The sequence below is a fragment of the Sus scrofa genome, chromosome 1 (assembly GCF_000003025.6).
Source record: "Sus scrofa isolate TJ Tabasco breed Duroc chromosome 1, Sscrofa11.1, whole genome shotgun sequence".
Taxonomy (NCBI): domain Eukaryota; kingdom Metazoa; phylum Chordata; class Mammalia; order Artiodactyla; family Suidae; genus Sus; species Sus scrofa.
The window spans coordinates 158,093,488-158,164,928 of record NC_010443.5 but is presented as its reverse complement, the minus strand read 5'-3'; the positions used below and the strand labels follow the sequence as shown (position 1 = coordinate 158,164,928).

The window sequence follows — 71,441 nt, the reverse complement described above, 5'->3', positions numbered from 1 at the left end:
CCTGGGCCCTGGCATCCTGATGGCTTAATGACAGTGGTGCCCGGGGCTGCAGTGTGGATGCCAAGGTGCCTTGTGATGGGCGTATATAAAAATATAGCATCTGGAGTTCCCACTGTGGCTCAGCAGGTTAAAGATCCACTGTTGTCTCTGTGAAGATGTGGGTTCGATCCCTGGCCTCACCAGTGGGTTAAGGATCCGGAGTTGCTACAAGTTGCAACAAGTTGACTTGGATCTGGAGTTGCTATGGCTGTGGCCTAGGCCAACAGCTCTGGCTCAAATTCAACCCCCTCAGCCTAAGAACTTCCATGTGCCACAGGTGCTGCCCTTAAAAGCAAAAAAAAAAAAAAAAAAAAAAAGCAAAAAAAAAAATGTATATATGGCATCCATGTACTTACATATGCACAGACACACATATCCCTGGAGCTGGAATTACCGAGCCATCAATTCTGCAAACATTCAGTTTTGGGAGATAATGCCAGACAGTTTTCCAATGTGGTTCTACTGGTACCTCTTACTATTATTACTATTATTATTCCATCATTATTGTTAATGATTACTTTTTCCACTGTGACTCTTATCAATCCCACTGCCATTCTTGGAGTAATCATGTGCCAGGCCCTCTGCTAACCATGACATATGTCATAATTCAGCTTCTACAACCATCTTCTGAGGACCTGCTTGAGGTGAAAGGAACTAAGACATGAGGAAAATTACAATCTAGCAAGTTGTGTGATTTCAACCTCAGCTGAGTCTGGAGCCCAAGCTTACAATTTCTATGCACTGAGTGACATTAAACAATTTTCTCTGGGTGAATTAAACCCTTTACCATCAAGGGCCTATTTTCTTCTGTTTATATTAAAAAAGAAATCATATGTTAAATATAAGACAAGTGAATATAGATAAAGAGAAACCTTAGCTAAATATTTATATAATAAGCAAAGCTTCTAGGAATGTTTACTTTTCAAACATTTCTGGCTAGCGAATACATCTTTTGAAAATACTGTGCTTTTTGCTCCAGGGTCATATTCAGTCAACAGTATGCCATTTGCTGTTCACACCAGATTTCAAAGGCTTACTTTTTTAAGTTTGAGGTCTTAGATCCCAAACCGCTTCTACAACATTCTTGCCCTCAACCCTTCCCACCTTCCTGGGAAGATTTAGGAGATGGGTGTTCCCCTGTTCAATGGCCTCTCTCCCTGTCACCATCCTCCACCCCGACAATAAATAATAGCCGCTCCAGTTAGTGAGGGCTTTCAAGGGAGGGGATGGAAGTGCTTTTACTAACAGTAAATGACTCTTCCTGGCCTGAGTTCTACAACAGAAAAAGTAGGTGGCATTATTCTCCTCGGAGATGGGATAGATCCAGATGTGTCCCTGGAGCCTGTCAGCACCTTCCCGGAGTCTGGCCAGACCCACGTAGCCTGAACTCATGGACTGAGCCCTCCTTGTCTCCACTGCAGGCCCTTATATGCCTCCCACCCATGATAAATAGCAATACATAATTTTGATTGATGGGAAAAAAACATGTACTTGGGCAGATGATCCGTGTGTTTGAGTTGTCAGGGCTGTCTGTTAGTTCTAAAAAAGCCTTCATTGCTGACTTAAAAAAAATCACTTGGCGTTCCCACTGCTGTGGCTCAGGTTGCTGCAGGGATGCAGGAACGATCCCTGGCATAGAGGGTTAAAGGATCTGGGTTGCTGCAGCTGCAGCTTGGATTTGATCCCTGGCCTGGGAACTTCCATATCTGTGGGGGAAGCCATTAGGAAAAAAAAATCACTCAATATTCCTGAAATAAGTCCGGAGGAACAGTCGTTCTCTGGGGATGAGAAGCTGTTATGAAAATAGAAGTCTGTGGTTAGAAAGTGTTGGAAAGCTTGTGTGGAACAAAGTTAAACAAGATCTGTAGTACTTTTAAAGTTTTTGAGAAGTCAGTCAATATGCTTTGTGATTTTTCTGGGGTGTGGGGCCTGGTTTCTTAAATTTACCAAACCCCTGAACTACTGAGTTTAATTGCCTCTTAGGGAGTCACGTGAATAAGGGGAGTTTTCTGCCTGAGGATGAAAGCTTAGACACCGTGGGAGTTGATGTGTGGTGTCCTGCACCCAAATAAGCTTTCCTATTTTGAGAACCTGGAGCCAACAGGTAAGTTTGATTCAACACTGAAGGCAGGTTATGGGCAGCATTTATGGGCTGTCTCTCCTGCCCTCAATTCTTCTTCTTTGCTGAGTTAGGGGGAAGCAGGCATTGAATGAGTAGGCTAATGAGGTCAATGGCTTTCCAGGTAGAGAACTGGTTTTCCCATCCTCGGAAAGGCATCATTGCAAAGTTGCTGGCAGGAGAGTCAGCTTGTCTGAGTTGGTAGATGTGAGACCTTGCTGAGTGTCTTTTTCTTTGCCATAAAATTTATCCCAGTGGGAACATGGGCACCAATAATGGAATTTCAATAGGCATCAAATGAGCACTACATTTGTTTTCTATCATTTTAAGCACATCAGACCCAATAATGAGCTTCATCTCTTCACTAAATAAAATTGTCCTGAGCACCTAATAGGCAAAGCTGCTTGCCCACCTAACTGGGAAACTACCTCACCAGACTGTCATTTCCTATTTCCATCTGGTCCACAAAGTTATCAAGAAAATTTTCATCAATGCCATCATTCATTGATTCATTGGATAAACATATTTTGTATTAGACAATGGCAAAAATGTGTGGGGATGAAAAACAGGGGTAAGATACAGAGACCACAGACGTACAGAAAATGGACAATCAGCCACGATGGGGGGATTATAGTGCCCAAGAGCACAGAGGAAGAGCGCCCAGCTTGGTCTGAGGGATCCTCCAGGATCTGAGCTGAGTCTCTGAGGATGCTCAGGCATTATGGCAAGGACAACAAGAGAGAGAACAGCATATGTAAAGCAGGTTGGCGCCAGCTCAGGCCTGGTTGTTGGGCAGAAAGTATGTGAAGGACTCACGTGAGAATGGAAGTTTCTTATTTCACTTAGCAAAATGCTCTTGGGTCCATCCATGTCACGAAAGGCAGGATTTCTCCCTTCCTTCCTTCTATCCTTCCTTCCTTCTTTGCTTCCTTTCTTTTCTTCCTCTTCCTCTCCTCCTTCTTCCCCTTCCTTCTTCTTCTTACTTAGGGCCATACCTGTGGCATATGGAAATTCCCAGGCAAGGGGTTGAATTTGAGCTGCAACTGCTGGCCTACACAAAAGCCCCAGCAACGCTGGATCCAAGCCGCATCTGTGACCTATGCAGCAACTTGCAACAACGCTGGATCCTTAACCCAATGAATAAGGCCGGGGATCAAACCAAATCCTCATGGATACTAATCAGGTTCTTAACACATGGAGACACAATGAGAACTCCAAGATTTCCTCCTTTCTATGGCTGAATAATATTCCATTGTACGTATACACCACATTGAGAAGGGACTTTTATGTTCAGTCATAATTCTTCCAAATTAGCAAACTCATTTTCACTTCCAAGGTGTTTTATACACAGAGGCCAAGGAAGAAATAACTGCAAATGGGTTGGTTTCGTTAAAAGAAGAATGCCCGAGACAGTGAAATGACATCAGCTTCATATCTGTGTTATACACTGTTTCAAATAGAAAATCATTTATGGTAAGTTCAATAATGGCTCACTTTTTCTTCTGTCTGGGTCATAAGGCTTTTGGAATTTCAGTCTATCAAATGAAAAACATCTGATAGTATAACGAATTCAGTAGTAAATTTAGTTTAAAAGTTTCGAACTTAAAGATAAAATTATTTACTTTTCTAGTGATAGCAAATGGAAACATTGGTGACCTCAATGTTATAATAACAGTAATTTTCTTTTCTAAATTAAAAAAAAAACCTGAAAGAGCGATAGCACTGGAATTGGTTGTGGTCCTCACAAAATTCATAGTTGTGTCCAGATATGCTGTGTTAATCTACCAAAATAGAAGATTCGGTGGTAAAACGTATAAACTTCTACATGTACACACAGAGAAACTACAGAATTTTTGTGAGTTGGATTTTAGAAATACTTGACTATTTGAAGAGCTTAGTTGCAAGCCAACTTCTGTACTACAAAAGTCTGAAGATTCTGTTCTTGTTTTTGGAAAATGAATCCTTTACCTGTTGGTTGCACGTTTTTCTTGGGGGAAGTCCCTAATCAAAGTATATAAGGAACAGAACCCTCCACCTCCCACCTCAACTTTTGGTGTTTTTAGCTAATTGCAATTATTGAAAACAAAACTTGTAGACATGAAGATATTTAAATTAATTACTGCAAAAGAAAGGGAAACTGAACAAATTTAAGAACAAGAGTTGCTCAATTGTGTACAAGATTAATTTCGAAATTCTGTAATTGCACTTGCGGAAAATATCTTTTGATGGAACTTTTAAAATTGTGCATATTTATATTTCTTATCCAATAGAATAAAACTAAGGCTCTCAGTTTTGCCTAATCTAAATTTGATGAAATGTTCAAAAGAATCATAAATTTAGATAACTCATCTGACAAGTTTTAGCCAGTTGAATAACTGTTCTTTGAGTAGAAACACAGAGACTATCTCTGTGACAATTATTTAAGCATTGGAATAGAGAAAGTCTGAATTGAGAATATTTCTCCTGAAGCAGAATTTATTTTGAGCTTGCCAGCTACTTCAGCACCTGGAAAGAGACTATTTTTTTCAATAATTTAAATTTAATTAATCTTCAAGTAAGTGCAACTTTGAAGATGGCTTCTGGCAATTTTTTTTTTTTTTTTTGGTCTTTTTGCCATTTCTTGGGCCGCTCCCGCGGCATATGGATGTTCCCAGACTTGGGGTCGAATCGGAGCTGTAGCCACCGGCCTACACCAGAGCCACAGCAACGCAGGATCCGAGCCGCGTCTGTGACCTACACCACAGCTCACGGCAACGCCCGCCGGATCATTAACCCACTGAGCAAGGGCAGGGATCGAACCCGAAACCTCATGGTTCCTAGTTGGATTTGTTAACCACTGCGCCATGACGGGAACTCCGGCTTCTGGAAATTTTATGAGTGTTAAAAATAAAAAATTGTATTGAAAAACTTCATTCTTCAGAGAAATACTAGTGACAGATTCAGAGACCAGTATATTTAAAACACTGCTTAAACTACATGACAGTCATGATTTTGCTTATGTTTATGTTATTTTTTAATGCTCAAACTCAAATAATTTATTCAAGAGAGTTTTTTCCTTTCTCATATTTTACTTGTGTGCACAGACACACGTTATCTTAAAATAAAATTTAATTTTTGAAAGTAATTTTTGTAAAAGTTCACCGATAACATAAAACCAGTTTGTCCGTCAAGTAAAGGTTTTATATATGTATATGTCTGTCTGTATTTTAATCACTTTTGATGCTTTTTCCACTTTCAAAAGTGTCCTGATTTGGAAGATTAACTGTATGCTCACACTCTCTGTAAAAGACAATATGAACAAACTTTTTTTCTGAAACTGTCAGGGAAGACAGAAAAGATAAGGGAAACCCATGTAATATGATGGAATAGTGAAAATACTGTCAAGAAAAGGACTTTCTGATGCCCAGGTCTTCATCTCCACGTTGGCCTTGGGTGAGGTGTTTTTCATTTTTGCTGAGTGAGGCTCTCTGTTTTGGGTTGTTATCTCAGCCATGGCATCATGGAAAGGGTTTGTTTCCATGCCTGGGTTGATGACAATGCTGAGCTAAAGGAACAGTCAATCCTATGAGGTAGAGTTGAGGATAGGAATTCACTGGACGAAGATTCTGGAACCAGAACTACCTGAGAATTCATACACGCCTTGGGAAGGCACTGGACATCCATAGGGCAGGGAATGGGGATTTGATCCAAAACTCCTGCAGGTCTCAAGGAACAGGGAGACCTCAGGATACTTTGGTCACGTTTAGTCTGGGTTCAAGCACTTTCTATACGCTGAAATCCCCTTGGAGGCAGTTTAGCGTAATGAGGCTACTGCCTTAGGGTTTGTCAAGCCATGGACTAGTAGTCATCGATCTCTCACTGGCGAGCAGGCATACGATGCGGAGAAATAAAACTTAGTCCTTGTGGCCTATATTTGATCGGTAAAATACTGTTTCTAAAATTCCCTCCAACTCCAACACGATGATTACCAACAATCAAAAAAATCATATATGTATAACTGAATCGTTGTTGTACAGCAGAAATGATCACATTGTAAATCAATTATACTTCAATAAAACTAAAAAAAATTTGAAAATGTCTTCCTTCGTCTTTTCCTCTCATCTCCCACTAGATGGCGCTGCTCACCACACTAGAAAAGTGGGGCTCGGGACCTCAAAATTCTAACAGCTTATCCTTAAGACGTATTAACTCAGGCTGTGCCTTAGACCTTCTGCCCCTGTTTCTCTGGGAATGTTCTTGAAGAGCTTGTTTCCCCTTGTTTTCAAGACACAACGCTGCAGCTTTCCCTCTGCCTGTCCCTTAAGTGTTACCATTCCTTAAAATTCCTTGGCTTCAGTTACTGGCTCTATGTCCACGGCTCCCCTGCTGGGTGTCCAGCTGCCTAGTGGACACCTGCACATGACAGAGACACACCAGAGATAAGGACCCATGCTGAATTCACCTTCTCTTCTCCTGCTCCCTTTCTTTTGTATGTGGCCACACTGTCCACCCAGAGGTCCAAACTGGCCTCATCTCATTCTCTTCAATAGTGTCCCTCCTGCACCCCACACAACCTTTCACTCATATCTTTCTAATTCACCCACTTCCCTACTGCTACTGTCCTTGGTGACCCAAGGCTGCAGTTCCCATGGCTGGTGTGACAGTGTTGGAGGGTAGAGTGGGATGCGTTTTTGTCCTCGTTCTTCTTCTCTGTTGTGAAGACCACTCCACCACAGGTTCTGGACTCTGTTCAGTGACTCTGCCGTTTTGTGGCTGTTGTTTGCTAGTGTATACACACAGTCATTTTTCTCAGGGATGCCACAGGATAGCCAATTCCAGACCTACTCTTTTTTCCAAGTCTCAGCTTTTGAAGCAGAGGATGACCCTCCTTGCCTTGGATTCAGGGCTTGGTCCCATTTCTTTCTTTTCTTTTATTATTAAAAAATTTTTGTATTAAAAAAAATTTTTTTTATTGGTCCCATTCCTCTACTCAACTTGTTAGACGTCAATCAAAGCAATATTGGCCAGAGTCAGAAATTGCGCTCACAAGGCTGCCTTCAAAATGGCTTCCCTTCAGAGTGTTGCACTCAGTGGCCGATATCAAGTTACATCAGTCAGCAAGTTCTTATGGGGCCCCCACAGATTGTGTAACACTCAGGCCCTCAGGTGACAAGTGTGTAATTAAGTGGAGGATGTACACAGAAGGGCAATAATTAGAACAGCGTCTTTAAATGGCTTGGAGGGGGGAGGGAGGAGAATGAATTGGGAAAGCCTTAGGAAGCAGTAGTCTCTGAACAGCTCAGAAACTCAGATTATATTTAGTAAATATTTCCTGGTCAGCTACCAAGTGCCAGATATTTCCACATACATTATTTTGTTGTAAGAAATAAGAGTCATACTCAAGCACACACTGTCCAGGGAGAAACGGTAATTCTTTAAAATCTATAACATTCCTCAAAGCACTACAGACCTCCATCTCTCCTCACAAAATTTATCGCCTAAAGGGCATAGCATGCTTACTCAGATGTGCAGGGGGCTTCCAGGGATGGAACCCCCACTCCAATACTTGGGAGAGTTTAGTCTATGTTTGCTGATAATAATAAATCCATGCACACCAATAGGTTAAGAACATTCCCTTGGGTCTTAAATTTTTTCTCACCTTACCAATCCTGGGATCTTTTAAGTTTGATACATCTGAGGCTTTCTTAGATTCTAGTGAACTATGGCTTAGTACTTTGTTCAGACTTCTCAAGAAGGGAGGAAAACCTGTTAAAGATATGAGCCGAGTCTGTAGTTTTCAAAATTGTTCTGGGACGAGCCACCTTGCAATTTTCACTATTAAACTCAAATAACATTGTTTTCAGATGCAAAACACAGGCATAGTTTTGGAGGCAGCATCGATGTCAGAGTAAGGAAGACATGGCTTTGAATCACACTATTTAGAATTCAGGGAACTTGGGCAACTCACTTAACCTCTCTGAGTTTCCATTTCCTATTCGGTGACACAGAGATAATGGCCCCAGTCTCCTATGGAGGGTTAAATGAGGTTAATCAATAAAATGCCAAGTTTATAAAAAAATGAAAGAACACATAAAGCTCAAAAAATAAAAAATAAATAAAATGCCAAGTTTGCACCTGGTGATAGTAAACATTCAAAAAATATTTGTGACTTCTGCTTTTTCTGTTCTCCGAAATTCAATACCATCTTACACCTATTTCTAATAAAAACAACTTGGAAAAAACACCAAAGGTTTAAGACATTATTTAAATTGAAACAATCATGTGTATTAATATTTCATTTTTGTGAACTAGGGAAATGTTATTTTATTGTCATTGAGAAATATCTTGATTCAAATTGTAGCATCCAGGACATTAGAGGGCACAGCTTGAGAAGCTCCAGCCACTGTGATTTAGGAATGGTAATCACATGATTACCATTGATTTAAAGGGTTACTTCTGATATCTTGGGAATAGTATCCTTGTAACTAATACAAACCCATCACATGGTCCTCAAGGCCATCAGGGCCTCAAAACTCACACTTTTGCCACCTTATTCCTTACATCCTACTGGGTAAAACTAAAGACATCATTTCCAGGGTAGACACCCAACATTAATTATTTTAGTTCAAGAGACTCAGGGTCTGCTTATCTCTAGCTTTCACTTACAAGTTTACAAAGCCCTGAGATTCTCTTTTTCACAGGTTTGAAAATACTCCCCATCGATACATTAATGGTTGTCCTTCAAGGCCAAGGATGTCCAGGGAAGGCTGCGCAGATGACAAGGAAAGCATCCACTTAGCACTAGTTTATCAGATCAACTAGTTGACACATGTCCCACTTCCAAGAGAATGATGGAAAGGTTGGATCCTGATGTTGAGGGTGATGTGACAAGAGAATGCTGATTACGGGCATGGGGATTACCTGGCAGAGTCCTGGGTTGGGTGTCCTAGGAGCAATGGAGATTTTGTAGGTGGAGATGAAAGACTTGGAGGAAGTTTGCCTGCTCTACAGTTTTGTCTTTCACCCCTCCCTGTTCTTATCTGCAAATTGGGGTTGTTTTGAGATGAAAGAGATTGTCTCCATGATGGATGCAAATGATTCTTGAAGCCCAGTATGGAGAGTTTGCTAAAGAACTGCTACTGTGTGAAATGCCTGTGTGCTGCAGCAAGTTAAGGATCCAGAGTTGCCATAAGTGGCACAGGTTCAATTCCTGGCCCAGGAGCTTCCACATGCCATGGTTTTGGGGCCAGGGGAGGGAGAGAGAGAGGAAAAAAAAAAAAAAAAGAATTGCTGTTATGAACAATGCTGTGCTTCCTTCAAGGGTATGTCTACAGATCAGATGGAGCAAATTCTGGCTTCTGGGAGATGTTTGAAAATAAGGATGATTGAAAAGTAAGGAGAACAATGGCAACAACAACAATTCAGTGGCAATGGCAAACCCCATCGCCATTCTTGCTTTTTAGAACCTGGGATTTGTTAGCAGTGTGTCCCTAAACCTTTCCCAGCCTGAAAAAGTTGACCTTGGAAGTGACGGAAACTCCTTATAAATAACTCCTTTGTATAGAGTAAGCACTCATAACCTGTTTATTAAATGAATGAAGCAAAAGTTAAGTCCTCCTGGTTGAGGTGTGTAAGAGGGTTGAATCATGAATATGCCATTTAATGAGGTCTTTCAAACTGGGATCACCAGTCATTCCAGTTGCCGTTCCAGTCAATTCTGGAGTGGACAAACATGGCACCTTATTACAGCTCACACCAAGTCTGAAATTACAGAATGTCAGCACTGAGAGTTCCTTTTGTCCAACCCCTTAATTTTACAGACAATGAAACAGAGGCATAGTTTTAATCCTTTTGAAAACGCATTAATCAGATTCCCTCATGGCTATAATGAATGGGTGTTTATCCTCATTGCCAACCCAGAGCTGAGGTTTTCGAGATTAGTTTGCATAATTCCATCTATCCTGGACTATTTGTAACATGGACAGCTTCCCACCTCCTTTTCTAGAGAACCCTCCCAACTCTTGGATTTCCCTGGATTATTCCTTGGATAATCTACAAGGGTAGAATTATAGAAATCTATAGGGAAATATTTGTATTTGGAGGAAGGGGGATATTTTTCCTCCCTAATATTTTTCTAGGTCTAAACTTTTATGGTCCTTTGAAAAAAAAATTGGGGGGGATATGCAATAGGCTTAGATAAAGAGAATAGTGCCTGGATGAGAATGGGTTGAAATCTTCAGTTTCTCTCCTATATATCACCTCCAGAGGTGAGGTGGTAGAGGGATTCATAGAGAATGCTGTGTTGAGAGTTCGGAATTATATTAATGCAGGCTATTACTTCCAGTTTTGTTTGTCATGGATTCAGTTCCATTTTTGTTTTATCGCATGACATTTTGAGTTGATATCCTTCTCATTAAACTCACATGCCTTCTTGAAAAATTCTTCACTAGTACTTTTTTTTTTTTTAATTCTTTTTATGGCCACACCTGAGGCATATGGAAGTTCCAGGGCTAGGGGTCAAATTGGAGCTGCAGCTGCCAGCCTATACCACAGCCACAGTAATGCCAGATCCCAGCTGCATCTGTGACCTAAGCCACAGCTCGCAGCATACGTGGGATCCTTAACCCACTGATGGAGGCCAGGAAGTGAACCTGCATCCTCATGAATACTAGTTGAGTTCGTTTTTTTTCCGTCTTTTGTCTTTTTAGGGCCACACCCACGGCACATGGAGGTTCCCAGGCTAGGGGTCTAATCAGAGCTGTTTTTGCCAGCCTACGCCACAGCCACAGCAACGCCAGATCCGAGCTGCGTCTGTGGCCTACACCACAGCTCTCTGCAATGGAGGATCATTAACCCACTGACCAAGGCCAGGGATCGAAACCTCATGGTTTCTAGTCAGATTCGGTTCTGCTGCGCCACGGCAGGAAATCCAATGTTAGTTGAATTCTTAACATGCTAAGCCACAACAGGAACTATTCCACCAGTACTTTCAAATAATGTCTTCACCCACATTCTCAGTATCTACATGAAGAACAATATCCAATAAAATAGCCCAATTATGCTCCATCATGCTGTAAGTTAAAAAACTGAGTTTGCCTTAGCCACTAAATCCATTGCTTATTTATTGAGCACATTAAAATGTATTTTTTAATGAAAATACTTTCCCAGCTCCTTTTTGATCCTTGGGTGGATCTGACCATATCTTCAGCTCCAACTTACCACAATTTTTTCTATTATATGTGTTTCACCTTCCAATTGATTTTGAAACTGACATTCAAGGAATTTCAGAGTAGTCTTTTGCTGCTTATTTGATAGTATTTTTTATTGCATTTTTTTCCTAGCTAAGACTCATCTTAATTACAAAAATTCTAAATGTGATGACCGAATTTTAAATGTTTTTGAAAGACTGGTGGTTTACGCCTTTTAAGGTACATTCAAGCACCTTAAAACATAGGTTTCCACCTGCCCCCTCCCCCCCAAGAAGAAAGACCAAGATTCTGGTTTATTTGCATCTATATAATAAAAACTTATTTTTTAAAATAAGCCTTTTGAGAGCAGTTTCAGATTTACTACTTTGCTCCCTCTCAATAGCTTCGTTGTCAAGTTCACAGTGGGAAACCCCAGATATTTCAATATATGAGCCACAAATACTGATCAGATTTTTGTTCTTTTGGGTTTCTGTGTTTTAATTTGTTTAAAGCTTATGATTTAGATCAAGTTTTTGCTTTAAAACCACTCACCTGTAATTTTCCCATCATGGCTCAGTGGTTAACAAATCCTACTAGGATCCATGAGGTTGCGGGTTCCATCCCTGGCCTTGCTCAGTGGGTTGAGGATCCGACATTGCCATGAGCTGTGGTGTAGGCTGCAGGTGAGGCTCGGATCCTGCATTGCTGTGGCTCTGGCGTAGGCTGGTGGCTACAGGTCTGATATGAACCCTAGCATGGGAACCTCCATATGCCGAGGGAGCGGCACAAGAAATGGCAAAAAAAAAAAAAAAGAAAATCAATCAATCGATCAATCAATCAAATAAAACCACTCACCTATATTTTTTTTTTTTTTTTTTTTTTTTTTTTTTTTTTTTTAAGGTCACACCTGTGGCACATGGAAGTTCCCAGGCTAGGGGCTGAATCAGAGCTGCAACTGCTACCTATGCCACAGCCGCAGCAACACTGGATCCAGCTGTGTCTGCAACCTACACTACAGCTCATGGCAGTGCCAGATCCCTAACCCACTGAGGAAGGCCAGGGATTGAACCTTCGTCCTTGTGAATGCTGGTAGGATTTGTTGCTACTGAGCCACGAAGGGAAAGCCCCTAAATTCTGATATGAACTGAGGAATTCACTCTGGAAGAAAGACACTCTAATCCTAAGATCTATTTGATTGAACATAATTTTGGTAGGAAGATGAACTGATTTGTAGGAGCTCATGTTTTTTTCGTGTGTGTGTCTTCAAAAGCAACAATAAAATCAATAGTAATTGACAATCTATTTTTAAAGTAGACAACTCATTAAAAAGCAAAGCTCTCCATGAGGCCTGTAAGCACTTAAAGTGAGAGGGCCCAGACATTTTCATACTATGTCTTTCCCTCCTTATTGAATCATTAATGACGCAAAAAGACCAGATCTTTCCACCTTATCTACTATTCACAGAATTGTTTTGTTCTGTGAACTTTAATGAAAAAGCCTGGTATTGGTCAGTGCAGAAGCACTAGACTTTGCTGATTTTGATTGTACACTCAAGTTCTAAGGATTAAACCTACAGGAATAGGAAAGAACTTGGAATTCACAAGTTGTTTTTTTCTCCTTTTTTTCTTCCAGTGGAAAGAATAGATGTTTAAGAGAAACCTAGCCAAGCAAAATCCCCAGTAATTTGTACCCATTCATATTCTAATATGGTGTCTTTGTACGTTAGTCATTAGTGCTTGTCTTTTGAGTTGCTTTTCCAGGAGCGAGATGTTGCAAGAGCACTTTGGACTATTGGCTTCTCCTGGCATAATGACTGGTTTGTTGAATAAGGTGCCTATAATGAAACTTATTTAGAAATTGAAACCACAAAACATGGATTCGTTCAAATTGCATCATGACCACCAAACTAGCACAGACCAGAGTCATGTAATCATGTGGGACAAGCTTAGCTTCTATATGCTTAACCAATGTCTCAAAAAATGACAATCTTTTTCTTAAAAAAATTTGAATGGAAGGTTTAAAGCAAGATATAGACAAGCTAGGACTGATTGGGTTTTTTTGGGTAATGGTTTACTGGTTTTAAGAATGGCTTCCGAAAATAGTAATATAAATATAGAAGGAATACTGATTAGAAAACCACTGTGTTGAAACAATTATAGTAGTAATTGATTCAAGCAAGGATCATTAATGGGTACTGAAATCTGAAAATGTTTGATGAAGACAAGGATATGTATATCTCAAAATATCTCCTTATTTTATAACATAAAAAGGACAATGGCGACTTTATAATGAAGAAACCCAGAGAACACCACACAACCAAATGATCAAAGTTAAAATCACTAGTAATAGACAAATGCACATAATGTGCTTCAACATGATGCCATAAGAAGGACATAATATTGCTTATTCCTGCCCCAATCCACAACTTTCTAATCATGAGGAAATTTTAATAATAACTTAAACTAAGGGATATTTTACCAAATAATAGGTCTGTGTTCTACAAAATATCAATTCCAAGGAGATCAAAGAAAGGCTGAGGAACTGTTTCAGATTAGAAGGCAAAAAAATGTATGACTGCCAAGTGTAACCATGTAACACTGGATTGGATCCTGAACTGGGAACAATTGCTATAAAAGACATTTGCGGGACAATTAGGGAGAATGGAATACAAACTGTATATTAACTTTTGTATCAATATCAATGCTATATTTGCAGAGTTCATTGACTGTACCATAGTTATGTTAGAGAGTGCCATTTCTTTAGGAAGCATGATAAAATATGTAGAGATAAAGGAGCATGATGTACACAGCTTATTTATCAGACTTCTGAATATATGGTGTGTATATATGCGTGTGTGCGTGTGTTTGTGTGTGTGTGTATAGGATAGAGAGGGTGTGGTAGAGATGGAATTATAAAGTGAATGAAACAGGAGTTCCCATCTGATTCCATGAGGTTGCAGGTTCAATCCCTGGCCTTGCTCAGTGGGTTAAGGATCTGGTGTTGTTGCCATGAGCCATGGTATAAGTCGCAGACAGGGCTTGGATGTGGTGTTATTGTGATTGTGGGGTGGGCCAGTGGCTACAGCTCCGATTGAACTCCTAGCCTGGGAACCACATATGCCGTGGGTGTGGCCCTAAAAAAGACAAAAAAAAAAAAAAAAAAAAGCAAATGAAACAAAATATTAGTGATTAGTAAATCTGAATAAGGGTATATAGTTATTATTTGTAACATTCTTACAACTTTCTGCAAACTTGAAATTAGTTGCAAATGAAAGTTGAAAAAAAAAGAAAAAGTTTTCCTAGAAAAGTCATAAAGAAAAAGACAGATTTGACTTAATAAAAGTTAAAAATGACTATACTTTGAAAGAAACAAGAGTCAAATTTAAAAGTCAAATGACAGACATGGAAAAACAATGGAGTTAATATATATATATAATATATAATACATATATTACATTATATATAAATATTATAATATATATATTAACATCAAATGAGCATCTATAAATCATAAGAAAATATAACTCAAATTTTAAAAGTGTAATGAATATAAAATGCATTTAACAGAAAAAATATTAATGCCAATGAATAAGAATAGATTTTTAATTTATAACTAATCAAAGAAATGCAAATTAAGTTGAGAAAGGGTGATTCCATTTTTACCACTTTGGGCAGACTTGTAATTCTTATGAAGGTTCCCTTGTGGTGCAGCAGGTTAAGGACCTGGCACTGTCACTGCATGACTTGGGTCGCTGCTATGGTGTGGGTTTGAGCCCTGGCTTGGAAACTTCTTTATGCCACAGGCACAACCAAAAAAAAATATATAGTAAAAGTAATTTTTATGAACAGAGAATTTTTAAATATGGAGAAATATTTAGTTTGAAGTATTAAATGAAAAAAACAGCAGGATCCCAAACAAAGCTGCAAATGTAGTGTGAGTTCATCTATGTAAAAAGAGAACGTATGTGAAAAAAAGGAAATTGTGAATTCTGATGGGCTTGTGATTAATGTTAATTTAAAAATTTTTATCACTAAATATTTATTATATTCTCAAATGAGATGTATTATTTAAAACTTATTTATTGGGAAGTTCCTGTTGTGGCTCAGTGGTAGGGAAACTGACTAGTATCCATGAGGATGCAGGTTCAATCCCTGGCCTTGCTTAGTGGCTTAAGGACCCAGTGTTGCTATGAGCTGTGGTGTTTTGTTGGTTGCAGACATGGCTCGGATCCTGTGTTGATATGGCTGCGGAGTAGGCCAGAAGCTACATCTCTGATTTGACACCTAGCCTGGGAACTTCCATATGCCCCAGGTTAGGCCCTAAAAAGAAAAACCCAAAAAAAACAAACAAAAAAAATTTATTGTCTACTACCCCAAATTTCTGACCATCTCCTTAATTCAAAACTTTTAATGCTTTTAGTTATATTCTTAATTATATTATTATTCATTCTGTGGGTTAAGTCTGACTTACGGGAACCCAGTTTCATATTTGCAGGTTATAAGCTAATGTAAGTTCCTTTGGAGTCTCTGATTCTCTGGTTTATAGGTAAGAGTTCACTGCTTGAATTTTCCACAGGACTGTTTTCTTCCGTAGTAGGATAAGGCCTTCACTTTTGATATAATACTGACAGTACTTCCTCCTCAAATTATGATTCCCACACAGTCACGGCCCAGGGATGGGTTTTTATAGAGCACCGAGTGTAGTGTTCTGAAATTCCATAAAAAGGAAGAACTTTTCTATGGAAATTCAGTGACATAGCTTTGCTGTAACACTGCAAAATACAATATATGACCTCTAAGTAGCTCAGAAATCCTCCAAGGATGTGTTATTTTCCTTAAAATAAGAACCATATTTTGAAAAAGGGCCAATGTTGCCACATGATGATAGGTACAATCTAGTGGGTGGTGCACATGAATTCATTCCTCTGAAACAGCCTAACTCAGAGAAAGGGGGTGGGGCAGGGGTGGGGCGGCCAATAGAGAGACGGTTTAGGTGGGACTCAGGGATAGGGAAAGAATAGATGAGGAAAACAGAGAAAAGGGAGGGATCCAGGGGGATAAAGGAAGAGGAGAGAGAATTTGTTCACTTGTTAGGCTTTGTCTTGGATGCCAGAAGGAAAAAATAAGCACCGGTGAGGGTGCTGAGTGACTGGTCCTAGGCAGCTGGGGAGGTGCAGCCATAACTGAGTAGGTCCGTAGAGGCACAAGGGAAAATAATAGGCAACACCTGACTTCTCTCTCAGCTTCACTTTGCTTCACACTTAGTTGAGACCGTAGAGTTCCGTCACTGCTCAATCTGTTTGCGGAGAGTGGATTTGGACAAGCTATGAAAACTGTTCCTCCTGGGTTTTGCATATTCCGTTAACAAACTATGAACTCACGTGTTTCACAGAGCTTCAGGGGCTCTGGAAAGTATGTTATATTTAGGGAGAGTAAGGAGCAGAGAAAGTCCTTTATAAAGGCTTCCTCTGTGACGTGTGGTTTCCAGGAAATGGCAGGCTGTGGGAAAGCTGGTAAAGAGAGGCTGGGTTAGGGGGATGCTCTATTCTACAGGAGTAATAGTAGAGACTTTGAGGTCATTAATTTAAAATTCACTGGAGTTCCCGTCGTGGCGCAGTGGTTCACGAATCCGACTAGGAACCATGAGGTTGCGGTTTCCATCCCTGGCCTTGCTCAGAGGGTTAAGAATCCGGCGTTGCCGTGAGCTATGGTGTAGGTTGCAGATGAGGCTCAGATCCCGGGTTGCTGTGGCTCTGGTAGGCCAGTGGCTACAGCTCCGATTAGATCCCTAGCCTGGGAACCTCCTTATGCCGCGGGTGTGGCCCTAGAAAAGGCAAAAAGACAATAAATACATAAATGAATGAATGAATGAATGAATTTATTGAGCTAATGACCTCAGCAGTTGTCTCCCCCCACACCCCCAGCTTATTCTGATTCATGATCACTATTTAAAAGACATAGAATTACTTGTTCAACACCTATCCTTACCAATTTCCACCGGCTGTGGGATTTGCTGTTCCCTCCTCTGCGTGATCTTGAATTGACTTCATCAGAGCACAGGCTTTAGCTGGACAGTCTTCCAAGTATGTGCTAGAAGACGGACCAGCTGCTGCTAGTGGAGGTGCCTTTTGGGGGCTAGTTGCTCTATGTGTTGCCGATCTTTATTCCTGGAATCAGAGAGACAAGGAGGTTACCATCCTGCTACCTTCCAGCATCACAACTGTGACAACTTGTCTGAGTCCTAGTTTCCTCATTTGCCATATCGGGATAGCAATGACTCCCTCCCTGACTTATTGGAAGGACTGAATGAGATAACGGGCATGGAAAGGCCAGCTACATCTTAGGCCCTCCGAGAGTGTTTACTGTACCTGGATGCGGGTATTACAGTCTGGGTTGTAAGCTCCTGCTGCACTAGGCCTCAGGAGTGCATGGACAAGCACACTCATGTTCATTGTACACCCAGTGTGACATGTAGTAGGCACTCAATACATAGTTATTCATGAAATAAATCTCTGTGTTATTATTTTATCACCATACTCAAGGGGCTTTTGCCTGGGGTTAAGGTCAAACTAAGATGCATATTTTTATTACATTTGTTCTATGTAAGGAGAGGTAATGTATCTAAAGATTATAAATTTTCATAGACTTCAAAACTTATAATGTGCTATCATTTAAAGCAAGGATTAGCAAACTTTGCAGTAAAGGACCAGATAGTATGTATTTTTGGTTTTGCAGACCACGTGGTTACTTCACAACTACGCAAATCTGCCATGGTAGCTTGAAAGCAGCCATAGACAGCAGTAAATGAATGGGCATAGCTGTGTATCAATAAAACTTTGTTTATAAAAACAGACAATGGGCCAGATTTGACCTTCAGGCTGTAATTTGGGAGTCCCGATTCATAGGGTGAAAACCTTGATTTATTATTATAGAAGTAATAGATATGTGTATTATAGATTTGGATAAGAAAGTTCAAAAGTTTATGTAGTACTAAATCTATTAAAATAAGAGTAGCAATAATAACCATAACAACATTTGTATAACACAGTAGAGCAAGGAAATACATATTATTATTCCCAGGTTTTATTTTTATAGGTGAGAAAATTGAACGTCAGGAGGTATTTGCTCCAGGCCTCGGGCTAGTAAGATTCAGACCAGGTTCTGGATCCTCTGCAAATGTACTCTCTCTCCGTTATGTGTTCTGTGCCATCTCATGGCTGTGACTGTCTTTGGTCCCAGTGTTTCTGTCCCATTGGGCATTTGGCATTGTTTCCAAGCTTGGAGGCTTCAGTTCTGGATCAGAGAGAACTGAGGTCTTTTATGAAAAGGGTAATTATATCTTAAGGGTGATTGCAAGTTTTAAAATGTCTATTGTGTTTTGTCTTTATTATTATTGCTTTTGGTCATTTTAATGGAATTTTTTTCATTTTTGGATTGTATACATAGTTACCTAGGCTTTTAGTTTTGGAGGATAAAATGATGACTTTGGGGTCAACCATTTACTTTAGATAAAAGATACATTTTCATTAGATCGACAGTCTCTATAATGATATTTCCCCCATAAATGCATTTTTTTTTTTGTCTTTTTGTCTTTTCTAGGGCTGCTTCCCACGGCATATGGAGGTTTCCAGGCTAGGGGTCGAATCAGAGCTGTAGTCTCCAGCCTACACCAGAGCCACAGCAACGTGGGATCCGAGCCGCATCTGCAACCTACACCACATCTCACAGCAACGCTGGATCCTTAACCCACTGAGCAAGGCCAGGGATGGAACCCGCAACCTCATGGTTCCTAGTCGGATTTGTTAACCACTGCACCACGACAGGAACTCCCCATAAATGCATTTTTGTTCCCTCAGCATTGTGATGTAAAATCAGATGAAAAAGCATCTCTTTACAGTATTTCAAAAATACTGCCTTTGCCACACAAGGGAATTTTAAACACACTATTTTGCTGGCACAAGTTGGCAAAGGCTTTGATGAGTGAATCATTCTGGCAGCCCTGAATTTGAAATTCCAGGCAGAAAAAGATGAGGTACTAAACAGTTAAATAATTGGCTCATAACTCATGATGAATCCTAACATGTCTGGGTGGAGTCATGAAACTCAGCTTGACAATTGATGAAGCCCTATTTTTAAAGCCTTCTTGACACAGAAAAGCTTTAGCTTGCCCGGGATAACACTGACCTCCAAAATTCCTTCAAATGGTAGTGTACTTCTCTAATGTGTTAAATCACTGATATTAGAGAGACTGACCTTCTTCAGTCACAGAAGTGAAATTGTGCATGCAAAGTTCTAAAGGGTGTGGGGCACATGGTGAGTGCTCAGTGAATTCACATGCCCTCTCTAGTGATTTATCACAATCCCTTAATATTTAGCTACATTCAGTGGAGAATTGCATCATTCCTGACTGAACAATCACACCACACCAAAATTTTAGGCTTGTAGGGCACAGTCATCTGTAATCAGAGCTTTGTTGAATTACTTGAAAGGATGAACAGATGCAATCCTAGATTAAAGGTATTCAAACAAGCCCTGGATCTGCCCAGGCACCTCAGTGCCTGACACATGTGAATGTCACCAGCCAACAATAACATGATGACCAGAAATCCAAGGAGCCCCAGTTAAAAAAAGCCATCCTGTTCTCAGTGTCAATGGTACCCACAGCCATGCTGGATGGCAATCTCAGGAAGTAGTTATTGGTCAACTGGCATGAAGCATTAATTAACTCACAGGTTAGAATTTTATAACCCCTCATAAATCATAACCAATCACCAAACTCAATGAAGAAATGATGGTTTTTAGAAGTTGGTGGAAATATTTACAGAAAAAGAACCATAAGCCTTTTTCTAATGGAAAAGTGACATGAGGATATTTAACAGCCTAACTAAGTAACCAAGGAAAGCCAAGGGAAGTTAGGTAGATCTGACCTACAAGTCGTACAATATTTTCATCTAAAAGGCATTCTTCTCCTCTCCGACTTTGCTGACGTATAATTGACAAATAAAAATTGTATATATTTAAGGCATACAATTATTTTGATATTGCTCACATTGTGAAACAATCACCACAATTAAGCTACTTAACATAACTATCACCTCACATTAAAAAGTATTCTAAAAGTGCTGAAAATTACCTAAGTAGGTTCACCTTATTTGATTTATGGAATTGCTTACTGAACTTTTTATCTCCCTCTCTCTCACCAATCCTTATTACGAAGGATGAATCAAAGAAAATTAACAGCGCATTTGTTTTCTATGTCTACTATTGAGATTTGAGAGTCTCTCTAGGATGTTGAGCTACTAATTTACATTGGTTGATATCTTACTTTCTAAAAAGGGTTTTCACTTGTTTCCTTTATAGACCACTTGCTTAAGTAGCTTTATCTTCCGTATAAGTTTACATACACAGTATGTATAACAGCTTTTATTCTCCTTAAAGCCAGTATTTTCATTTCAGCGAAGCTGATAAACAAGGAACCGAGCCATAGAGGATTCCTTATTTTGTCCCTAAACCATGTTGATTACAAAGTTCTTACTCTTCCTAACTCTTCCAGTTACAACTTTTGCTCTATTCGCTGAGCCTTATGTTTATAATGTGCATCGTCATAAACAAATCGGATCATAGAATGTTAGAACTAGAACAACATCAGAAGTTATTTGGCTCAGTTTTAAAACCTGTTTTTTCAGTCGTGACATACATTTGTCTCATGAAAGCTTTATCAGGAGGCTGATAATAAAGAAAGGAAGGAAAGAAGGAAGGGAGGAAAGAAAGAAGAAAAGGAAGAAAGTGGGAGTGTCTGGGGCTCTAAAATCCTTTGGGGAAATAAATAAAATGAATAGATGAGCAGGTCACAGAGTGCACAAAGGGAAACGACAGATTTTTTCTGGAGATGTTGGTACAAAATTGATCAGTCCTTTGGTTCTTAGCAAATTAGTTCTTTTCTAGAAAGTACCCCCACCTCTCCAGTCTTTCTATCAGTAGGTCTTGATAATTTCTATCCTCTTGTTGTTATCTGGCTATTCTAGTACATGGATTAAATAGCAATCCCACCTCCAACCCAAGGCTGCTATAGGAAAAAAAAATTGAAAATAGCTTAAAATACATTTTGCAAGTCCTGTGTAATAAATCAAAAGAAGTTTAAACTATAGAAATTCAAGTATAAGAGAATGTCCATAACAATGGGTATATGAAGTAAAATGGTTCTTTGCATCACTAGCTAGTATAAGGATGTGTGTATGAAAGGGTATGTGTCAAATATTACTCCAAGGCCTCTATAAAGAGACCCAATTGGAAATAGCAAAGAAAACATAAACAGTAAGTTAAATATGTAGTTCAGTTGAAGGCACAGAGCATGAGAATTTGTTTAAAAATGTATGACATGCATTCCTTTTCTATTTGTTCCTTAAATCAATCAATGACAATTTTACCCTGGATTCCAAAATAGCACATGGAAAAATGCACTTGTGGGAGGGGCAGAGTTCATATATTTCCATTCCTGACAGGGTGTGGATTGAAACTTACCTGGCCAGCTGTTAGCATCAACTCTGAAGGCAAGAAGGTAAATGCTAGCATTATCTAATACCATTTTCAGCAATGAACATTGCCCTGGGATTTTATTTTACATTATGGATGCTATATTTATTCATTTTTATTAAGGCAAATGTCTTTAAAAAAATAGCAATTTGTTTTATGAAGTTTGAATTTTTGTTAAATGTGGCAGTACCTGCTAGGAGATACTAGCAACACTTGTCACTGCCCTCAGCCCCAAAACACCTGGGTAGATGTTTAATGTATCGGATGGATTTTTTAAAAATGTGGATGTCAATAATTTTTCTGTCTTTACATACTTGACAGAATGTATTTCATCCTTTTATTATCTCTGAAATACAAAATGGTAAAATACTTAGAATACCTGTAAATATGAGTTTAGATTTCTCTTTTTCAATATACATTGGAAATGCTTTTGATTGCATCTTTTACCAGTATTTCTTTGTTTATAGATATTGTTTATCATTTAGTTCATTATAACCAGGTTTTATATTTATTCCATATACCTTTGTGAACCTGGAATTTCATTCTTGGGTTTTAATAGCTTTGTAAAAATTATGGAAATTATAAGACATGAAATACTTTTGGGATGTGCTTTTTTCTTTCTATACTATGTAGTTAAGTATACAGCATAATTTCACTCATAATATCTTGGGTTGTTAGAAAATCTATCTAGTCTAAACTTGTGCATTTTTTTCTTTAAAAGAAACCATATTTTAATATTGAACAATTTATAATAAAGTAGAAAATTAATCAAAAGTTGATTCTACTATATAATACCTCTATTGATTCCAGCTGCCTGCAGAATGTATAGAGTTAATATGAAATACTGAATTATCTAATACTTCAAACAGTAGAATTACTTACAATAAAAAAAGCAAAGGATAGCAAATCCATAAGTACTTATCAATTGCCTGTATATAGCATCATTTGTTTTCTCTATTGATGGGATACGAATATGGATAAAAAACATGGAACCTGCTCTCAAGAGAATTATTCTCTGAAAATAAAGATAGAAATATCAAAAGCAGATAAAGTTATAAGGGAAATAGATATACAAACATGTGTTCTTTATATATATAAACATATATAAATATTATATGTTTCATATAAACATATGATTACAAGATTAGAAAGGACATGGAAAAATAAAAGCAATTGATTTGTTAGTATTATGAGAGAAAATTCAAATTTATTGTACTTGTAGGCCTTCCAACCTGGTGCAGTTGGTTATGAATCTGACTGCGGCAGTTCTGGTGGCTGTGGAGGCGCGGCTTTGATCCCCAGTCCTGCACAATGGATTAAAGGATCTGGCCATAAAGATAATGATAAATAAATAAGTAAATAAATTTGTCATACTTGTATAACACAGGCAAGTACATTCAATATCTTGTAATAACCTATAATGGAAAAGAATCTATAGAAGAACAGATGTATGTATGTATGTATAACTGAATCACTTTGCTATACACCTGAAACTAACACATCATTGTAAATCAACTATATTTCAATAAAAATTAACAAACAAAAGACAGAAACAAACAATGAAACCCCAAATTTATTATGAGGCAGAACCTCATAACTAATATTCTGTCATCTGTACAATAAATTTGAATTTGGAAACAAATTTCTTCTTTTACTTCATTAGAGGGTAAATAACAAATTGCCTACTTGGGAAGTATTACAGGCAAAATTTAATATTTTTACTGATATGAAAGTGACTTTTTTTCTTTTTTTTTCTGAATGAAAATTGCCCATCAGCTCCTCCCTATATAGCTATGGCTGGCAGGAGGTAAGGATGAAATAATGCAAGCCAGTCCTGCTTTGGGATAAGGCATTTGGAGTCTTGCAGTTTCAATCTCTCTATCCATATGTTTTGCTTTTTCAGGGCTGCACTCACAGCGTATGGAGGTTCCAAGGCTAGGGGTCTAATTGGAGCTGCAGTTGCTGGCCACAGCCACAGTCACAGCAATGCCAAATCCGAGCTGCGCCTGTGACCTACACCACAGTTTATGGCAATGCTGGATCCTTAACCCACTGAGTGAGGCTAGAGATCGAACCTGCAACCTTATGGTTCCTAGTTGAATTTGTTTCCACTGTGCTATGATGGGAACTCCTCAATCTATATTTATAATGCATTTGTGTAGATTTCAATGAAATGTGAAAATGATTTTCTAGTAAATATTCGATATAGAGGATCCTGATAGATCTCAGGCGTCTTGGAAGGGCAGACAAACTGGTGCCTGAGTTGCCCATGGGCAGAGGAAGTTCAGGAAAGCCCTGATGGACACGCCACCCTGGGAGATCATTTCTACAGCCCAGGATCCTTTCTACAGCCCAGAGACATAGATAAGACACATACCTGCTGGAAGCATCCTTCTGCCATAAAATTGTGTGGTGGGTCACTCAGGGAATAGCGTTGTGTAGTAGTAGTGTTATCTGCTCTGGATGGCAGCAGGGGCAGGAGGGAGGAGAGTGGCTTTGAGATTGGGCGAAATTGACCTGTTTGCACATCAGCTGCATCATTTAATGATGAGATGTACAATGAAGATAATTTATAACTTATGAGATTTTTTGAGAACTAGAGACAATATTTGTGAAATGCCAGGTACATTGCAGGCTCAAATGAAGTGCTAGCTGTTACTAAAGAGTCATTGTGGGCGAGGGTATTACTAATTCTTTGAGATGAATAGAGGTTTGAGGGACCTTTCTCTCTTGTAAAGTTATTTCAAATCTTAAAATAATCAGGACCGAAGTTAATTATGTACAAGTTTTTCAAGTTGTAGCTTATTAGGAGGCAGCCTACATCAGCAATCAGCCTTCAGGTTTAGACTTAGCCAAACAGTAATTTCTCTGTGTGGTGGATCCTTTCCAGAGTAGACATAAAGTAACTTCTGTTAATGCTTGGGGAACATGTCCTAATTGTAGCTGGAGCCAAATTTCATTGTGAGAATTTACTCTTGAATTTTCAATATACTCCTAGTTTTTGTGTTAAAACACAAATAAAATTCCAATGGCTTAAAATTAACTGCCATGTTTAGTAATACATCTACAGTACATTTTAAAATTATATATATATATATAACTTTAAAAAGTTATATAACTTTAAAATATATGTATATGTATATATATATAGCTCTAAAGCATATAAAAGTACATAAGAAACAAGTGTATTAAATTGTGATGATGGTTGTACAACTCTAAATATAATAAAATTCATTGAGTTAAAAAAAAAAAGAGTTCCCACCGTGGCTCAGTGGTAATGAACCTGACTAGAATCCTTGAGGACATGGGTTCTGGCCCCCATCAGTGGATTAAGGATCTGGTGTTGCCTTAAGCTGTGGTGTGGTTGCAGACATGGTTTGGATCTGGTATTGCTGTGGCTCTGGTGTAGGATGGCATCTACAACTCTGATTAGATCCCTACCCTGGGAACTTCCATATGCCATGAGTGCAGCCCTAGAAAGATAAAAAAAAATTTTTTTAAAAAAGAAAGAAAGGAATAAAAAATAGAGGTGGTGAAATAAACAAAAAATAAAATAATATATAACTTTAAAAAGTTATATATAAAAAGTTATATATAATTTTAAAATATACATATATGTATGTATATATAGTTATAAAACAAAATATTATAAAACATATAAAAGTGCATAAGTGCATTAGTTGTGATGATGGTTATATAACTATAAATATCATAAAATTCATTGAAAAAAAACTAAGAAATCAAGAAATTTAACATTTCCAGCTCCCTAGAAGCCTCTCATGCATGGCCCCATGAGTCCTAAAGCTGCTGCCATCAGCTAAGAAGAGCAAATTCTGCTTTTCCTCTTCCCGATCTCAGGAGGATTGTTGGTAGTTTGAAAGTGACCATGGTGGGGCTATTTATACCATGGAAATTGGCAAATATTTCAGATAATGGATTTTTTTTTTTTTTTTTGCTTTTTGGAGAATCAGTCTAACCCACCACTGTCCCTACCTGTTGCTAACCATGGTTCCTCCCCATCCACCCACATGGTGACCACTCTCCTGACTTCTAAAACTGCAGGTTAGCGTCACCTGTTTTCACTACACATGATTCCTGAGAGATCCCAGATAGTCAGCCTCTTTGGTTATATATCCCATCACATGGCTAAACAACAAGTTATTTATTTATTCCACTGATGGACCTCTATGTTATTTCTAAATTTTGGCTATTATGAAAGCGATGCTATAAATATATTTGTACACAAAATGTTTTAAAATCTGAAGGTTATTTTGCTCTATACCTCTGAAAAATAGCTCTTACAGTTACATTTTAGTATTCTGAGGGTTAGATCTCCACCTTTTCCATTGATTGCTAAATTGGTCCTATTTGTAAGTCTAATGGATTTGGAAACAGTGGTTTAGACATTACAGTATTCAAATTAGTAGAGATGTAAAGGGATTTTTGATAAAGACAAGAAAAGTGAGCTCAAATTTCTTGACTTGATTTGATTTTTTGTAACAACACATCATCACATGACTTTTATTGACCATCGAAGCCTATCTTTAACAAATGAAAACAGTTAAGAAGCATTAAATGTTAAAAAGTGTTATGTTTTTAATTGTCAACTTAAATCTGCAATATTAAGAAGGCTTACCTTTTAATGAAAGCTGTTTTAAAAAAATCTTCCTGTGTAACACTCCTTTGCCTTTTCTACTTCATTTTATGAATTAATATCTTGTTCCTTTGTGTTCCTTAGACTCTCTGCTACAGCTGCTTATATTGTAATATCTGTTGTGCTAATAGAGCATGGATTTCCCAAAGGCAGAGGCTATGTCTTGTTCAGTTTTTCTCATATGCAGTGACTAACCCAGTGGGAAAACTTCATAAATGTTGGTTTATTGATAAAGTAGGTTGTTGTCAGATTTGGCCAGTTTCTAATTTCAAAACTCAAACAACAAACAAACAAACCCCCAAAACCCTCAGAAGATGATTGTCAGATGACATTTAATTAAGCCATTCCTGTTGTCCATATTTTAGAGTTTTATAAAAAGCCAGGAAGGATTTCCCTATTACAGAAGCTTACATTGAGTCCTATAATATTCACTGCAGCTCTTGGGCCATTTTTCTGTTCCTGCCATTCTCACCTCTCCCTTGGAAAGGCAGGCAATGTGAAGTTACCTAGTCTGTCATGGAAGCCAGCCTATGGGATATAATCAGGTGCACACTCAGGAAAGGGAACTGTTTCTGGATGAGAACATAATAGGAGTTGAAGCCAGGTTAAGGAACTTGTGAAAAGTTTACCAACTTTAGTGCAGATTCTGTGTTCTTTATGCATAAATGGGCACAGAGAGAGAGAGTCTGGAGGGGAAGGTGCTTTGCAGCTCACCGAGTGAGTAAGGGTAGTCCCAGAATTAGAAAGGAGTGTTAAAAAGAAGCATCTTCCATCAGAGACCAGGCACGGGCATGGGAGGATCTTAGCCCTGCTTTTCTCTTTGCCAGCATGTGATTGTGTACAAGTCACCTCACTTCTGCTGGCCTCAGGTTTTTTGTTTTTGTTTTTTTTTAAACTTGGGAGGAAGGGAGTTGGCTGCAGTGAGCAATATTGATTCCTTTAAAGCAGGTAAGATACTTATTGTTCAAGTCTGTGCATTGTCCTGCCAAGAAGAAACACCCTTCCACTCTGAAGCCAGGGGCACATCTCCACTGGGGCACAAGGGGTGACTCTGAGCAAATAGCTGGGTACAAAGGTCCAGGGTGGGATCATTCAGTCTTTTAATCCAAAACCTTTTTCTTCTTCAATATAGTTTGTCTCCAGTCTTCTTTTCTTTTTATGGCCAAACCTGTAGCATATGAAGTTCCTGGGCCAGGGATCTAATTGGAGCTGCAGCTGAGGCAACAGCCATGCCACAGCCATGGCGACACTGGATCTGAGCCACTTCTGTGACCTACACTGCAGCTTGTGGCAACACTGGATCCTTAACCCACTGAGTGAGGTCAGGTATCAAACCCACATCTTCATGCAGACTTCATCGTGTCCTTAATCCACGGAGCCTCCACCTAGTCTTTTTTTAAACAGCAGTGAACAAATAGCCAGAATGAACATTGCCTTCTCTTCCTTTGATGCCAAAGACTATGATTAAATATCAACCTTTGTTGTATAGCCAAGGCCTTAAAAAAATATTAGACTACCTGTCACCCAAAATTTTATGACTTAACAAAAGCCTGTGAAATCCCCTCTGTTCAGATATTTTTTAATTTATTTGATTTCTCTACTTCCTTAGTAGACTTGTTTACTACATATTTAAAATGAGCTGTTATTACAGAAACATTGTGTTAGAGATGAAGTTATTTTTCAACACATGCAAGTGTAGCTTTCTGAGGTGTGAGGCATTATTGAATTTCAGACACACCCAGGACATATGTTTCTTGGAAAACACCTATTTGAACTTAGCTCTAATAGCACAGAATGAGGAATATGCTTATGTACAAATTTGGCAGAAAAAAGTGTGAGATTAAAAATAAACCATTTGGAGTTCCCATTGTGGCTCAGCGGTAACAAACCCGACTAGTCCACGAGGACATGGCTTCGATCCCTGGCCTCATTCAGTGGGTGGGGGATCTGGCATTGCTGTGAGCTGTGGTGTAAGTTGCAGACATGGCTCAGATCCCATGTTGCAGGCTGGCAGCTACAGCTCTGATTTGACCCCTCACCTGGGAACTTCCATACACTCTAAAAAGTTGAAAAAAAAAAAAAAAGCCATAAGCTGAAAAAAGGAGGAAAGTATCAACATGAAACAGACATGAGACTGCCCAGCCTATTCTACACTGAAGGGCAACTTAGTAGAAATAGTAGATGCGGTAGAAAGAGCACTTAATTTGAGCAAAGTACAAGTGGGATTTGATTCCTCAGTTTTCTCATCCATAACAAGGGGGTGATAATATCTCCCTTGCAAAGGAGGATTAAAGCTAATATATATAAAACACATGTCTGGTATGCTTTAAAGAAGTTGTCATCTTTTTGAATTAGGTTTCTTTTTTTGGTCTTTTGTCTGTTTAGGGCTGCATTGGCAGCATATGGAGGTTCCCAGGCGAGGGGTCTAATTGGCGCTGTAGCTGCTGGCCTACACCACAGCCACAGCAATGCCAGATAGAAGCTGCATCTGTGACCTACACCACAGCTCATGGCAACACTAGATCCCTAACCCGCTGAGCAAGGCCAGGGATCAAACCTGCAACCTCATGGTTCCTAGTCGGATTCGTTTCTGCTGCGCCACAATGGGAACTCTTTGAATTAGTTTTATAAACTAAAAAGGTCTATATTTAAATGGGAAGATGCTAAAACCACCGTACACCATTTAATTCAATGCAGTAACTATTTCTTAATGCTTACCATGTACCTTGTGTCTGGTGATAAAAACACAAAATAAAGGGGCTTTGTTTCCATCTTGGAAAGTCACAATATCCTTAGGACAAAAGATACAAGAAAAGACATTGCATTTGAGAGGGATAAGTCCCAGGTGAGATCTACATAGGATTCCCTTGACACTTCTGGAATAGATTATTGGGGGGGGGGGGCAAGGACTCTGTCCCAAATGAGTCACTTTCTTGCTTTGGTTCACTGCTACCTGTGGTTCTACACTGTTAAGAGTAGGTGTTAAACCAAAGGACTTCTAACCCCCCACATCTTTCAAGGTCTGTTATCTCTTGATTAATATTAATGACTGACGGCAGTGCCTCACATCCTGCAGGTTGTATATGGAATGAGCCAAAAGGAGGTGAGAATGTTGCAAAGGGCACAGCCCAGGACAACTGGCTGGGCATATCCGAAGTCACAGGACATAGAGGGGAGCAAGATTACAGGCAAAAGACTTAGGCAGAACCTGATAGTGCCTGTGAACGAGGAGGTGGAATGTTATTTCCTTGATGGATAACTTGACCATGGCTTTGCTTACCTGAATAATGAAGTTCTACAACAAAGTGGGTAGAATCATGCTTCCCAAAAGATATGTTTAAATCCTAATCCCCAGTACCTGTGAACATGAGCTGATTTGGAAGTAGGGTTTTGGCCGATGTAGTGAGGTCATACTGTGTTGGGGCTGGGATTAAATCTTGACTAGTGTCCTTATAAGGAAAAAGAAATTTGGATGGACACACACACACACACAACTGCAATGACACAGGGAAGAAGACCATGTGAAGGTGGAGGCAGAGAATAGAGAGAGGCCTCTACCAGCCAAGAATTGCTGCCAAAAACTGCTAGGAGAAATGCATGAAAGAGATTTCCCTGAGAGCTTCCAGAAAGAACAAATTCTGCCAACACCTTGATTTTGGATTTCTGGCCAGAACTGTGAGAGAATCCATTTTTGCTGTTTAAGTCACCAGTTGGTGTAATCTGTCGTGGCAGCCCTTGGAAACTAATGCACACCACTGAGTGAAAATAGATCTCTGTCTGTATCAACATTAGCATCTACATACCAGGAGGCTGGTGACCTTAGTTTCCCAGTTTTTAATGATGTATTGACTAAATGCATATGATTTTATCTCAGGTATTGAAAATGAGAACTGTGCTCTAATTAATCATCATTTCCTCTTGTTTTGTTTGGTTTGGTTTGATTTTAGGCTGTCATCAGATTCACGATGGACTCACTGATTACAGCAAACAGCAAATTTTGCTTTGATCTTTTCCAAAAGATAAGCAAAGATGATTATCAAAAGAACATCTTCTTCTGTCCTCTGAGCATCTCAGCTGCCCTTGGCATGGTCCGCCTGGGGGCCAGAAATGACAGTGCACATCAGATCGACAAGGTGCAGATCCAGGGCTCAGAGTCAGTCCCTAATACCCGTTTGGCAAAAGCCTAGCTGTCCACTCTGCCCTGGGATCACAGGAGCCAGGACCTCCCTCAATGTCCCCGCCTTGTTCCTTGCTTTCTTGTCCATCCAACAAGGCTCAGTTAAGCCTCCAACTGCTTACTATGCCTCCCCAACCTCACCTGTCTGATAGCTGTTCTCATCACCTTCTCTGTTGCTGTCTGCATATCCCATGCTCTTTCTCTCTGTAATTATCGATACCAATATTGCCAGGAATTTTTAGTGTGTGCACAGGTTTTTCTCTCTCACTCATTCCACTGAATAAACATCTATCAAGCACCAGTTATGTATCTAGTGGCTATAGATCCTGGTGTCCTCTTTGACTTCTTTCTTTCTCTCTCACATCAACTTTGTCAGAAATGCCTGCTGGCTTTTCCTGTGAAAGAGATCTAGGACCCATGTGCTTTCTGCCCCTCCTGAGCTCTGCCCTTTCTTCCTGGGTACAGCTCTGCTTCCACAGACAGTGTTCTCAACCCAGGTGTCTCAAAGATCCTTTTAAAGCCAGAGTCAGATCCTGTTTCTCATTGGCTCAAAACCTGGACTTCCCATTTCACTAATGATAGAAGCCCGAGCCCTTTCAGACCCATGAGGGTCTGGGGATCTGAATCCAGATAACCTGGTGACTCCATCCCCCTTCTACCAGCACCCCTCACACCAGCCACACTGCACCCTGTCCTTGGGAATTCCATACCCACTGCTGCCTTAGGTTCCTTGCTCCATTCCCTTTGCCTGATGATGATTCTTCCCCAGGAAACTCATCTGTAGCTTACTTTCTTCTCCAGGACTTTGATGAGAGTTTACCTTCTCAATGAGGTTTATCTTGATCTGCAATCTAACACTGCATTCTGGACCCCAGCACCCTAAGCTTCCTTCTTATTCCAGCTCCCTCCCCTCATGTGGCATTTTCTGTTTTCTAACATATTGTCTACAGTAATTAATTATAATGGGTATTATTTTTTCTATGCCTCCCCCTTTAGAATGTAATCTCCCAGAAGGCAGGAATATTTGTCCTAGAACAGAGCTTGGCTTGTAGTAGGCACCCAATGCAAATTTGTACGGTGAATAAATGGAAGTGATAGGAACAACACCCCCAGTAAACTACAGACTCCTGAGACCAGGTCTTATACTTCCCAGGACTTGGCCCGGAGCACAGGGGTTAAGTATGAACACAGCCACTGTTCCTGACATGGAGGAGTGACTTATTAGATTGAAGCAGAATGTTTCTAGCATCACACTACTTTATTCATTTATTCTTATTTGGAGTATTATTCCACTAGCCAAACTTATATCAAGTGTGTTTGGTGTCCTCCAAGCTGGGTTTCACATGTTCCTTCTCCAGGCACTGGGCGTCACCTGCCAGCAGAACTGATCTGAGTGGTGCCAGAAGCCCCTTTGTTTCTCATCTTTATGCAAAGCTCTGGATAACCTATCTTTTGCTTGATTGACATGAAGCTCTAGATCAGTGCAGTTTAATATAAATATCATTTAAGCAACATATGTATTTAAAAGTTTTTAGGAGCCATACTAAAATAGTAAGAGATAGGTGAGACTAATTTTAACAATATATATTGTTTAACCCAGTACATCCACCATATTATCATATCAACATTAGTTAAAACACTTAAATGAAATATTTTACGCTCTTTTCTTTTTCATACTAAGTCTTCAAAATATGGTGTGTATTTTACACTCACTCTCAGTTCAGGCCGACTCAATAGCCACAAGTGGCTTGTGGATGCCTTGATGTTCTTTTAGTTTACTTACATTCATTCTTAAATGAAGTCCCAGGGAGTAGCATGTAGTTTACTTCCCCTCCATTCCACCTCACAGTCCTAGTCCGAAAAAATCCACTTTCCTTAAACCATTGTTGATTGTTTGGTTGGACAATGTGATCACTGTCACTGCCACATTATAGAAATGTTTCTGAAGCGATTCACATTTCCTGCTGTCTGTACTGTCTGAAAGACCCCATTCCATCATCACACAGGTGCTACACTTCGACGAATTTTCCCAGAATGAAAGCAAAGAACCTGGTCCCTGTCTGAAAAGAGAAAAACACAAAGTGCATGCTGACAGCTCTGTGGAAGGGCAGAAGGAAACGACAGGGTCCCTGACTCTGCAGGTGAGCTGCCATCCACTCCTGCCCCTTTTCCTCACAAACTGTTCATTCTGAATGTCCTATATTTGGCCGTGGTTGCTTATCCCCAAGGCCTAGGTCCTGACTGTCATCAACAGTAGCATCCATAGCAACAACCCCAGATGACTCACAACTTCTTTCTTATACATCTTATAGGTCCTTGGCAGTAAGCTAGCTTCCTAAAGAGTAGGATCTAGCATCTTCTGCTCGAGATAAAGGACCTTATAGCCCCAGTTCAGATCTATGTTTACTGGTGCCAGATCTCCAGGATGGAGTGTGGTTGAGGATGAAGTCAGTAGACAGCAGGGGGAGGAAGCAGCTACTCCTCCCTTTCTCTTTCCACTTTTGCCTGTTCTATTTCCTGCTGAAGTCTGTACTGACACACAAGACTTTTATTTGTTGTCTTATAACAGGAGTAAAGATATTCTCCTGGTTCTGTATCCCCCTGTGTTAAATAGTTTAAGAGGAGGGCGAAGAGAAGATGACTTCTTTCTTGAATCTTTTTGAATACGGAGTAAAACAAGGCACGCTGGTCTGAGATACGGTGTGCACTGCGGAGTCCCCAGATATATGTTTCCTGGGTGATCGTGACACCAGCCTGGGAGCCAAGACTGGGGCCACTTCTCACCCTCCATTCCATTCTTCTCTGCTCGCTTACATGTAAACAAAGTGAAATGACAACTTGCATTAGTGATGTTTTAACACTTCCCATAAGATCACATTTTGTCTTTTCTTTTGTTAGGCCAAGTCTTCAAGTGATGCGAGTGAACTGCTCAGCTGCTACTTCGGGCAGCTTCTCTCCAGATTAGACAGGATTAAAGTTGATTACACCCTGAGTATCGCCAACAGGCTTTACGGGGAGCAGGAATTCCCAGTCTGTCCGGTGAGTCAGGGATGACTGGTGATTAAAGCTACTGTATCACTGACTAGCTAAAAACCAGCAAGTAGCTGGATTACTCACCTGCTGTCTAGGACACAAACACCTGACAGGGATGTCCAGGACCCACCCCTTTCTCCCCCACACCTGTTGCCTTCCTCCCAGTTTTAAAAAATGAGCAATTTAGAGGTGGAAAGAGGGTCATGTGACCACCAGCCTACGGAGCATGTGTGGATTTGGTAATGTTCTCTCCCATGACCCTCTTTCCCAATCAAGGGGTCTGGTAGATGCACTTGGTAACCACTGTTCCTATTGGTCCCTCCTCCCCCAAAAAGGCACTTCTCTAAAATCACCTTTTATGCCATGATCACCTCCCTATGAAATAGTACTCACTTAAACAGTGAGGTGTAGCCAAAGGACTTGGAGCCAAAAAGTTCAAGGCTTGTCTCTGTGGCTAAACAGCTTTGTACTTAGACCAGGATGCCTGTGAATCTGGGCTTCTGTTTTCTCTCTTGCCTCTAGAAGGAGCCACATACTTAGCAATAAACACAAGGGGTGAGACCTATTGCAAAGGTGGTGTACAAAGGGTTAGGGCTGGCCCAGTAGGAGGCGGTATCCTACTTTGACCAAAATTAGTACATTCTCTTACAATGAAAATGAAATTTTATTTTTTATTTTTTTCTTTCTTTTAAAATGTTTTATTTATTTTTTATTTTTATTTTTTGCTATTTTCTTTTGTTTTATTTCCCCAATACATTATTTTTTTTTTCCTGCTGTACAGCATGGTGGCCCAGTTATACAAACATGTACACATTCTTTTTTGTCACATTACCATGCTCCACCATAAGTGACTAGACATAGTTACCAGTGCTACACAGCAAGATCTCATTGCTTATCCATTCCAAAGGCAATAGTCTGCATCTGTTTACCCCAAGCACCCAATCCATCCCACTCCCCCACCCCTTGGCAACCACAAGTCTGTTCTCCAAGTCCATGATTTTCTTTTCTGTGGAAAGGTTCAGCTGTGCCATATATTAGGTTCCAGATATAAGTGATATCATATGGTATTTGTCTTTCTCTCTCTGACTTACTTCACTCAGTATGAGAGTCTCTAGTTCCATACATGTTGCTGCAAATGGCATTATTATTATTTTTAATGGCTGAGTAGTATTCCATTGTGTGTGTGTGTGTGTGTGTGTGTATCCAATATATATATTGGATCTTCCTAATCCAATCATCTGTCAATGGATATTAATCAAGGAAATTAAAGAAGATGTAAAGAAGTGGAAAGATATTCCATGCTCCTGGGTTGGAAAAATTGATGGTGTAAAAATGGCCATACTACCCAAAGCAATCTACAGATTCAATGCCATCCCTATCCAATTACCCATGACATTTTTCACAGAACTAGAACAAACAATCCAAAAATTTATATGGAACCACACAGGACCCAGAATTGCCAAAGCAATTCTGAGGAACAATAACCCCAAGCAAGAGGCATAACTCTCCCAGACGTCAGGCAATATTACAAAGTAACAGTAATCAAGTCAATGTGGTACCAAAACAGACAGACAGACCAATGGAACAGAATAGAGAAACTAGGAATAAACCAGACACTTTTGGTCAATTAATCTTTGACAAAGGAGGCAAGAACATAAAATGGGAAAAAGACAGTCTTTCAATAAGTATTGCTGGGAAAAGCTGGACAGCTGCATGCAAATTGATGAAACTAGAACATACCCTCATACCATGCACGAAAATAAATCAAATGGCTGAAAGACGTGAATATAAGACAAGACACCATCAAACTCCTGTAAGTGAAATTTTATATGCTTTTTTTTAAAACTAGGACTATTGAAATATAAATTTATATAATATACAATTAATTTATTAAAATATACACTGCAATGATTTTGTATATTACATTAAATATTTTTCAAAATTGTAGTAAAATTTCTAAAACACAAAAACTTCCATTGTAGTCATTTCTAAGTATACAATTCAGTAGCATTAATTACATTCACAATGTTGTGTAATGATCACCCTGTTTCTAGAACTTTTTCATCACCCTAAATAGAAACTTTGGAATCATTCATCAGGTTTCTTATTCTTAAAAAATAGAAGCATTTTACAGCAAGGTTTCTAAAGTTTCTTGCTATTTGTCTTGTGAGGTCTCCACAAATAAAATGTCTAAATCTGGTAGGAAAACTTGTGTCCTCGTAACTACGGACAGCTCCATGAATAAGCATTCTATACCCTAAGTTGTCACTATAGCCACAGATGTTTCTTGCTAATTAAGACCTGGCATAGGTAGAGACCACAGGCATCTGATTTAAATGACTAGGCACAGTTTCTCCTTAGGCTCCTCATGACTGCTTCACTCCTATTAGCATAATTATATAGTTTATTGTATTATTTCCATTCATTCCAATTTATTAGGAATACTTAGAAGGTGTGATTCAGTTTTACCACACGACGATTGAAAGTGTTGATTTTCGGAATGACGCTGAAAAATCCAGACAAGAGATTAACTTCTGGGTTGACTCTCAATCCCAAGGTAAGAAAGACCCAACATATTAGAGGTGGTTTTCTTTTCTATTCCAAAGAAAAAAGTCAGCCCAGCTTTTTCATTGCTAGTCTGTCAGGACCAGAGGCTTACATGTATGGACTGGGTCCAGAGCTTGTTTTGAAGGTGAAAAACCATTAAAATGCTTTGATGCATTTATCGTTGGTTCTTTGCTTCATCATGAAGATGAAATACTTCAACCAAGTAAAATGTCACTAGGATGTCAATTATTTCCATATCTTAAAGGATCAGTAGAAAGATTGTGAAGAGGATCTAGTTATTCAGAGAGAAATGGAAACAATAAAATCCTAATTCTTATCAATTTCTCGGTAGATTTAGAGGTGTTTTCTGAGTGAAGGGGTAATGGTGTTAAGTGGAGACAATTTGAGTTCAACATAAATGGAATAATTTTTTTTGTAACCAAGCAGGACTTTATTCATCCTTATTTATCCCTTTCTGAATATAACAATATATCGGTTCTATTATAACAATATAACACTATAACAGGAGACCTTGAGTGTGGCTCAGTGAATTTTCACCAAGGGAACACATCTTTATAACCACCACCAAGATTTTTTTTCTTTTTTTTTAAAGAATGAAGGAAAGAAAAAGAACACTACCAGAAACCCACTCCTGCTTTCTTTGTCATTCCTCTCCCAAGGATAGCCATTTTCCTCACTTCTAACATTAAACATTAGTTTTGCCTGTTTTGGAACTTTGTGTAAGTGGAACCATACCACATGTATTCTTTACTGTCTGACTTATTTTATTCAGCAGAGTTTTTTAGTCATATTATTGCATATGGCTGTCATTTGTGCATTCTCATTAATGTGTAGTATTTCATTATACAAGTATACTAAACTTATGTATCCATTTTACTGTAGATGAATGTTTAGATTTTGATAAGAACGAAATTTTTTTTGGTATGTATCTTTTCATCAGTATGCACAATGAATACGTGGATGAATACATGTATCCTACTGTGTATGTAACTAAGAGGGTGATTACATCTCCTGACTGGTGGTACCAATTTATACTCTCTGTCAGTTAATAAGAATTCCATTGTTATAAATGGAATAATTTTTATTATTTATTTATTTTTTTAAGGGCCCCTCCTGTGGCATGTGGAGGTTCCCAGGCTAGGGGAGGAATCAGAGCTGTAGCCGCTGGCCTATGCCACAGCCACAGCAACGTGGGATCTGAGCCACGTCTGCAACCTACACCACAGCTCACGGCAATGCCGGATCCTTAACCCACTGAGCGAGGCCAGGGATCGAACCTGAAACCTCATTGTCCCTAGTAGGATTTGTTTCTGTTGCGCCACTATGGGAACTCCCAGGAATAATTTTTCATATGAAACTGCCTTGACTGATCTTTTCTTGGAGAAAGCCTCTAAACTGCAAAGTTATTTCTCCTTCCTTCCTCCACAATCCACAAATATTCCTATTCCTTCAAGGTTCCATTCAGTTGCCAAGAGGAAAACTGCTTCACTAAAAAAAAAAAAAAAAAAAAAAAAAAAAAAAAAAATCGTACCAAGGCATGAATATCTACTTATTCCTTACTTAACCCAGTTAGTTAACAAGTGCAGTAATGTCAGCGTCATCTATTACTATGGGATTTAATAGAAACCTTCTTGAGGTGGGGAGGCTTCTCATCTTAAGGCCTAGGCATGCATTCAAGTAACTGATGATTTAGAATTTTAAAGTGGAAAAGGATGCATACTGAAAATGGAGCATTGCCTGATAGCATAGGCTTTTCCAGTCTGCTGTAGGGCTGTGTGTTTGTGATGGGAGTCCAGAGCTGGACCAAGAATGGAGAGGATGCTGGACGGATCTCAGCCACTTGCTGCTTTTTGGCTGTGGGTACTCACATTTCATGGGCCGTAGTTTATTTTTCTATAAAGGAGAGATAATAGTAATCCACTTCTCATGATGGATTAGGATGGAATGAGAGAGGGCACAGGTCTAGCATATGCATTTTTATTTATATTAAGCGTATGTATTCTGCTGTGATGAGTGCTTGAGATAGGAAATGTACACAGAACTTTTTCTAAGGAGGTTATAGCATAATTAGGTGGCAGCACCTATACTTTGAAAGACTCAACCATGGGATAAAGTGACAGATGGCAAGTTCCAATCACAGTGATAGAAACTTGGGAGGTTCTCTCAGTTACAAAGCTCCGAATTGGATTCCCCTCCCCCGTAATCCCTCCCCTTACCTCCACTTCCACCCCCTCAGGATTATTAATGGTTGAATTTTCTTGGATTAGTTCCTGAACCAGACATGCTCTAGCCTTGGGGATATTAAACTGAATTTAAAAAACTCTGTCTTCGTGAGTGATTTTGCTACAATTCATATTCAGGATATTCTCTGGAACCTCTTTTTTAATTTTTTAAAATTATTTTTATTTTTTTTTACTTTATAATTTTAATTTTTTCCATTATAGTTGATTTACAGTGTTCTGTCAAAAGTGACCCATTCATACACACACACACACACACACACACACACACACACACATATATCTTCTTTTTCTCACATTATCCTCTATCAGGTTCCATCGCAAGTAATCTGGATATAGTTCCCTGTGCTATACAGCAGGATCTCATTGCTTATCCACTCCAAATGCAATAGTTTACATCTATTAACCCCATGAACCTCTTTTTTTCAAAGGTAAAATCAAGGAACTCTTCAGCAAGGACACTATCAACAATGCCACTGTGCTGGTGCTGGTCAATGCCGTTTACTTCAAGGCCAAGTGGGAAGAATATTTTGACAATGAAAACACAGTTGATGCACCTTTCTCTCTAAGTGAGGTACTATATCAGAGCACACAGTTTTCTAGATAATCCACCCACAATTTCCACTAAGTGTGATTGGCAGTATGTATATCAAATCTAAGATTTTGCTCTCTGGGTGACATTTAAAATAAGAGCATTTTGTTACTAATAAAAACCAGTATCTAAAGTTTGTGAAGCTTTTCATGCCAGGCACTGCACGGAGCATTTTCTCTTCACATTTCCTTTCTTCCCCCAAATAACATGAAAATTGGTGTTATTATCAGTACCATCTAGGAGTTGAGAAGGGGGGAAAAAAACAAACACAAAGGGTAAGTTATTTAGTCAAATTCATCAGGATTCACATTGGTGAATTTTTTCCTTAGAAACCCACGTTTTTTCTTACAAAAAGGCAAATATGGATTATACATATTATATTCTGTGTCTTGTATGTGATTTATAACTATGTATGTATATTACACATATATAGAAAGAGAGCCAACAGGGAATATACATTATCTATTAACATAGGTAATAAGGAGAGAGATATGGTGTTGACATTTTCTTTTCTTTCTTTATCTTTTTTTTTTTGCTTTTTTAGGGCTGCGCCCACAGCATATGGAGGTTCCCAGGCTAGGGGTAGAATCAGAGCTATAGCTGCTGGCCTACACCACAGCCACAGCAACAGCAGAGCCGCATCTGCGACCTACATCACAGCTCACGGCAACACTGGATACCTGACCCACTTAGTGAGACCAAGGATCAAACCCGCATCCTGATGGATACTAGTCAGATTCATTTCTGCCTCACCACTACGGGAACTCCATTGTTGACATTTTCTCATTTTTTTTTGTTTCCTAACTTTCCACCGTGCATATGTACTGCTTCCACAGTGATAAATATTGCTTGTGGGAAAAAAACAACAACAACCCATGTTCTAAGCCAGTGGGCTGTAGAAAGGGGGTTGGGGTCAGACCTCAGCCCATCACTTTCACTCTATTATTCTCTCAAGTGCTGCATATGCTCATCTGCAGTTTGATAACCCCCCACATCCTATGAGGTTTAAGATGCCTGGGGAGGTGCCCTTTCCTCTGACAGAAGCCCATGGAACAGGAGTTGTATGCAGAAGCTTATCATTTAACCAAGGCTCCCATTGATATTACAGTGGGGTCGTCCAGGCCAGTAGGGGTAGGGGGTCATATGAGGCTAAGAGACTGGAAGATAGAGCTGGCAGGGCTTGTTTCCACTGGCCAGGCTGTGGGTAGACATCTGGATGGACAGCTTACAATAAGTGGCCTTGGGAGCTGAAGAACCTATTAAAATCTTGGGAAGATTGAGAATTGGCAAAGTAAGGGCCACCGGACCAGTGGACTGAGGACTTTTTAGGGTGGATCACTGATGTAGCTCAGAATTTCTGGTGAAGCTCCTTCTCATCTTAATGGACCCCTGTTTTCAGGGAAATTGGGGACCATGTGAGTTTGTGAGCTTTTCAAGGCAGTCCTGTGACTTTCTATCTTGTCCACTACAGAATGAACAGAAGAATGTGAAGATGATGAATCGAAAGGGTCTATTTAGAATCGGCTTCATAGAGGAGCTGAAGGCACAGATCCTTGAGCTGAGGTACACCAAGGGAACACTCAGCATGTTTGTGCTGCTGCCATCTTGCTCTACAGATAACTTGAAGGGCCTAGAAGAGGTAAGTCTCCATTTCCCTGTCTCTACAAAACATTTTATTGTGGATTTGGGGAGAGCAGCACTATCAACCATCTACCATCTTGAGGAAGGATGGCATCTGAGCAATCAGAGAGGCAAAGAATATATATGAACCAGGGGAGTTCCCGTCATGCCTCAGCAGAAACGAATCTGGCTAGGTGCAGACCTAAAAAACAAAAAACAAAACAAAAGCAATAAAAAGAAAACAAAAAAACCCCAAAATGAATTGGATGAGATGTTTATTTCTCCTTTGTTAACTAATGAACAAATGCCAAAAATATTGCAGGGGACTTTCTTCTCTAATGTCATAGTTCTTTGCAGTTGTTTTTCTAGACCAGGGAAGCTGGATGCTGAGTAACTTGAGAATTGCTACAAATGAAATGAATTTTCCCTTTACCTGAATATCCCAGCCTCTGGCCTCTTTTTTTTTTTAATTTTTAAATTTATTTATTTTTTTAGGGCCACACCTGTGGCACATGGAGGTTCCCAGGCTAGGGGTCCAATGGGAGTTGCAGCTGCCGGCATATGCCTCAGCCACAGCAACGTCAGATCCGAGTGCATCTGTGACCTACACCACAGCTCATGCCAATGCTGGATCCTTAACCAATTGAGCAAGGCCAGGGATCGAAACTGCAACCTCATGGTTTCTAGTCAGATTCATTAAATACGGAGTCATGACGGGAACTCCCTGACCTCTGGCCTCTTACACTATTTTGCTGTGGCTCAGTTAAAGGGCCTTTAGCAGAATCTTCTTTTTTGATGCATGTGCCTTGACAGAAGTGGAGATGCTGATACTGAAGCAGGTTGTTTGTGAGATAGGAATTAATAAAGGCGGGGGATGCTTAGCTGCCTATTGTCCTGGGGAGAAAATGAGAGAAATACAGGGAGATGCAAGAACAGATATAACAATTAGAATCATAACCATTATTCAAAGTTGATCATGTGCCAGCACTGTGTTAAGTACTTTGCATACATCATTTTTTTTGTGATACCTTTGTTTTATTTTAAGTTTTATTGCAGTGTAGTTTTTTTTAATCTTTTTTTTTTTTTTTTTTTTTTTAGGACCATACCTGTGGCATATGGAAGTTCCCAGGCTAGGGGTCGATTTGAGCTGTAGCTGCTGGGCTACACCACAGCCACATCAAGGTGAGATCTGAGCAGTGTCTGTGACCTACACCACAACTCATGGCAACGCCGAATCCCTAACCCACTGAGTGAGGCCAGGGATTGAACCCATGTCCTCATGGATACTAATCGGGTTTGTTACCTACCACTGAGCCATGACAGGAACTCCTGAAGTATAGTTAATATACCCAAGGCTGTGATAATTTATTTACATTTATTATTTTGTTTAATCTTTGCAAAACCCTGATGGTATTATCTCTCATTTATAGAACAGGGGGTTTAACTTCGGATTATGAAGGCTTGGTCGGGCTCACCAAGCTTAATCAAACGAGCTTTGCTGGGCTATGAACACTAGCCTGTCAGACACTAAAGAAAACTGGAACCCAAATTATCCTGTGATTTTTAAAGGGGAAAGAGAGATTTTCTTGGAGGAGTTTTATTTTATTTATTCATTTATTTATTTTTTTAGTGTATAACCTTTTTTTAAAGTTGATCCATTTTTTTAGTGTATAACCTTTTTTTAAAGTTGATCCATTTTTAAAAATGATTTTTATTTTTTTCCATTATAGCTGGTTTACAGTGTCCTGTCAAGCTTGGAGGAGTTTTAAAGGAAACCAGAGAATTTTGAGGCTCAGGGAAAGATCTTGAGGCTTGTTACTAACTATGGAAATAAACCCAGGCCCTTGGAAGTACTGGGGGCATCCTTTGCAGGCTCATCATCTGATCCTGAACATTATTTTCTTCCTCTTGCAGCTTGAAAGGAATATCACCTATGAAAAAATCATGGCCTGGAGCAGTTCAGAAAATATGTCAGAAAAAAGAGTAGCTGTCTCCTTCCCCCAGTTTACCCTGGAAGACAGCTACGACCTCAATCCTATCTTACAGGACATGGGCATCACGGATGTCTTTGATGAAACAAAGGCTGACCTTACGGGAATCTCTCCAAGTCCCAATTTGTACCTGTCTAAAGTGGTCCACAAAACCTTTGTGGAAGTGGATGAAAACGGCACCCAGGCAGTCGCCGCCAGTGGGGCTGTCGGCCTGGAAATGTCCTCACCCTCCTGGGAGACCTTTAATGCTAATCACCCTTTTCTCTTTTTCATCAGACATAACAAAACCCAAACCATGCTCTTCTATGGCAGGGTCTGCTCTCCTTGAAAGGAGCTTACTGTCTAGTACATGGGAGCTGGAGAAAAATGGGCACACAGTCTTCCCCCAGTATAACACGGTCATTTGCATTTTTGCTAAACTCTAAAGCTGAGACCGAATTCCATCACAACTCCATGCTCCCTTCCTCCAGCTGTTGGCCCAGGCTTTTCTGACCTTTCTCTCATCCTGTAGCAGATTTTCATCCAAGTCCACTAGTATCGAAGGACCCCTGCTCTCTATATCCTAAACTAAGGATATAAATTTGAGCAAATAAATTTACCCTCTGTGACCTGAAGTTTAACATAATTGAGGATGCTATTGATTCTAAGTCACCTGCCTCCTTGTGAAGGAATCCTGAGAGTTCAAATCATTAGACCACTTCTAGGAAGCTCAGAAACACTTTACCATGGGTGGTAAGAGAAAACGTTTAAATGGAAAGTGTTTTGGAAACTCAGCTCCATTCACCAGACAGTTAAAATCATGCTGCTTCGCTGGGCAAGATGCCCCACCCCTCCTCTTCCATCTTCTGCTGCTTGGAAGGTGCCCTGTGAGATATGTGTCACTTGGGAGAAAGTAGGGCTGGGTGGGTTTCAGTGAGAGCTCCAGGATGTATGACCCCCGCCTCTACCTCCCAAGGTGCACTTTGCACAGAGCAGGGGAATGGTATTTGCCTTGTGAATGTGACATTGACTCAGCAGAGAGGCAGGTGGATTTAAAGGGGATGAGTCTCAGTTGTGTTCCTTATTGAGTCTCCAAGACTGCCATCAGGAAGTGCTCCCCCCGCCTCATCTCTTCCTCACCCCAGTCCTCAGAGAATTCTCTGCATATGGAGGGCTGGTGAGGAGGGCTGCCCTCACTGTGAGCTGCTGGGCTCTTCATTCCCCTCTGTCTGCGCTCTGGTCACGTGGACTGACTTGTTCTCCCAGAGGCCTGGTGAGAGTAGGCCTGGGCCTGGGCAGAATCACGTGGAAACCCTTGTCAGGGAGGCTGTTGGTGTCCTCTCAAGCTGGGGTCCACTGAAAGCCTGGCACCGGAGGGTTCGACATTTGTTTTCTGATGTGTTGTTCTGAATTCTTTTTTTTTATGTCTTTTTTCTTTTTCTTTTCCTTTGCTCTCTTTTTCTCTCTCTTTCTCCCTTTTGTTCGTTCTCCCTTTCTTTCTTTCGTTCTCCCTTTCTTTCTTTCGTTCTCCCTTTCTTTTCTTTCTTTCTTTCTTTCTTTCTTTCTTTCTTTCTTTCTTTCTTTCTTTCTTTCTTTCTTTCTTTCTTTCTTTCTCATTCTTTCTTTCTTCCTTCCTTTCTTTCTTCCTTCCTTCCTTCCTTTCTTTCTTTCTTTCTTTCTTTCTTTCTTTCTTTCTTTCTTTCTCATTCTTTCTTCCTTTCTTTCTTTCTTTTTTTTTTTTTTTGCCCACATCTGTGGCATATGTAAGTTTCCAGGCTAGGGGTCATTTTGGAACTGCAGCTGAGAGCCTACACCACAGCCACAGCAACATCCTTATCCCACCGAGTGAGGTGAGGGATCGAACCCTCATCCTTATGGAAACAATGTAGGGTTCTTACTTAACCAGCTAAGCCACAAGGGGAACTTTTTGGTCTGAGTTCTTGAGCTCTGCCTTAGCTGCACGCTCTGGCACCACTGCTGACACGTCTAACTCGAAGAAAGGGTCAGCCTCTCTTCCATAAAGATGAATTTCTGGTCTGGGTTGTGGCTTCGTTTCCCTGCCCTATGACTGTCCTCCTCCCAGTTGCCACTGTATTGGTTAAGTGTGGCTGTGGCAGTTTAGGGGAAGGAGGTAGGTTAACTTCATGTGCTTCCCCCCCACTTTCCTCCTTCTGTGATCTTGTTCTGTGAGAGTCAAGGGCCATGTCTGCATACAGGCTTCTCACTGTCGAAACTTGTTCTTGGTTTAAAAAAAAATTCTCATTGGGAACGTGGCTGTTCTTCCAAGTCCTTCACCTAGAATGCACGTCCCACCAGTCAAATTTATCTCAGATAATTAAATACCTCGCCTCTCCTTCAGTCCCTTCTGGGGTTAACATTTTCAGGGCTGATTCCATGCTGACCTTGGCATCACAGCTGGATGCTGAGAGAGTAACCATGGTCTTCATTGTCTGGCATTGCTCTTCTTCCTATTCTTTCCCCTTGATAAGCACCTTTTCTTATTTGTATTGGGATTTTTCAGTATTTTAATCATAAGGGGAAAATATATCTATTTGCAATAATGAGAAGCACTGTGATTCTTTAATCTTTTTGTAAGTCTTACATTCTTTACTGATCTTTGATTGATTAAAATGTTTCCTAGCGAATAAAGCATTTTTGTCATTAGTTAAAATATCTATGACGTGTTACCAACAGATTTTTTTAGTGACATAAATCTAATTTTAAAGTTTTTTATCCACAGGAGTTCCCGTCGTGTCCCAGTGGTTAATGAATCCAACTAGGAACCATGGGGTTTCAGGTTCGGTCCCTGGCCTTGCTCAGTGGGTTAAGGATCTGTTGTTGCCATGAGCTGTGATGTAGGTCATAGACACAGCTCGGATCTGGCATTGCTGTGGCTGTGGTGTAGGCTGGCAGCTGTAGTTTCTATTAGACCCCTAGCCTGGGAACCTCCATGTGCCATGGGTGTGGCCCTAGAAAAGACAAAAAGACACCAAAAAACCCCAAAACCAAAAGACAAAATAAAGTTTTTCATCCAAAAAGGTAGAAATACATACTCCCTATAAAGCTAACAATTCTTCTCAATTATGTGGGATAATATATCTTGGGCCGGTAATAATTTTTCCCAACTTTCTACCCTATGAAGGCATACAAAAAAGTGAAAACTCACAACAGTTCTGAAATCTAAGCATGATAGCCAACAGAATAAATAAAACATTTCTGCTGACTGCAAGTTGATGGGGCTGGATGGAGAAGCATGGCTGAGGGGTGACCTTCTCATGCTCCCTTGTTTTCCCCTCACCACTGTCTTCCCTTGAGTCCAGAAACACAAGATCTCTGTCCATCTAAATACTTGGACACCCATCTCTATACTGGGTACTTGCTGCTGTCTTTCTTAGCAATCTGTTTTATTTCTGCTGCTACTGAAAGGCTGAATGATCCCCCCTCCCCCCAGTAGGACTCAGGAAGGAGAAGACAGGCATTTGCACTTTCCACACCAGGCAGTTTAGTTACTACAAGCAAAGTCCTTTTTGGTGGGACAAGGGCAGAAAGCGCCCTGGTGACAGTGTTCTTGGATTTGTATATTCCATCTGCTCTCTCTGCTTAGAGTGTCAGAAAGTCAGGCCATCCATACAGAAGAGGATTCTGACTCGGTTCAACAGGACTATGCTGGATGGAAGCCTTTGAGACATCGAGAATTAGGCTCAAAATTAGGAGCCTGTGATTCTTGATGCTTCTCACACCAGTGAGACTGACCCTTTGATACGCAGCCAGAGGCAGAGAGAGCCTGTCAATCAGTGGGCTGCTAAGAGGCTAGAAAACCAGCCAGAGCCTGCAAATCAGGGGGGTGAGCGCCTCCGCTTCTAGTTCAAGGTTTCCTCCACCCAGCAATGCTGGCAGGTAGAACAAAGGAGACAACGTGGATTTGAGAGAAAATTACATCAACTATTACCGGTGAAGGCATACACAAAATGAAAACTTACGACGGGCATACATTTTAGCTTCATATATATTTTTTTTCTCCCAGAACTTCAGAATATTGGTCTGTCTTCTTGCAGAGTCAAAGAGAAAGCTAAACTAATCTGGTTCTTATTCCATTTTATGAATTATATTTCTAGGAGTTGTGTTGTGGCTCAGCGGTAATGAGCCCAACTAGTATCCAGGAGGATGTGTGTTTGATCCCTGGCCTCGCTCAGTGGGTTAAGGATCCTGTGCTGCGGTGCGCTATCGTGTAGTTCTCAGATGCAGCTCGGATCCCGCATTGCTGTGGCTGTGGCATAGGCTGGCGGCTACAGCTCCAATTTAAACCCTAGCCTGGGAACTTTTCTAAATCACAATGCTTCTAGAACACGTAGTTTCCCCCTTGATCCTCTGCAATTCTGCTGCAATGTGGAAGTGTACTGTACATTCACAATGGGCCTTTCCCATCTGCAAGACTTTCTAAAAATTCTGCACATTTTCTTTTCTGATTATCCCAAGGACATTCTCCCCTCAGCTTTCCGTTCCTAAAAGGCTCATTGATGAATGGAACATAAACTACTTTGCACTGCTCTTAACATTTTTTAAGTATTTCTCTCTCTTTGTCTTTTTACTGTATAGTTTTGTAGAATTCCATGGTTCAGATCGTCCGGCTGACTTTTCAGCTGTGTTCTTCCTACTACTCATTTAATTTACTGACCTTTTGTAATAACTATGTTTATTCCCAGGAACTCTAAATGAATATTTTAATAATTCCCTGTTCTTATTTTATATTTTTCATGTCTCTTGTCTGACCTATTAACTCTGTTGAGGTTGATTTCTTTCTTTCAGCCAGGTATTTCCTTCAAACATTTGGTAATCTGAAACATACACCCAGACAAACTGTTTTTCAAATATGATGGCAAATCATGACTAAGGATCCTAAGTTTACTACCTGCAAATCTTAAATTGAAAGAATATCTGTTCTACTCCTCCCAAAAATTGAAAGATGAATTAGAGAAGAAAGTGGGGATTATGAGGCATGATGTAAAAAAAAAAAAAAAAAAAAAAAAAAAAAAAAAAAAGGAGAGAGGGGGAAAAAAGGAGTAAAACATAATTTAAGCCTGAATTAGAATTAAAAAGTTAAGATTTGGATGATCTCAACATAAGAGGTGGGTGATTGTGGGATGAGGGGTGGGAAGGGAACTAGAGGGATAGAAATACAACTTTTTGTTAAACTTCAGGGAAGGGTGGGGAAGAATAGATCGTCTCTATGCAATAATAGAAAATCATGTTCAATATTAGTGGTAAGCTGAGATCACCAGTTGAAGAACTGAGATAGGCTACATAACTGCCAAAAGAATGAAGGGGGGAAAAGAATGAAAACTAATTAATTCCAAGAAATGTGAAAAAGGAAAAAATAAGAATGGATGGCAAAACATAAAACAACACGGTAAATAAATCCAAATATGACTAGTCCCAAAACGTGTGAGTAAATTGAACAAAGACAGACTGAATTAAAAATACAAAGATTATCTATAGACTATTATAGGAGACAATAATAAGAATAGAAATATTAAAATATTAGAGGAAAAGATATACCAGATAAATATTAGCAGGAAGGAAGTGAGAATAACAACAATATTAAATAAAAACATAATCAAATTCTAAAACAGTAATGGGAACAAAGGTAAATGTTTCACTTTGATAAAATATTCCATTTATCAAAAGTAAAAAAGGAGCTCCCTGGAGGCTCAGTGGCTTAAGGACCGAGTGTTATCACAGCTGTGGCTCAGGCTGCAGATGTGACTCAGATCTGGTGTTGCCATGGATATGGTCTAGGCCTGCAGTTTTCCTCTTCTCACTCATAAGCATGGAAACTATCATCCTATTTTCTACCTTTAGGATAGTTTTGATACTGGAAGTGAAGAGACCAATAGAATAGGGAAACGTCTAGTGATTGGAGGTTGTGATGACATTGGAAATTAGGTTTAGAGGGAAGAGGAATGAGATCTGTACCCAAAGGGCAGGATTACAGAGTTCAGTGGTTTACTGCAGGAGCAGTTTCTGGTGATGATTAATACCCAAAGCATGACCCCTGTGCTTGGGCTCTGAGTGGAGAGGGAAAGTGAGGGTCAGGGAGTGAGAGATGCCACTGACATGGTTGTGAAGACACAGGGAGGGGTGTTGGCAGTTAGGGTCATCAGGAAGACCATGTGACAATACCAGGGGGGCCTCTGGTTGGGAAAAGGGTGACACAGCAAGATGGGGTCATCTCCAAAGGAAACATTGAAGATGATTCAAGGATGAAAGCAAGAGGAGGGAGAAGAGGAATGGGGACCTTGCTTCCTGATCCCAGGATGGGAGAGGTCCCCAGGTGAAGACTTTGTGGGGTGTGGTGGTCTTCAGGAAAAAGCCAGGTTTCCCTGTGAAAGCGGGGTGGTAGAGAAAATGCTTTAAGAAAAAGCAGAGGGCTTATGAATTAGCTGGGCAATAGAATACAGAGTCTAAGGTCACAAGAAAGGAATTGGAAGACATAAACTGATGGAGATACAACATAGAGCATTATTGCCAACTCAAAGATTTCATATTTAAAAAAAAATACATTTTTGTTTCATTGGCATCCTGGGTTAACTCCATAACTAAGTGCTGATCCTTTCCAAACCTCACTCGATTTGCACATTTCTCAGTGACAATTGAAAGCAAATTAATCAAATCCTGCTTCGAGTTTGCTTAAAGAGCTGTATTCAAAATATTAAAAAAACAAAAAACAGCAACAAAAAGGAAATGGTGAATATTGAGATTGGTACATATACTACCCATACCCTTAGCAGTTGCTTCATTAAGCTGCTTCTTTAGACCGTCAGGTATGAGGGAAGAGCTAAGATGACCTTCTAGGATTTGCTGCCTAGCAACAGTGACAAATTTTCACATCCTTTACCAAAGACCAAAACTGAGACTAATCTAAGCTCTGTTTCTTTTAATGAACTCTGTTTCTTTTAATTTAAAGTTCTTTAAGGGACTTTTAATTCCTACTCGCCAGTAGGAATGTCCCAGAGTTGGCAGGAAAAACTGGAATTTGGAGATGTAATTTCCCTAATGAGGTGTTTTTTGTTTGTTTGTTTGTTTTAATAGCATGTTTTCCTGAAACTAGTAAGCTTGTTGGATGTTTATGAGTTATTGGCACTTAGCCCAGTGTCTGGTACACAGTACACTCCCAACAAATGTAAATGAGTTAAAATTGAGAAATTTCATAATAAATGGACAGAATTCTTGAGCATAAGAGTGGTGTGTGTTTATTTAGCTGCCTGCCCAAACTTTTCTCACTACTTTTTCATATCCTTCTTTGGAAAGATAACTTGCTTACTTTTTTTCCTTTGCATTTGACATCCTCGAATAATGCAACTGCAAGTTTAACTTTGTGGTGGAGGCTAGACATGTCAGGACACGGTTCTGCACATCTGTGGTGAGTAAAGTATGCATTAATCCAGATCTTCACCCAGGCTATAAACCACTGGTTCCTGACTTTGGCTGCACATCATAGTCACCTGAGGTGATAAAATTCCTGATGCCCTGTTCCCAACCCAGAAATACTGACTCAGTTGTCTACAGTAGGGCATAGGCATAGGTTTTTCTTTTCAAGTTTCCAGGAGACTTTAATGTGTGTCCAAGGTGGAGAATCAGTGCTCTATACAATTCTTTCCAGAAGTTTCCTGATGTCATTAGGGATGAAGGGCTTCTCATCATGGTCTCCTTCCCAGCTCAGGTCATAACTCATTTCACTTGGAAGGCAGCTATGCTTACCACTATACCACCAATGCTGTCTCACTTGACAATTCTTGATTGAACTTCTTCTTTCATTTTTTTTTTTTAGGGCTGCACCCACATCTTATGGAAATTCTCAGGCTAGAGATTGAATCAGAGCCACAGCTGCAGGCCTGCACCCACAGCCACAGCAACACCAGATCTGAGTCATGTCTGTGACCTATACTGCAGCTCATGACAGTGCTGGGTCCTTAACCCACTGAGAGAGGCAAGGGATCGAACCTGTATCCTCATGGATACTATTCAGGTTCATTACCACTGAGCCCACAGTGGGAACTCCTTGGTTGAGTATCTGCTTTTAAGCTTATTTCGTTTTTTTATTTTTATTTTTTACTTTGGTATTTTTGTCTTTTTAGGGCTGCATCTGCAGCATATGGAGGTTCCCAGGCTAGGGGTCCAATTGGAGCTACAGCTGCCAGCCTACACCAAAGCCACAGCAATGCAGGATCTGAGCCTCATCTGTGACCTGTACCACAGCTCACTGCAACGCTGAATCTTTAACCCACTGAGCATGGCCAGGGATTGTGTCCTCATGGATGCTAGTCAGGTTCACTAACCACTGAGCCACGACAGGAACTCCTTAAGCTTATTTTGTTGTCTGTTTTATTTAGACCTGTTTATGCTGGGGCCCCCAAAAGGAAGGTCTACGGGATTTTGAATAAGTTAGACTTGAAACTCTATTCTCCATGTTTAAGGTGTGTACTACCTGAACTACAGTTCCCACACAATTGCTGACAACTTCAAGTACATAACTTCCCGGCCATGGATGAAAGAAATAGAAAATCCAATGCTCAGTTTTGTCATAAACCTTGCATGCTAATTTTATGAGGGAAATCATCATTGAGAAACCGAAGGTTGTTTCACTGGAAATGCAAACTGTAATGACTAGGGAGAGGCGGAGAGACCTATAAATTAAGATCTCAGCAACTCATTTTCCACATGCTTCCTTGCCCTGTCACCTCTGTCTCTCTAAAAGCCAGGTAAGTTCTTCCTTCAGCTCAAACTTCAGACTTAGGTGTTTTGAGAAACTTGATGTTTGCTAACTTGAAAGAAGTAGTTTTATTCTGCATAACTTGCCTCTGAGTGGTTTTATTTAATCAGTGCCTATGTGGCCATGATACTGTATCTTTTTCATCTTATGTGACAGTAAGTTAAATCATCTTATTTCTGAGTTAGCCTTCAAGGGATCCCTGCAAGGAAAACCGGAAAATAAATGGAAGCTTTGTTTTTTGTTGTTGTTTTTATTTGTTTGTTTGTTTTAAAACATAATGGAGATTATGAGATTTTTATTGAAGATACTTAGCTGTGCCTTATTAGTAGTTGAATATTATTCTTTTTTATATTTAATTTTACTGGAGTATAGTTGACTTACAATGCTATATTAGTTTCAGGTGTACCGTAAAGTGAATCAGTCAGGAAAAACAACTCGATAGTTGTTTGTATGGGAAAAATGGATATATTTATATATATGACTGATTCCCTCTGCTGTACACCTGAAATAGAAGATTTCACAGCAGATGTAAGATTCCTTAGTGGGGATGGGCCCTTGGTAGCAAAAAATCCCTCAGAGTATGTAGGCTTTCGAAAAATTTTATTCCTCATTGATCTCATTCTTGTTTTAGGAATTTTCTTCCAGCCTTTATTAACTAGTTGTAAGTTAGCTGGTAACAAAGAAAATATAAAGTGTGTTCTATTTATTTTTGGTAAATATTAACTGCTCTTCACATTTTTTTTTTTTGTGAGATGATAAATAACATGAACTCACTGTACAAGCCTGAAAAAGTTCAATACTTTTCTATATTGAAAGAAACCCTTTGGCTCCCGCTTAATAACCTATGGTCAGAGATACGTCATTACCCTTAAAGGAAAATTCAACTCAGGGTCAAGTTTTCAGGCAGTTAGGGATTGAGGTTTAAGAGAATTAATTTATCTGGCTACTCTTTGTACTGGATTTAAATCGATTGAGAAATACAAGGAATCAGAGAAGGGTAGGACAATTGGCTTTGCTCTTGTTAAGGCTGTGTCTGAGGATACTCTTTGGATCTGAGGCCAGTGGGGGTCCCTGGCAGTCTCTTGCCTGCTTCTGGGTTAGCAGCCAGACACAGCAGACATTAGACTTTCGGTGTGTGGGTGGGGGTAAGGACTGGACCTGCTTGTGGGAGCTTAGCCCCGGGAAGGGGGGTGGGTGGATGGTAGATACAAGCAGGTTCTGACAGGGACCCAGCGAGAATAAAACTTTGTGAGGCATTAACACTGCTCCTTGGGGACATGAGAACTGAGAACCAGGTGGTGATGTAGAATGATTCATGTCCTCTGTCAAGAGCAGGAGTGAGAAGCCGACAGCAGTGACCTTTCACTGTGAGGGTGAAAATCTCTTAAGCTCGGGGTCAATGCGGGAAGAGGAAGAGTCCCCCTGACATAAAGCAATGCAGGTAAGAAGTGCTGGCTCGGTTTTGACTGTTGTTGCTACTCTTGATCTTGCAGGAATCATCATGGATTCGCTGATCCTGGCAAACACTCGTTTTGGGTTCAATCTCTTCAAAGAGCTGAGTCAGATGAATGACCGCAACATCTTCTTTTCCCCTGAGGGTATCAAGACAGCCATCGGCATGTTCCTCCTCGGGGCCCATGGAGCCACTGCTGCCCAGTTATGGAAGGTAGGTGGGTTTCCATTGCTTTCCAGGCACAGACTCTCTAGTGCTACCTTGAAAATGTGCTCTGCTTGACCTGTGGGCAGAGAAAGCGTCTGAAGTCATGGAGCAATTTCAGGTCTATCAGAGAAGTCAGCGCTTTTCCCACTTCAAAATTCCATCATGTCTTCTGCTCCCCATTGCTTGAAATTCCTTTGAGTGAGGGCTGGGTGGCTGTTCTCATCCAAAGCCATTAACCCCGTAATTAAAGATAGAGCAAGAAGGGAAAAACCTACTGGGAGAAGTTACATAATTTCCACTAGGATATAAATGACGCATCAAGGGTGAAATCATGAAGGATTAAACTATGGAGGTAGGTGAGATGAGTGGGTAACCCAGACTCTTTCATTATTTTGCAAGGAGAGAAATGTTACCTGTGTACCAATGAGGTTTCACTAACAAACATCTGAGAATTTCTGTTGTGGCTCAGAGGATTAAGAACCCAACATTGTGTCAGTGAGGATGTGGATTCCATCCCTGGTCTCTCTCAGTAGATTAAGGATCCAGTGTTGCTGCAAGCTGCAAATGTGGCTGGGATGCAGCATTGCTGTGTTTGTGGCATAGGCCAGCAACTGCAGCTCCAATTCGATCTCTAGCCTGGGAACTTCCATACACCACAAGTGTGGTCATTAAAAAGAAAGAAAGAAACCCCAAAACAAAAACAAAAACAAAAAACCCCTCAAACATCCACTTTCCCTTGACCGAATCTCACACAGATTCTCTTGCTCTGACCACTGCCATAGTTTTTTTCAGTTTTTTTGTTTTTTGTTTCCAGGTGCTTTTCTCGGAAAAAGACACAGAAAGCTCAAGAATCAAACTTGAAGAAAAAGAGGTAGGGAGACATGTCTGATACCCTCCAACAGGGTTGCTTTGTAGATGTGGGTTCACTGTGGAAGCATGTGGAAGAGGTAATATCATTCATGCTTATTGTTAAGCAATGATAATCAGAGCAGCCAAATAATGTGGGTGGGATTATACAGTAATAAACCCGAATGTTAAGAAGAGACCTCAACTTTAATGCACACTAACCACTATGATATATATTGGTAAAGGCTGAGAGACTGAAAAGTACTTATAGCAGTGTGAATGGGTTTTAGAGTTAGACTAGGGTTCAGATCTTGGTTGGCTCCATCACTTAACAGCTATTCAGGTTCGGGCATCTTTAAGCCTCTTTAAAAAGTGTCCAGTATGGCAACTAGAACACACTGGTGACTCAGCCAGTGGTGGCTGTGGTAGGAGTAGGTGATATTATTACTACTTTCCATTTTAATTTAAAACCCCTCCCCACCCTGCTGATATTTTACTTTAAAAAATATATTAGCTCAGGACCAATGATTTCCTGAGGTCTCTTCCCATTCTAGGGTCTAGTATTCCTCTCTCAAAGGACAGTCTGCACAAAAATAGTAAAGGGATGAAGTCTATAGTCAGGGTTGGCATTCAGAGATGGATAGAAGTCCCAGCAAGGGCACATCTGCCCTGACAGATGTCAGAGCCCTTTCCCAAGCCCTCATAAAAGCATGGCTCAAATCTCCCACCAGTGTGAGCTGCTCATTTCACGATCTCACATGGCCAGTTGTCTGCATGGTTCAGTTGCATATATAATGAATCAGGCTTCCTTCCAGAGTATGTACAACAGAGTTGGATCCAATAGCTGTTCCACTGTCTAATCAATCACTCAGTGCTCACAGGTGTTTTTAGAATACTTTTCTTTCGAACATGGTAGCCCATGCAAGGTCTTTGTGCAAATTAGTAAAAGGCACACCCTTCAGATAGATTCCTCACCCTTGGGTAAAAAGCTTTTGGTCTTTCGCTATTAACCGTAATGTTATCTGTGGGCTTTTCATATGTGGCTTTTATTATGCTGAGGTTGACTCCTTCTATTCCTAGTTTGCAGAATGTTTTTATCCTGAAAGCATGCTGAATTTTGTCAAATGCTTCTTCTACATCAATTAAAATGATCATGTGGATTTTGTCTTTTATTTGTTAATGTGGTACATTACATGGGCTGAGTTCATGTGTTGAACCACCCTTGCATTCCAGGTAAAAATCCTACTTGGTTATGGTGCATAATCCTTTTAATGTGCTATTGAATTTGGTTTGCTAGTGTTTTGTTGAGTATTTTTAAAAAAATATTAGGGATGTTTGTCTATAGTTTTCTTATTTCTTTGTCTGGTTTTGGCAACAGGGTAATGCTGGCCACATAGAATGAATTTGAGAATGTTCCCTCCTCTTCAAGTCTTTGAGAAAGATATTACTGCTTCTTTAAATATTTGATAGAATTTTGCAATGAAGTTTTCTTGTCCTGGGCTTTTCTTTGTTGGAAGTTTTTGATTCTGATTCAATCTTCTTACTGTTATATCTATTTGGGTTTTTTATTTCTTCATCATTCAGTCCTGGTAGTTTGTGTATTTCTAGGTTATCCATTTTTGGGACATATACTTGTTCATAGTAGTCTCTGAAAATCCTTATTATTTCCTTGACATTTATTGTAATGTTTCCTCTTTCATTTATAATTTTAGTTATTGGAGTCTTCTATTTTTTTTCTTAGTCTAATTAAAGTTTTGCTAATTTTGTTGATCTTTTTTTTAAAAAAAACTCTTGCTTTTGTTAATTTTTTTTCTATTTTTTTTTACTTCTATTTTGCTTATTTCTTCTCCAATTTTCACTATTTCTTCTAACTTTCGGTTTAGTTTTTTATTTTCCCACTACCTTGAGATATAAAGTTAGGTTGTTGATTTAATTTGTTCCTTTGTTTGGGACCTCTTTCCCTGTTTCTTTGCATACTTTGCTATCTTCTGCTGGGACTTTAACATTTGGAAAATCAGTCACCGCTCCCAGTCTTTGTGGTTTGATTTAATACCATGAGAACTTTTTGCAATCAGCCTGGCTAGAGAGTCTGGAGCCCTCTTAAGCTTTTGCTGGGGATGCATCTTTCTGGGCTTGTGCCATAGGTAATCTAATTGAAGAGGTTTTCTGGTTTCTACTCCAGAGCTCTCTCTGGTGTCACTCTGTGGTATTGCAGACCTGGTGTTTGTCGTTTGCCTTTATTCTCAGAGGCCAACCTAGTGCCTGTTCCTGCTGGTATTTCAGGCAAAATAGACACCAGTCCCTCAGGCTGCTTCTGGAAAAGTCAGAATGTTGGACATACATTCCATGCTCTTGTTTCTCTCCCTAGGGAGAAGTTGCAAGTTTTCTCCCAATTGCACAATGCTGTGTGTGGCAGGGGAGGAACTCTGGTATGTGAATGTCATGTATTTTCCTACTGGGCTTTGATGCAGTTGGTTTCGTGCTCATTTGGGAAACAGGAATCTCTCAACTTGCTTCTGGATTTCTTACAGAGGCTTTTGGTCCTTGCACCATTAAGTCAGTGTTTCCAGTGGGGGAAGAAGAGTATGAGGTTTCTTATTCTGCCATCTTGCTGACATTGTTCTTGGGAAGTTTAATAAAGATTTACAGATGGTGGATGCTATCAGGTTGTGTTTGCCTTTGTTTGTTCTTGAATAAATATTTAACTGTATGTTGAATTTTAGGTTGATGTTTTCTTTCAGCTCTTTGAAGATACCATTCAACTCTCCATTTCTAATATTGCTGTTAAGAAGTTGGTTTGATTGGTAGGTGATCTATTTCTGGTTGCATTTAAGCTTTGCTATTTGTTTTGGTTGTTCCTGAATTTTACTACAATGTGTATATGGTGGAATTCATTTATTTACCAAGACTAATTTACTGTGATTTCTGAATGTGAAAATCCATACTTTTCATTAACTGTAGAAAATTCTCAGCCACTTAATTTTTTGAATAATGTTTTTCCTCCATTCTCTTCTTTCTTAACTTTTAAAGGATGCTAGAATTCTTATTCTATCTTCCAGATTTCTTCACCTGTTATGCATATTTTTAATCACATTTTGTCTTTGCAGTGCATTCTGAGAAAATTAGTAGATCTACCAAGTTCATTAATTTAGCAGTGATTCCTTCACTATTTAACCCATCTATTGAGCTTTTAATTTCAATGCTTCTTGAATATTCATATATAGAAATTCTGTATATCTATAGTCCATATGAAACCAATTTGAAAATTGTTGATTGTCTTATTTCTTAACTATTTTTCAGTATCTTTTTTGGTTAATATTCTCAATATACTGCTTTTTAAATGTGATATCTGATGATGTCAACATCTAAAGTCCTTGAGGGTCTACAATGGCTGTTTTCTATTTTTTAATTATGATTCTTGACATGGGATTTATTTTCTTGTGATTTGTAGTTTTGGAGTATGAGCTAATATTTAGGGGATCATGTATGGGAGTCCAGGAAAAACTGGGATGTTGTTACTTTTCTAGTAAATATTTTTTTTTCTGGAATAAGATCCTGGGATGTTATCAACTCAGGGCAACTTTAATTTCTCAGTTTGTGGTTTCCTAGGCAACAATAATACTATAAATTTAAACTCCAAACCTATTTGATAATAGGCCTTTCCTCCCTTTCTCCATTTTCAAATGAACTCAGTCACACCTGGCCTACTGGAGGAATATCCCCACTATATCCTTCTCTTTATATCAATCCATTATTTCTCCAAGGCTTCATTATCTTCATTGCTTGCATCATGTGGTAGTCAATGTGAGCAGCCATAGAAAAAGTACTAGATGTTTAAAGGCTCAGCAGCAAGGAGGGAGCCAAAGGTCAAACTCAGACATAGATTCTTTTCCCCTTCGTTCGTTCGTTCGTTCGTTCCTTCTTCCTTCCTTCCTTCCTTCCTTCCTCTCTCTCTCTCTCTTTCTTTCTTTCTTTCTTTCTTTCTTTCTTTCTTTCTTTCTTTCTTTCTTCCTTTTTTCTTTCTTTCTTTCTTATTTTGGATACTCTGTGGTTTATGGAGTTACTGGGCCAGGAATCAAACTAGTTGTGATCTACGCCATAGCTTTGGCAGTGTGGGATCCTTAACCCACTGTGTTGGTCTGGGGATTAAACTTGCATCCCAGTTCTGTAGAGACACAACTGATCCTGTTGCTTTATAGTGGGAACTCCCAGCCTCAGATATCTTTTGTTTTGTCCTTTTTTTGGGGGGGTGGCATACCTGCAGGTACATGTGGAAGTTCCCAGGCTAGGGGCTGAATCAGAGCTGTAGCTGCCAGCCTACACCACAGCTGCAGCAATGCCAGATCTGAGCCACATCTGCACTACACCATAGCTCATGGTAATGCTGGATCCTTAACCCACTGAGCAAGGCCAGGGATCAAACCTATGTCCTCATAGATGCTAGTCAGGTTCATTACCACTGAGCCACAATGGGGAACTCCCAGCCTCAGATATCTTATTAGAGCAGCATGCACATTTTCAATTTGAATGTCTTCAAGTCTTTATTAATTATTCACAAAAATTAACTGAGTGTCTTTTATATGCCAGATACTACTCTAGGCCTTGAGCTACCAGTAGTGAAATAAAGAGATAAAATCAAATGAACAAGCCAATAAGAAGCTTATGGGCTTCATATTCAGTAGGAAGAAGACCTTTCTGTTCTCTGTGCCATCAGGAATAAGCTTTTCAGTTCAAAATTGAAATGCCTCTCCCTGACATCCAGGGAGAATGCAGGCAGCCAGATGTTGCTCAGCAGACAGTGGGACAGTGCTCCTGTCTCTTTCAGGGAAGTCTGGGTCAGCAGGCTCTGCCACAGTGCTGACTCTTTAGCCCTCAATCAGAAAACTGATGGATTCTACAAAAAAAATCCAGAAAAGTTCTTTTTTCCCCCAGAGATTGGCATAAATCTCACTTCGGCTTAATGTATAGCTCTGACAAATGGCAACTTATACCATCAGAAGTTACTTTTCTTATTCAGTCTAGAACAGAAGTTGTCAAATACTGTAGTGGATGAGAATCATCCAAGGAATTATCTCCTTTCCTCAGGGGCTTAGGAGGGTAAATGGGAGGCTAAAACCTAGCATAAGAAACACTCAGTGGGGAATTACATTTGAGATTTAAAAAATGAAATCTGAACCAGAAAAATAGGATCTGTGGTGTTGGGCCGGAGGAGCAGGCTTTTTTGTGGAGCTGAGATTGGTTGTGATTTACATTATCATCTGATTTGTGTAAAAGTTACCTGACATCCCCAGGCTACATGAAACTCATGGGCCACCTTCAAGGCTGCCAGGCTGAGATAAAGACCCAGCAGCCATGTTCTCTTAGAGGCGAAACTAGGCTTGATTTTGCCAAGATAACTCATTGAGTTTTTGTTTTGCTTTTGAAGATTGAGAAGACAGAAGATATCCATCACCAATTCCAAAGGTTTTTGAATGAGATAAGCAAACCCACTAATGATTATGGACTGAAAATATCCAACAGACTATTTGGAGAAAAGACTTACCTCTTCCTTCAAGTAAGTTTTTCTGTGTCCATCACATCTGTGTGTGACATTTGTGAAGGGCCCAAGGACCCTGTTAAGATGGGGGTCCAGGAGACAAGCTGTCTATGTTGACTGCCTGGCTCAGCCCACATTGCTGTGTGCCCCCTGCCTGTCCTCCAAGCCCTTTGGGAGCTTCTTTTTATTTTTTATTTTTATTTTTTGTCTTTTGTATTTGTATTTTTAGGGCTGCATGTGCAGCATACGGAGGTTCCCAGGCTTGGGGTCCAATCGGAGCTGTAACCGCTGGCCTGCGCCAGAGTCACAGCAATGCCAGATCCGAGCTGCTTCTTCCACCTCAGCTCATAGCAACTCCGGATCCTGAACCCACTGAGCGAGGCCGGGGATTGAACTCGCAACCTCATGGCTCCTAGTTGGATTCATTTCCGCTGTGCCATGACGGGTACTCCAGGAGCTTGTTTTTAATCTGGGCAGTCTAAATCTGATTTTTGCCTTAACCCTGTTGCACTTACATGAAAATGTACATGCAGGTATTTGATTTCAGGCCCAGGTCCTGAAAATCTGTTTACAATGTTAGTCATCTTGATGTACAGATGAATTTATTTAGAGATGTTGGCAATGGATTCATTGAATTTTAAAGCTATTTCTATTCCTTTCCTGTTTCTTCTAAAGAAATACTTAGATTATGTTGAAAAGTATTACCATGCTTCTCTGGAACCTGTTGATTTTGTAAATGCAACAGATGAAAGTCGAAAGAAGATAAATTCCTGGGTTGAAAGCCGAACAAATGGTAGAGTATGGATGAATCATTGATCATAAAAACAACAACAATATTTCTTGAGTACCCTCTGTGAGTGAAGCCTTGTGCACGAGGCTGCAAGGGACATCAGGGTGCACAAGCTTTGGGAGGAGATTGGAGATGGGTTTTTCAGGCTAGAAGGGCAAAAGGGGAGAGAGCCATGGAAAGCAGGCAGGGGACCACAAGAAGCCCACTCTACGGAAACAAGTGGTGGAGAATTATTTGTGTATAGCTGTGAATCACGCTATCTTTGGGGCTAATGACACTGGGCTCATGTCTGTCTTGGGTTCATATCTTTTCTTTTTTCTTTCTTTTCCTTTTTTTTTCTTTTTAGGGCCGATTGTGCAGCATATGGAGCTTCCTAGGCTAGGGGTCAAATTGGAACTGCAGCTGCCAGCCTACACCACAGCTCACGGCAGTGCTGGATACTTAACCCACTGAGCGGGGCCAGGGATTAAACCCTCATCCCCATGGATAGTAGTTGGATTCATTACTGCTGAGCCACGAGGGGAACTCTTTCATATCTTTTCTTTTATGTGAGAGCCTTTCCTTCTGAATCTGGGTCCGTAAGTAAAAATGTCATAGAGGGTTGCTGTCTCTTTGTCAAATGAGGACTGTTCAACTTTCCCACCAAGATCTGCTTTCACTGCCTGCTTTCACTGCCTCACCTCCCCCTGGGCATCATGTAGGGATGATAGCAGCTTTGAACCTCATCCATAGCAGACATATTGACAAAATCCCGACCTCATCCTCCCCATCTCCATCTCCTAGTATGAGCAAAACATGCAGGAAATACCAGAGAGGAATGTGAGTATAAAAATACACTCTGAGAGCAATAGCTGATATTTTAATGTTTCAGAATACATTTTTTAATTCCAGTTATCAGGGAGACATCTGTTACTTTAGAATATATTTTTTTCCTTCCTAATTACTTCGAATAAGGAAATAACGTTTAAAAAAGCAGAATAAAGAAGGCTCAATCAAAGGGCTGGTTGAAGGCAGTATTCTTCAGAATTTAATGTGGGATGAGCTAAACCCAAGGATAAAAACATCAACTCCTTTTGCAATAAAATAAGACATCTCTAAATGTTGGGTATTGAATGGGTGAAAATAATAATAGCTCATACTTATTACTTTTGATGATCCAGATGATGTTCTAAGTGCTTTTATACCTATTAAATCATTTATCCCTTTCAACAGCTCTATGTGGCAGGTTTTGTTCCTGTTTTACAGGTGTGGAAACTGAGGCAAAGAGAGCTTAAATAACTTGCCCAAGATCCCTCAGCTGCTAAGAGGCAAAGATGGATGCTAGCAGAGGCAGTCTGATCCCAGAGCCTGCCCACCTCAGTTTATCCAATGGGATAAACAGGCAGTGGGCAAAGAGAAAACCTTCCTATGGTTCTGCCAGTGAACACTTTGTCAGCAAGGCCTTCAGGTGCTGACCTGGCTGAGTTTTTAATGATCGTTCACATCCATCTTCATCGTATCTGCCATGTGTTACAGTTGTGATTTTGAAGATGGGCCAATTTTGCTGTTGTTGTTCATTGCAGAAAAAATCAAGGACCTGCTTCCAGATGGCTCTTTAAGCAGCTCCACCAAGCTGGTGGCGGTGAATGTAGTTTATTTTAAAGGGCAATGGGACAGGGAGTTTGAGAAAGAAAATACCAAGGAAGAAGAATTTTGGCTGAATAAGGTATGGCCCTTAATTAGTTTATGTGGTATGCTTATGCATAGAATGTAAAATATGAAGTCATATTTGAGAAAATGTGCATGGTAGATAGCAAATGCTGATTCTGAGGCTCTGATCTTTAGCATGATTTAGGTTTGGGGATCCCGCCTCTTTTGACACTGTGTGCTCTGTTGGTCTGTTGCAGAGCACGAGCAGATCTGTGCTGATGATGACACAGCGCCAGCTCTTTGGCTTCATGGTCCTGGAGGACTTGCAAGCCAAAATTCTGGGAATTCCATATAAAAACAATGACCTAAGCATGTTCGTGTTGCTGCCCAATGACATAGATGGTCTGGAGAAGGTAAAACCCTGCATCTTTCCAGGCCTGCTTGCATTTCCTGAGGCTTTGCATCCCAGAGTTTGTTTCTGGGTGAGCCTGGACATAGGGCTTCCGATCTGGAGCTGGTGAAATTGAAACTACCTCTCCCTCTGTGCACAGCTACAGCTGTCTAAAGAGGAGCAGGAAACAGTATCACTCGATGCTGAAATATCTGGAGATGAGAAAATGTGAACATTTAAGGTCACTCAGGAACTCTACTTTCTCAGGAAAAAAATCCCATGTGCACATGTGTAACAAATTGTGCATACTATTCAGAAGGCTATTGGACCTTTTGAATTTCCTTTTTAGACAGTTAATTTTTCTAAAAGATAATTTCTAGAGCAGTTTTAGGTTTAGCTCAAAATTAACGGTGCTCTCTTTGGCTCAGCAGGTTAAAGACCTGGCCTTGTCACTTCAGTGGTGGGTCGCTGCTGTGGTGCAGGTTCGATCCCTGGCCTTGATCCCTGGAATTTCCACATGCCATGGGCTGGCCCCCCAAATTGAGAGGATGGTACAGAGATTTCCCATATACCTCCTGGCCCCGCACATGTATAACCTCCCCCATAATCAACATGACTTTAATAATGGCACACTTTTTTTTTAACCAAAAATGAACCTACACTGACATAACAATCATCCAGAGTCCATAGGACTCTTAATCATGAAGCCTTTGATTTAGTCTCACCCACTTTGCAGTTAAAATATCGATGTGGCTAGTATGCTGTATTTTTGAAAACAGGAAAGCTGTGTTTCACATCCCTGTTCATCTATTTAGTAGCTTTTTTCTCTTTGATGCTTCTTAACTTCCTTGGGCCTCAATATTTTCTCATTTATAAAATGGTCTCCATGGTTCCTAATGTATACTGTTGAATGATTATAATGTATGTGTGTGTGTGTGTGTGTGTGCACGTGCATGTATATATGTAGAACTGCATCCAGTATTGTAATAATACAGTACCTAACATTCGTTAAGTGCTTCCCATGTCTTGGACCTATTCTAAGATATCTCCCAGAATGGATTTAGGACATGAAAAAAAATTATCCTAAAATAGGTCCAGTTCATGAGAAGCACTCAATAAATAATAGCTGCTATATTATTATATAACACTAGATGTTATTCTGTTTCTGTGAAACACTTGCAGTAGCATAATATGTTGGAAAATATTTCATGACAGCAAAATGGCAGTATATATGCAAGCTTTAAAAGTATCCATAAACTGACTCAAAAACCTCAATTGTAGGACTTACCCTAGGGAGATAATTTGAGAGAAGAAAATTGCCTTTCTGAGTCAAATCAGTAATTTCTGTATTAAATACACTAGGATACCTACCTGGAAATTTATAATAATAATTTCATTATTAATACTATATGCACAGTATCTATCAGCATCTGTCATGATACTTGATACACACTAGATGCTAAGTGAATGAAAGAATGAATATTGGGTAGAATTTATCAACTTGATGGAAATATGAATTTGAAGAGAGATATGCAGTGATGTGAAAAAGTTTACATTAAAACAAGAAAATTGGATTTTCAATGTGATTGCAACTGTATAAATACCTATTATAATTCATATATAGCAATATATGTATAAGATAATTATATCCATCATAATGATATACTTATCATATAATTTATATAATATTGTATACAAGTTATATATAATACATATGTATACAAAGATTAGAGGGGAATAGTAAAAAATTAAATAACATATTATTTGACCGTTAGAATAAGAAATGACTTATTTTTCACCTTTACAATTTCCTTTAATGAGTTTTCATACATACACAGATAGTTTACATAGAGAAACATAAGATAAGTGCCTGGTATACAAAATTAAGTGAAATGGAATTTCTACTTTCATTTGTTACTAAAATCAAGAATTTCCAACTGATATAAATTAGTGTTACACTCTTTCAAATTTTTATTGATAATCATGCCAGTCTTCCCTTTATTTTTTTTTTCTTAAAAGATTATAGATAAAATAACCCCTGAGAAATTAATAGAGTGGACTAACCCAGGGCATCTGGAAGAAAGGAATGTGGACTTGCGCTTGCCCCGGTTTGAAGTGGAGGATAGTTACGACCTGGAGGCTGTCCTGGAGTCCATGGGAGTGGCCGATGCCTTCAGTGAGCAGGAAGCCAGCTATTCTGAAATGTTCTCCCTCTCTGGGTTGCGTGCCCAGAAGTTCCTGCACAGGTCCTTTGCAGAAGTGACAGAGGAAGGAATAGAGGCTGCAGCTGGTACTGGTGTGGGCTTTGCTGTCACATTTGCGCCAGGTTATGAAAATTTTCACTGCAATCACCCTTTCCTGTTCTTCATCAGGCACAATGAGTCCAACAGCATCCTCTTCTTTGGCCGATTTTCTTCTCCTTAGGACAGTCAAATCAAGGCTCCTTAATAATCTTCCATTGATTTCTTCTGAAAGTAAATCAGTGTCTTATAATTTCATGCACTAATGGAGAGAAACAGTCTCTTCAAGAAGACCCATGGACTAGTGATTTTTGAGACTCCTATCAGTTCTAGTATTTTGGTTTATTATAATACAGGGGTAAAATAAAACAAAAATATACTCAATTCATGTGTTACTTTTTTCTTTTTCAGCAGATAGTATGGCAAACTGAACATAGGAAGCAGAATTTAGAAGCATATTAGCTAAACATAAATTAGAACTCAAAGTCAGAACAAAATAAAAACAGTGTACCAGGCAGAGAGGATTCCCATATTTGCATCCTCTCTTTTACCACAATAGATTAATAGGATTATGGAAATAGATGATTCATAAGCATTGTGCATTGTGAAGTAAATGTGGTTATAAGCCTAGAACTTTATGAACTTTGACAAATGTATACACCCATGAAACACCACCACACCCAAAATATGGAATACTTGCATCATCCGCCCAGGTTGCATTGCTCTGCTTCCCAGTCAACTGCCCCTGCAGCTCTCGCCTCGGCAACTGCGGGACTTGCTGTCAGTCACTATAGGATGGATTTTCTAGAGTTTCATTCAAATGGATTCATAGAGTATGTCCTATTTTGGATCCAGCTTTTTTTTTTTTTGTCAGCATTGTATTTTTGAGATTCATCAAAGTAGTGAAGGTATCAATAGTTTGTTTCTTTCTATTGACACACACTATTCCATCATATATATAAACCACATTTTATTGGTTTACCCATTGATGGACCTCTATTTTGCCCCTAGTGTTTGGCAAGTGTTTGGCATAATGCTCTATGCACATTTGTGTACAAACGCCTTTGTGTGAACATATGTTTTCATTTCTCTTGGGTAGGCACCTATGAGTGAAATTGCTGGGTCATATGATGAGTACACATTTAAATTTATAAAAAAAATTGCCAAATTGTTCTCCAAAGTGGTTGTACAACTTCTACAAGCAATCTCTGGACATTCCAGTTGCTCTGCATACTCACCAATGGGTTATGTAGCCTGTCTTCATTACAGCCATTCTAGTGGGTGTAAGGGTGGTATCTTATTGCTGTTGTAGTTTATGCATTTCCTTCTAACTAATGATATAGAGCATCTTTTTTTTTTTAAATATTTTTAGGGCCGTACCTGCGACCTAGGTAGGAGTTGAATCAGAACTGTAGCCGCTGGCTTACACTACAGCCATAGCAATGTAGGATCCAAGCCCCGTCTGCAAACTACACCACAGCTCATGTCAACACAGGATCCTTAACCCACTGAGCAAGGCCGGGGATAGAACTTGTGTCCTCATGAGCACTAGTCAGATTTGTTTCGGCTGAGCCACGATGGGAACTCCTTGAGCATCTTTTCATGTGCATATTGACTCTATGTACATCTTCTTTTGTGAAGTGTACAAATATTTTGCCCATATTTATTAGATTGTTTTCTTATTATTGACTTGTAATTGCTTTTAGTGCATTCTGAATAAAAATTTTTCCTCTCAGATATATGGATTACATTTTCTTTTTTTCTTTTTCTTTTTTTTTCTTTTTTTTTTTTTTTTTTTTTTTTTTTGCCTTTTCTAGGGCCGCTCTCAAAGCATATGGAGGTTTCCAGGCTAGGGGTCTTATCAGAGCTGTAGCCGCTGGCCTATACCACAGCCACAGCAACACGGGATCCGAGCTGTGTCTGCCACCTACACCACAGCTTACGGCAACACCGGATCCTGGATTACATTTTCTTGATGGTATCATTGAAAAGCTGTCTTAAGTTTTAATGAGATCCAATTCCTTAATTTTTTCTTTTATGGCTCCCCCCATCTTATCTAAGAAATCTTTGCCTAACTCAAAAATTCTTTTTAATTTTTGTTTTTGTCTTTTTAGGGCCGTACTCTTGGCTAATGGAGGTTCCCCGGCTAGGGGTCAAATTGGAGCTGTAGCAGCTGGCCTGCACCACAGCTCATGGCAATGCTGGATACTTAACCCACTGAGCAAGGTAAGGGATCAAACCTGCATCCTCATGGATACTAGTCAGATTCGTTTCCACTGAGCCGCTACAGGAACTCCCTACTTCAAGTTTGAGAAGATTTTCTTCTATGTTTTCTCCTAGTACATTTATGATATTAGCTTTTACATTTATATCTATGATTTATTTTGAATTAATTTGTGTAAAATAAGGGTTGGGGCTTGTTGTTTTTTTATGTAGATATTCAATTGTTCCAGCATCACTTGTTGAAAAGGCTGTCCTTACCCCCAGTGGGATAATTACTTTGGAAACTTTGTGACATATTTATGTTTTGAGTTCATCTCTAGATCCTCTCTCTTCCACTGTTTTATGTTTCTATCCCATGTCACTACCTCTCCATCTCTGATGATAGCCCTTTTCCTGAGATTTAATTTTTTTAATAATAATATAACCACTTGAACTTTCATATGGCTAGTATTGGCATACTGCATTTTTTCCTCCTTTCATTCAATACAGATGTGTGTGTGTGTGTATAAATATCTATAGCTATAAAGATAGATGGACAGATGTGTGAGATAGATGCATATAGAGAGATATAGATATCTCATTTTTAAAGTGAGGTTTTTTTTAATAGACATCACAGAAGTTCCCTGGTGGTGACATCACCAAAAAAAAAGAGATTTGGTGTTGTCACTGCTGTGGCTCTGGTTCCACCCCTGGCTGGGGGGACTTATGTGTGTTGTGGTAGGGGCCAAAAATAAATAAATAAAAATAAAATAAAATAGACATTGAACACTGGAGATAAAATGGACTCCCCACAACAAAGAAAAATTGGTTGACATTGAGATTAATGATTCCAAACCTGCACCAAGAAGGTATGAATATATTTATTACTCATGGAATGAGGCTTTCTGGGGAGAGTATGGCAGGGTTCCTGGCTGCAAAGAGCCAGGAGTTTAGGAGCTGGGCTTGGGTAAGCGTTCTTGGGCAGGGTCAGAGCTTGCTTGGTTTGCACTTCCTGCAGGTTCCAGGGGAGGGAGCTCAAGGCCTTTCTCACTAGCTGGCTCAGCCTTGCGTTGGAAAGAAAAAGGGTTGGGGCTTGAACTCCATCAGTAGTCAAATAAAAAAAATGAGTCAGACTATTTACTACATTGTGTCTTGATTTTTTTTTAATTTAAAGGTTTTTTGTTTGTTTGTTTTTTCTCTTTTTAGGGCTGCACTTGCAGCATATGGAAGTTCCCAGGCTAGGGTTTGAGTTGGAGCTACAGATGGCCTATGCCACAGCCATAGCAATGCCAGATCCAAGCCATGTCTGTGAGGTACAGTACAGCTCATGACAATGCCGGATCCTAACCCACTGAGCGAGGCCAGGGATTGAACCCACACACTCATTACTGGTGAGCCACAATGGGAACTCCGGGTCTTGCTTTTTAATGTAGTCTGACAGCTTCTATCCTTTAAATAGTGTGTTTAGGCCATTAGCCATTTGCTGTAACTATCTTGTGTTTAAATCTATCACACTGCCATATATTTTCTGCTTTTCTCATTTGGTTCCCCTTTTCTTCTTTTCCCAACTTCTTTCTGATTGAGTATTTTTAGTGTTCCATTTCCTCTCTACTACTGACTTACTCGTGGTTGCTTTAGAGTTAATACCATGCATATTTAACCTCTCACAGGCTATCTTAAGAAAATACTGTGCTGCTTAATTTTTAGTACAACTTCACCATGGTGTCCTTCTGCTGTCCTTTGTGCTATTATAATTATAGACTTGAGTTCCATATTTCTTATAAACCCCACAATAGATTGCTATTCCTTTTGCAATTATCTTTTAAAAATGAGCAAACATGTCTTTTACATTTACTTCAAATTTATCATTTTGGTCACCCTTCATTCCTTTGTGTAAATCTGAGTTTCTCTTTGGTTTCATTTTCTGACTGCTTGATGAAGTTTTGTGGGAGAATTCAACTAACTCCTTGATAAGAAGTATGGAGCTGATCTGACTCCTAAGGCACATATGATGGACCCATGGGGTCATACAAGTAGACTTTTCTTACCTTGCTTGATACTCGTATTTCCAATAGAAACAGAAAGCTATAAGCAGGTCTAATTTTTAAACCTGTGGTATTCAATAGTATAGCCACCAGCCACATGTGGCTACATAACATTTAAGTTAATTAAATTAAAAATTCATCCTCTGTGTTAGTTATGTATTGGTTCATAAAAAAATTATACTAAAATGTGGCAACTAAAAAACGGTAAGCATTTCTGAACTCCCATTTCCTGTGGGTCAGGAATCTGGGCAGAGCTAAGCATTAGGTGCTTATAAGAAAACAGAACCTTCTCTATTCTGTTACTGAACACAAGTGCCTGTGGCCGAAGCACAGTGAGTCCAAACAAATTGAAATTTTGGAGTTTAGAGAAGAGAAAGGGTTACTGCTGGGCCGAATGAGGAGAATGAGTGGCTTGAGCCTGATGATTTTCCGGAAGAAGTTTTTACAGGCAAAATTTATGGTGAGGGCTGCAGGGGATGTGTCTTTCTCTTGATTGGTTGATGGTGAGGTAACGGGGGTGGGGTGGGGGATGGGGGGAGGTGCTCCAGGAATCCTGGGCTCAGCCTGAAGTTACCTTCCTCCACTTGGATGGGGCTTCAGTTCTTGCAGAAGAGCTTAAGGATATTGCTATGTATATTCTTTGAGGGGGAACCAAGATCCTGCTTTAATCTGCACTATAGTTTCCTCTTTTGTTTCTGTATTACCTCATTTCCCTGAGTAGCAACTGTTTGAATCTGTCCTTTGGTATTCAGGAAGGTCTTGGAGACTGAAAACTAACGCCCCCACCCCCTGCCACAAATAGCAAATAAGAAAAGTGGACTTGGAAAGGCTTTTGCGCCCAGGAGGACCCACAGGGTCTTATTGGTTTCACTTCCAAGTTACAATTACCACACACGTTTTCTTTTAGCTTCCCTGGCAGGATTCTGGAGGTGATAGGGATGGAGTAGGATAGTTACACAGGTACTTGTGGAAGTCCCAATAAGGGACCATAGATAGAGAAGGAAACCTAGGGAACTCTGGAAGACCACTGTGAGTTAATAATTGCTCAAGAGGGCCATCAAAAAGAGGCAGGTGTAGTTCCTGTCATGGCACAGCAGAAACAAATCTGACTAGGAACCACGAGGTCGCGGGTTTGATCACTGGCCTCACTCAGTGGGTTGGGGATCTGGCATTGCTCTGAGCTGTGGTGTAGGTTGCAGACATGGCACGGATCTGGCATTGCTGTGGCCCTGGCGTAGGCTGGCGGCTACAGCTCTGATTAGACCCCTAGGCTGGGAACCTCCATATGCCGCGGGTGTGGCCCTAAAAAGCCAAAAAAAAAAAAAAAAAAAAAAAAGAGGCAGGCTCACTTGACCAGTGGAGGCTTGAGATTTACCTCAGGTCATTGGGTAGGGGATCAGGGGAGGTTGTCCACCTTCAGGTTCAGACACAGGGCAGGAGTTTAAGGACCACACTTCTGCTGATTTGAATAGGCACCTTGATAGTCTTGGTCTGACCTTATGGGGCCAAATGCTCTCTTACCGGATACCAAGGAGGAAGAGGTGGTCTTTTCCCACCCCCACTCCCCTTGGGTTATAAAACTGTAGCCCACCTAATCCTCAGGGCAGAGCCTTGCCTGTCTGCTTGCATCTCTCACAAGCATCCTGTCTTAATAAATCTATTTCTTGCTTATCACCTTGCCTCTCCCTGAATTCTTTCTGTGCTGAGGCACAAAGAATATGAACCTCATTAAGTCCTGACAGTGGGTGAATGAAAAACCATGGGTTCAATTCCCAATCTTCATTTAGTCTGGGTTTGAGTCCCGGAAGATGGGTTCAAGCCATTAGTGCTGTCAGTTTCAGTGGGACAAAGCCTATTCTTGATAATAGTGGAATGTGTTGGAGAGATATAATTAAAAACAAAATCTTCTTCCAAGCCAGAACTCCTTTTCCCAAAGATAAAACACTTTTATTATTGAGTATGCATTAAACCCGGCAATTCGCTAAAAAATTGCAAAGACCAAAGGAAATCTCATCCTGTTAGATAGCCCATCAGACACAACCCATTACATACATATTCTCAAACAATATTCAATAATGAGTTCTCAGGTAAGAGACTTGACAGCACCATTTGTCACACAGAGTTCATCCCTAATTCACCTGGTAATTGGGGTGACCATCTGTGTTAGCTAACTGGCTTTATCCAGAGGAAAAACAAACTTGTATCGTCTTTAGGATGGGTGGTGGTTTTGCAACTTGGCTCCATGACAGACACTGGCCAGTAGGGGCACTAGCTCCCTTGAAGAGTCCTTTTCAAAGAGACGAGTCTCAGTCTTGGAGAAAAGACATTCCTCTCCCAGAAAGCTGACCAAAGTCTTACTGTCTTTGAAAGGACAATATATGTATTTCAAACAGAAGAACATGCTTAGAATTACAAATTGCCTAAAGTAAATGCTGTGAGAAAAGGAGGGGAGGAGAATCTCTTATTTTCAACAGGAAGAATTAAACCTTTTATTTTTAATTTGTATTTATCCTTACAATTGCTACATGGACGCTGAGTTTTTTCATTTAACATTAGGGCGGTTAACCACCATCTGATTTACATAGCTGTCGTATCTTACTCAAAAATGTATGTAAAATAAT

The 71,441-nt window shown here is 39.8% G+C and overlaps 2 protein-coding genes across 3 annotated transcripts; both read left to right on the top strand.

The window, feature by feature from the left end:
• Positions 21,844 to 44,205, top strand: SERPINB12 (serpin family B member 12). Its single transcript, XM_021075294.1, has 8 exons — positions 21,844 to 21,882; positions 30,459 to 30,644; positions 32,695 to 32,829; positions 33,587 to 33,727; positions 36,161 to 36,278; positions 38,961 to 39,103; positions 40,593 to 40,760; positions 42,656 to 44,205. The coding sequence occupies exons 2-8, from the start codon at positions 30,477 to 30,479 to the stop codon at positions 43,058 to 43,060; spliced, it is 1,278 nt and encodes a 425-aa protein (XP_020930953.1). The 5' UTR covers positions 21,844 to 21,882; positions 30,459 to 30,476; the 3' UTR covers positions 43,061 to 44,205.
• On the top strand, positions 51,403 to 65,118 carry SERPINB13 (serpin family B member 13). Of its 2 annotated transcripts, XM_021099551.1 has the most exons (8): positions 51,403 to 51,470; positions 52,975 to 53,147; positions 53,956 to 54,012; positions 59,413 to 59,541; positions 60,199 to 60,316; positions 61,876 to 62,018; positions 62,200 to 62,355; positions 64,353 to 65,118. In XM_021099551.1, the coding sequence occupies exons 2-8, from the start codon at positions 52,983 to 52,985 to the stop codon at positions 64,755 to 64,757; spliced, it is 1,173 nt and encodes a 390-aa protein (XP_020955210.1). In that variant the 5' UTR covers positions 51,403 to 51,470; positions 52,975 to 52,982; the 3' UTR covers positions 64,758 to 65,118. The 2 variants fall into 2 exon arrangements, with proteins under 2 accessions (XP_020955210.1, XP_020955219.1); XM_021099560.1 differs by lacking the exon at positions 62,200 to 62,355.

What these genes read in the sequence shown, in the direction of transcription:
- SERPINB12 (XM_021075294.1), top strand. Translation starts at nt 30,477, where the DNA reads ATGGACTCACTGATTACAGCAAACAGCAAATTTTGCTTTGATCTTTTC. An exon ending in CAGGGTCCCTGACTCTGCAG is followed by an intron (nt 32,830 to 33,586) that starts GTGAGCTGCCAT and finishes TTCTTTTGTTAG; the next exon opens with GCCAAGTCTTCAAGTGATGC. An exon ending in CACCTTTCTCTCTAAGTGAG is followed by an intron (nt 39,104 to 40,592) that starts GTACTATATCAG and finishes TGTCCACTACAG; the next exon opens with AATGAACAGAAGAATGTGAA.
- SERPINB13 (XM_021099551.1), top strand. Translation starts at nt 52,983, where the DNA reads ATGGATTCGCTGATCCTGGCAAACACTCGTTTTGGGTTCAATCTCTTC. An exon ending in CTGCTGCCCAGTTATGGAAG is followed by an intron (nt 53,148 to 53,955) that starts GTAGGTGGGTTT and finishes TTTTGTTTCCAG; the next exon opens with GTGCTTTTCTCGGAAAAAGA. An exon ending in AAGAATTTTGGCTGAATAAG is followed by an intron (nt 62,019 to 62,199) that starts GTATGGCCCTTA and finishes GGTCTGTTGCAG; the next exon opens with AGCACGAGCAGATCTGTGCT.